Source organism: Pithys albifrons, chromosome 1 (genome assembly GCF_047495875.1).
Source record: "Pithys albifrons albifrons isolate INPA30051 chromosome 1, PitAlb_v1, whole genome shotgun sequence".
Taxonomy (NCBI): Eukaryota; Metazoa; Chordata; class Aves; order Passeriformes; family Thamnophilidae; genus Pithys; species Pithys albifrons.
Window position 1 is genome coordinate 41,768,635 of NC_092458.1, and position 72,089 is coordinate 41,840,723.

At 38.1% G+C, this 72,089-nt stretch overlaps 2 long non-coding RNA genes across 2 annotated transcripts; both read right to left on the bottom strand.

Moving 5' to 3' along the window:
• Positions 1 to 27,451: 27,451 nt before the first annotated feature.
• On the bottom strand, positions 27,452 to 33,388 carry LOC139679113 (uncharacterized). The gene is made up of 4 exons (XR_011699142.1): positions 33,280 to 33,388; positions 32,346 to 32,429; positions 30,110 to 30,168; positions 27,452 to 27,847 (listed from the first exon to the last, which is right to left on the bottom strand). It is a non-coding gene; the product is annotated as an uncharacterized lncRNA (long non-coding RNA).
• Positions 33,389 to 42,983: 9,595 nt separating this feature from the next.
• Positions 42,984 to 46,132, bottom strand: LOC139679110 (uncharacterized). The gene is made up of 3 exons (XR_011699141.1): positions 46,065 to 46,132; positions 44,720 to 44,791; positions 42,984 to 43,068 (listed from the first exon to the last, which is right to left on the bottom strand). It is a non-coding gene; the product is annotated as an uncharacterized lncRNA (long non-coding RNA).
• Positions 46,133 to 72,089: the final 25,957 nt, after the last annotated feature.

Sequence of the window (72,089 nt, forward strand, 5' to 3'; positions counted from 1 at the left end):
ATTTCTTTTTTAACCTGCCTTCTGTATGGAATGAACTTAAAACTGTTCTGATAGCAAATACAAAACCCCCACATTATAAACAGTCAGAACTACAAAGATACAGGAAAAATTGGCAAAAAATAGGGCTATTTACCCTACTGTACAAGTAAATCAGTATTATCTCATGGGCATGAACTTTGACTTGTCCTGAGAGAATAAAGATGACTTAAAGAGTGGGGTTACTCACAACTACTCATGGGTCCTTCTTCTTATAGATGTATTAATATGTTGGTTGTAGACTTAGCAATCTACTGTGTTAAATTGTATGTTGTATTGGTTTTGGCGTGGAGACAGTTAATTTTCTTCATAGCAGCTCATATGATTTTGGGGATTCGTGTACATAACAGTATTGATAACACAGGACTGTCTTACCCATTGCTGAGCAGTACTTACACAGAGCCAAGGACCTCTCCTCACTAGTGAGGATGCTGGAGGTACACAAAGAGTCCTGAGGAGACAGGGCTGGGACTCAACTGACCAAATGACATCATGCTCAGCATCTAAAGCTGGGGAAAGAGGGAAGTGGGGCCCTTTAGGAGACAGAGTGTGAGTCTTACCAGGTAATTGCTTTGTGTGATAAAGCCCTGCTTTCCTGGAGATGGCTAAACACCTGCCTACCCACAGGAAGTAATGAATGAATTCCTTGTTTTGCTTAACATGCAAGGCTTTTGTTTTAGCTTTTAAACTGTCCTCACCTGAACCCATGAGATTTCTCACTTTTACCTTTTCAGCTGTCTCCCCCATTCCATTGAAGAAAAGCAAGCAAAGCAGACCTGTGGATCTTAGCTGCCTACAAGGGCTAAAACACAGCAGTGGTTAAACCTACTAAAGTGTAAAAGACAGGCCTTATAACAGACATGCAAATATGCTTCTGGAACTGATATTGACAGTGATATGAATAGGTAAACTGCTATAGCTACTTGTGGAACTTCCCTCAGTGACTTCACAAACTAGCTAATGTGTATGTGTGTCTCGGTTTGAGGGGAAAAAACCAAAATGTTTTACCCACAAGCAGGGGAGGGGCCTCCTCCATGATAATCACACCACTCTTTATCAAATTTAAGAAAAGGAATTTTAATACAAGAAGGATAACTGATATATATATATATATATATATATACATGTAAACAGACTAGTGCAACCCACTTCCCCAACACCACAAGAGAAAGAAAAAAAAAACAAAACAACAACAAAACCCAGCAGGTTTTCCTCCAGGAGGAAAGGTTATAGTTAAGTGTCCATGTCACAGCCCGGCTGGCTGCAGAGTGATTTTCAGTCCCTCTCCAGCGAGACAGACGAGCAGTGAGCTTTCAGATGGACTCAGTCTCTTCCCCCTGTGTTCCCCGTCCAAGAAGCAGAAAGGTACGAGCAACCAGAAGCAAATCCAAGGCAGGCAGCAGCAGCAGCGCGGCATGAAAAAGTAGTCCGGGATAGGTAGCAGCGAGACAGCCAGGAAAAACCCAGCAGTAACCAGCAGGGCAGCCTGCCTCCTTCGAGCCCCCACTCCCGCGTTCCGCCGAGCCAAGACTGGCAAGAATATCCAAAAAAAACCCCAAAAGAGACAAACCTGCCCCCACCCCAGCGATCAACAGTTAACTGCTTCTTTTGTTAACCGCTGGCCTGGGCAGTTAAGTGGCAGGGGAGAGAATTTACATAATAATCCCAAACTACAACAATGTGTGAATAATCCTATTTTTACAGTCCTCAGAATTTATTCTAAAATTTTAAATTGCTCTATAAAAATAAATGCATGTGTCTAACAAAAAGACTATAATATGTAGTTTTCTTTTTAAAAAATTGTTTGAGAATGACCAACCCAATATTTGCCAAGTCATTTTTACTAAGGGTGTGACACATACTTTGGGAATATAATTGTTTCAATTTGAATTTAAAATGTATCATCTGTGTTAAGTGACTAGAGAAAACATCCACAACATTCACAAAGTGGCTCAGAAGAAAAATAAATCAGACTTTCCCTGAATTAACAGTCACCAGACCAGGCCACCTAGTCTACAGTCAGAAGCTGTTTTGACCCACTTCATTTAATGAAAATCACATCATCGTCAATCCATTTGATGATGGTTGTTCAGACTAAGAGAATCAGCAATGCGAAAAAGGAAGGGCTAAATTTGATGGGCAGTACAGACCAATCTTGGGAAATGCTGGTGCTTAATATCACCTGTTCTATGATACTGGCATTCAGTAATAGCCTAACATGATGTATCAAAGTCAAGTTAAGAAGTACAGATCTAATAACTCTACAGGCATTTGTTGTTTAATTTACGTAAGAGTTTAAATTATGTATCTCACATTTAGCTAACTGATTGTCAGGAAATATATACTGACTTGTATATAAAGTCGGGATTTTGATATCTTATGATACTTATGCTTTTGAGTGCAGCTTGGTTTAGTTTGGGCTTAGTATGTACCTTATGAATAATGAAATACTGCATATTGCATCTTTTGAAATTAATAGTCACAAGTTCCCTGAGGTTCTTCACTAAAGTGCAGATTTTTTTCTCCCTATTTTTACAAAGTTTTAATCAAAACAGAAAAAAGTTTTAAAGTTTGCCCTTTATTTTATCTTTCAACCCCACAAAAGTAAAAAATAGTCATAATGTCCCCAGTGATTGGAGCTGTACTATCCAGGGCTTTTAGAGGGAGACAGGAAAAGCTGAATAGATAAATTTAATAAGCAGGCTATTTATCCTAACTTTATTGGCTTCTCCCACCCACCCCTTATACTTCTGTGTATATCAATGCAGCACGACCTATTTTGTAAAAATAATTTTATATTATGACAAGTAAGGTAATAGTTCCAAGTTTCAATTACTAAATTTAATGTTAATGTATTCAAATCCTCCTGGACCTTTTAGTTTTACTAATGTTTCACCTGTCTTAGCATAATTGCCAAAAACATCACAGCAAGGTAGAATATATCCAATAAAATATTTTACAGTACAAACCACAACAAAACTAGTAAACCAAAAAAGAAAGTGGAAATCAATAAGGAAAAATACTAATATTAAAACCAGTGGATTCATGACAGATAAAAACCATCAGCCCAGTAAAGATATGTCAGTAAAATAATCTAGCTCTGAAAATACATTTTCACAATTTTTTTATTATTTTTTGAATACAGAACTTCTTTCTAATAAGACCAGCTTAGGGCGAGATTGCTTGACCATAATTTTCTTTCCATATCACCATTTTGTAAGTAATTTAAAAATAATTTTAAAAATATTTCTTACATAACTCAAATAACTTTGAAATTAACAAAATGAAGCCCTTCTAGGTGCTTTTGTAAAATTGTTGGGGTTTTTTGTTTTGGTTCGGTTTTTTTCCCCTTATTATAGACATACATCTACTGTGTGAGGTCATCTAAATCTGCAAATGTAAGTGCTTTTGGCTTCTGGTCTGCCAGTAAAAAATTCAACTTTCAAAATTGCAGGTTAAAGTAGATGTTCACTCTTGTGGTTTTGAGTTTTTGTTGTTTTTTTTTTTTTTTTTTTTACATAAAGAGCTCATTTTCTGTACTTCAATTACTTTGCTTTTAATGTAACATCTGTTGACATATTAAATATACCTTAACTGCTTTCCTGAACCCCCAGGGCAGCCATGGCAGAGCACAGGGAGCCGAGTGGCTGGGCTGTCAATCTAAGGCCCACCTGGGAGCCTGCCCAGATGCCTCCCTCTAGAGGTTGCTTAGAGAAATGGTGTGGAATCTCCATTACTGAGAGTGTTCAGGACTGGACTGGATATGGTTTTGAGCAACCTGACCTAACTTGCTCTGAGCAGGGATTTGAACTAAACTGTCAGTGGAGGACCTGCCAGCCTAAATTATTCTATAATTCAGCAATATAAACACAGCTAAACATAAATACATTTATATATATTTATGAAATATACATAAAATTTACCTGGACATGTGCATATAAATCTCTATGTGAATCATCTATCACATCCTTATTTCTGTATTTATCCATAAACAAAATTCCTCATATTGATGCCTGTTAGAAACAGTTACCTAAATAAAATCTGATTTTTGGTTTTTTTTGTGCTTGTTTGTTTGGTTTGTTTTGTTTTTTTTATTTGGCATGGGGATTGTGATACAGTATTTTCATTTTTATTCTTACTGTTTCTTTAGCATCAATACAAATCCAAAATACCCTTTTTCAATAATAATTAAGGGTGTGTGGTACTTCCTTGTTCACTTACTCCCCCTCTACATTACAATAGCTTGCCTGAAAAATTCAAGAGTATGGTCAAAATCTCCATCTGCTTCTGGTTCTGTAGTCTACTAGTGGTCTTTCAGTGATTAGTACAAATTTTTTTCTAGCTCTCCCTTCCTCCATGGTTTGGTCATGGGTGAAGACATAGAGTTAAAGAGAAATCATTCCTATAAAGGGCTGTGTCTGCTTTCTCAGCTTGGGACCACGCCAGTCTTTAATAGCATCCATCTGTCTGAGTTCTGATTTAATGTAGGTGCCTAACCATTTATTGCACAGATAAACTGTTTCCGCAGTCTTCACTTTACACTTCACCACCTTTACACACAGGGAGATTAAACTGAATAGCCACAGGCAGTATTCACTGTAGTATTCCTACTTCTGAGTATTTGAGATTGCAGCCTTGATAAGGTTTTAAAATTATTTGATTTTGGGATCAATTTGATATTCAAGGAGAGAAGTGTGCAAAATACAAATAATGCTTCATGTAGGGTCCTGCTGATTTCCAAATCAATCATGCACATTATAATCCTTTCCAATCACTGTAACTATCTGTGCTAATAGAATAAGGAAAAAAAAGCAATAATTAAAAGAAACAGAGTCCAATAAGTGATAATACATGTGGCAAATATATTTCCTAGGTTTGGCTACAATTTCCAGAGGTCATGTAGGAGTTAGTCAATAGGTCCCCACTGTGAAACTGCCCTCAGGAACAAGAGAGCACAACAGAGCTGCAGTTGTGTAAAGACATTTTTCATAGAGCACAAATCTCTCCATTCCCAGCTGGAAGAAACCAATAAAAGAAGACAACAGACCAGCGTGGATGACTAAAGACCTATGGGTCAAACTAAAGGGCAAAAAGGAAATGCAAGGGAATGAAAGATACAGGGACAAGGATTCCGGGAAGAGTACAAGAACATAGTCTGGTTGTGTGGGGATGAGGCAAGAAAGACCACGGCACGTCTGGAGCTGAGCTTGGCAAGGAATGCAAAGAATAACAAGAAGGGCTTCTACAGGTGTGTCAGCCAGAAAAGTAAGGTCAAAGAAAGTGTCCTCCCCTCATCAGCAAGACCAGCAAAAGTGGTGACAATAGATAAGAAGAAGGCTGTGGTACTCAACAACATTTTTTGCCTCAGTCTTTACTGACAATCTCCTTTCCCATACCTTTCAAGTGGGTGGACTACAAGGAAGGGGCTGAGCGAGCAGTCTGTCCCACTGTAAGTGAAGATCAGGTTTGTGACCACCTATGGGGCCTGATGAGATGCATTCCATAGTCCTAACGGAATTTACTGATGTAAATGCCAAGCCACTCTCCATCATATTTGAAAAGTCATGGCAGTTAGGTGAAATCCCTGATGACTGAAAAAAAGGAAAAGTATCCATTTTTTAAATGTTAGAAAGGAGTATCCCGGAACTATGGACCTGTCATCTTCACCTCTGTGCCTGGGAAGACCATGAAACAAATCCTCCTAGAAGCTCTGATAAGTCACATGGGGAACAGTGAGCAGCATGGTTTCATCAAGGGCAAGTCCTGCCTGACCAAACTAGTAGCCTTCTAAGATGGGCTGACTACAACAGTGGATAAGGGTTGACACAGTCCTCCACAACATCCTTCTCCATAAACGTATAGATTTGATGGGTGGACTATTCCCAGTCCCACAGTGGATGAGTGGATAAAATCCCAAGTTTTTTTGAGATACTCAACGCATTAGTAAAACTTGGGACACAAAATGCAGGCATTTGTGGTGGCTACAATACATAGAACTGTGAAATATTTCGGGCTGGAATGGTGCTTTAAAGATCATCTAGTTCAAACTCCCTGCAATCAACACTTTGAGTCTTCCAAGATGTATTCTTTTATTAGAATATTCTAATATGCCTGTCACCAAAATCACAGAAAGTACATGTCTCAGGCAAAAAAATTTTATTGATGATAACTTTCTAGCCATCCCACTTCCCCATCACCCTGTGCTGCTCAGAGTTCAGGAGACAGAAGAGTCAGGAGTGAAAGCGGTCCAGGGAAGAAGGGAGAGGTGGGGAAAAGGTGTCTATTTTTTTTTCTCACTCTACTACTCTGCTACAAGTAATTGGCAAGAAATTAAATTATTTTCCCAAAGTGGAGTTGGGTTTGTCAGTGATGGTAATCGGTGAGTGATCTTCCTGTTCTTATCTTGACCCAAAAGCCTTTCAATCATATTTTCTCCTCTTGTCCTGTTGATGAAGGTGAGTGAGAGATTAGCTTAGTGGGCAGCTGGTTGCCAGTCAAGGGCAAACATGATGAGATGAGAGTGACTGGGCAGAAAATCTCATGTTCGTATAGGAAAAGATGTGTTTACTGTGAAGGTGGACAAACTGTGGAGCAGGTTTCTCTGAAAGGTTACCATTTCTTCATCCTTAGAAATATTAAAAACTCAAATGAGCAATCTATTGTAGGTGACCCTGACACATGGACTAGACGGTCTCATGAATTCCTTTCTGACCTAAGCTATCCTAAGATTCCGTGAAAAGCTTTCAAGTTAGATTTTTTTTTTCTATTGCTGATTTGTAGCTATTAAATTTTTTGTAATATAAGCAAAAATACATTCTGTCACAGTAATATTTTTCCAGTGTGAAGTATAATTTTCTTGAAAAATATCTCTGCACAAATACTTTTCATGCTGATTCCCTAAATCAGAACAAAAATGAAGTCTACGGAATTTCTTTTCTTCTATTAAAAAACAAAACAAAACAAACATCCTGGTGGGAACATATGTCATGTTTAAGAAAACAAAGAAGCAAATGCATTTTCAGGACTGAAAACTGTAATTCTCTTTCTTAACCTATACTTCTGCTAAGGTGAAAATGCATTTCTTCAGAGAAATTGTATTTTTAACAGACAATTGAGAAACTGACAGAGAATTCAGAAAAATATTCAAGAAACACAACTGACAGTAATTTGCTTAAATATTTCACCATAGGAGAAATAAAACCAATAATAGACGCATAAGACTCTTTATAGTCTTACCTGGTGGATGAGGGTAAGGCTGTGGATGTGGTCTATCTAGACTTCAGCAAGGCCTTTGACACTGTCTCCCATAACATACTCCTGGAAAAGCTGGTAGCCCATGGTTTGGACAAGCGTACCCTCTCCTGGATTAGGAGCTGGCTGGAGGGCTGGGCCCAGAGAGTGCTGGTGAATGGAACTGCATCCAGCTGGCGGCCAGTCACTAGTGGTGTTCCCCAGGGATCAGTGTTGGGTCCAGTCCTGTTTAACATCTTTATTGATGATTTAGATGTGGGGATTGAGTCCATCATCAGCAAATTTGCCGATGACACCAAGCTGGGAGGGAGTGTCGACCTGCTGGAAGGCAGGAGGGCTCTGCAGAGGGATCTGGATAGACTTGAGAGATGGGCTGATTCCAATGGGATGAAGTTCAATAAGGCCAAGTACCGGGTCCTGCACTTTGGCCACAACAACCCCCTGCAGTGCTACAGGCTGGGCACAGAGTGGCTGGAGAGCAGCCAGGCAGAAAGGGACCTTGGAGTACTAATTGACAGGAAGTTCAACATGAGCCAACAGTGTGCCCAGGTGGCCAAGAAGGCCAATGGCATCCTGGCCTGTATCAAAAATAGCGTGGCCAGCAGGACCAGGGAAGTGATCCTTCCCCTGTACTCTGCGTTGGTGAGGCCACACTTTAGTATTGTGTTCAGTTCTGGGCCTCTCAGTTCAGGAAGGATATTGAGGTGCTGGAGCGGGTCCAGAGAAGCGCAACAAGGCTGGTGAAGGGACTGGAGTGTTAGTCCTATGGGGAGAGGCTGAGGGAGCTGAGGTTGTTTAGCCTGGACAAGAGGAGGCTTAGAGGTGACCTCATCACTGTCTATAACTACCTGAAGGGAAGTTCTAGCCAGATGGGGGTTGGTCTTTTCTCCCAGACACTCAGCAATAGGACAAGGGGCATGGGCTTAAGCTCTGCCAGGGGAAATTTAAGTTGGATATCAGAAAAAAATTCTTTCCAGAGAGAGTAATCAGGCATTGGAATAGTCTGCCCAGAGAGGTGGTGGATTCACCATCCCTGGAGGTTTTTAAACTGAGATTGGACGTGGCACTGAGTGCTGTGATATAGTAAACGGACTGGAATTTGACCAAGAGTTGGACTTGATGATCTCGGAGGTCTTTTCCAACCCAGTCGATTCTATGATTCTATGATTTAAGTGTAAATTATGACATGTATGATGTCCTGTTTAATTTAGCTCAGCATCTAGCTCTTATAAATTTTAAAAAGTTAACACAAACCTGTGTTCCGTTTGTTTTGTCAGTTGACATAATAATATAATTTTCCCCATCTATCCCCTGGTTGATTCCATTTCTCTAAATCAAAGTTTGGGTTTCCTTACTGGGTGTTTAACTACCTGCTGATTAAGGATCAGGACTGTTTTCCAGTAATTTGGATGTTTATCTGTGAAACAGAATTTATATTGTCAGGTCTTGCTCTTTTTTTATGAACCTGTTTAGGCAAAATCTGTAAGTGTGGGGGCAATTGACTGTTTTGTGTTTGTACACTAGCTAGCAGATAGAATTCTTAATTGGGGTCTTGTTCATCTAAAATCTCTCACAGCAAACTTAATAATTTAAATAAATCAAAATATAATGCTTATACCAATAATTATAATGAAAAGGGAGAAAACAAAAAGAGAGAGAAATTAAAGAATAGTGAAACTCACTAAAATTATTCACCTCCTGCTGATTGATGCCTAGCCTATTGCCAAGCTATCTGTCCATCATCGCCAACTCCTCCCTGTTTATATACTGCACTTGATGTTCTATGATATGGAATATCCCTTTGGTCAGTTCGAGTCAGCTGTCCTGGCTTCTTGTGCATCTGCTCACTGGCAGAGCATGGGAAACTGAAAAGTCCTTGATTTAGAATAAGCACTACCTTGCAACAACTGAAATATCAGTGTGTTATCAACATTATTCTCATCTTAAATCCACTATATCACTTAGTAAGGAGAAAATTAACTCTATTCCATATGAAACCAGGACAGAAGGATAGATCCAGGAAATTTAAACACATCAGGAGGTTCAAAATGATTTTGGAAGACTGAATTGAAGCAGCAGAAGGCAACAATTTTACCTGGTAACCACAGCAGAAAACAGTACAGAACAATGAAGCTTAAATTAAAACGTGTAAAAATTGTAATAAAACATCTTTAATCAGATGTTCAGAAAACCTATGTAGAATAAAATCAAAACAAAACAAAACCAAACTCTAAATCCACTGATCTTGTTCAATATATGTGTATTTAAAGTACAAATTAACAAAGTACTTTTATCCTTTTATTTGCTTCTGAGAAATATCAAGTCTAGAACTCAATAGTTAAGAATATCTTCATGGAAATGGTGTCAGGTACTGCCATGATAAAGGAAATTTGTCAGAAACTAATAATATAAAATAAATTATCATGATCATCTAAAGCATGGCCTCTGACCGCATGGAAGATGCCGGTTGGCCGCGGTTATCCAACCGGGTGTGGAGATGAGCTTTGTTTAGGCCACCTTTGCTAGGCCCCTCTCCGTGTGGAGGAAGCAGTGCTGTCCCTAGAAAAGACTGCTTGGTCATTCAGGATGCTGCCGCAAGAGACTGTCATCTCTGGGGTCAAGTCTCTAATGACCCATATCCTGAACCGCCTGCATGCAGGGTTGGGTCTGCGGTTTCCAGCTGCTTCCTATCACCTGCCGTTTTCGACCCTCACCTGTCGCTACAGGGCTTTGCAATGTGGGTGAACCCTTCAAGCCTGCACAATGGATTTTTTAGGTGAGGCACAGCGTGAGCAGAACTGGCCCCACCCTTTACTCCTAAGGTTCATCTGCCACGGCCTGGTGAGCTTGGACGGTGACAGCGAATACCTCAGGACGTAGGTTTGGTTAGAGTATCCTTCTCTTAGATGGATGGCCTTACAGGGCTAAACGAGCTCCATCTGCCCGAGTTTGGGGTTGAAGTTGTCCTTCTCCTAGGATGGTTGCCAGACGGCTAGCGAGCCCATCCTGCCCATGGACACACTTTGTCTGACCCTTCATCTGAGACCTGTCTGGCATGGGAGACCCTACCGGCGGCACAAACCACCTCCAGCATAGCTCTCAACCTCATGAGGGCACGCAAGCTTCTCCCCCGCGACAAGGGGGTGTCCCCGGAGAAGATGCAGATATACAGTTTCAATTAATGGAAGTATCTGTGCTGGTTTTGGCTGGGATAAATTTAGTTTTCTTCATAGTAACTAGTATGGGGCTGTGTTTTGAATCTAAGCTGGAAACACACGGATGGTTTTGTTATTGCTGAGCAGTGATTACACAGCATTAAGGCCTTTTCTGTCTCACTCCATCCCACCAGCGAGGAGGTGGTGTGCAAGAATTTGCAAGAGGACACAGTGTCATGGTCAGCATGGGAAGGAGGGGGAAGGATAGGGACCTTCAGAGTGATGGCATTTGTCTTTCTAAGTAATTATTACACATGATGGAGCTTTGATTTTCTGAAGGTGGTAGAACCACTTGCTGATGGGAAGTAGCGAATAAATTTCTTGTTTTGCATGGCTCGCATAAATGACGTTTGCTTTGTTTTTATCTCAACCCATGAGTTTTCCCACTGTCGTACTTCTGTTTCTTTCCCTCATCCTGCTGTGTGGCAAGCGAGGAAGAGCGCGAGAGTGCGTGCCTACTTGCCAGCTAGGCTTAAACTGCTACAGTATTATTTTTGGCAGTGCATCTGATAAGCTCAATGGACTTTGAAAGAGGTGAAAACAAAAACAAGGGGCTGAGTGAGAATTGTCAGTCTTCCAGATTTTACATTCAAATAAACCCAAATTTATGAGCACAGCTGAGTGAAATTTGACTTCAGGATTGGAAATAAATCAAGCATTCTGTTTACTAAAATGTCTCATCCAATATGCCTGAATACCAATACAGCAACCTATCATACTGCAATCTTTACAAGCAGTTTAATTCAAGGAACTGAAAAGCTCAAGTCCGTCAGCCTTTTTTTTTTTCAATATAAATATCTACTTTTATCTGGAAATTAGCATGATAGTTTAAACATTTTTAATATTTTCATTTTAATTTTTGTGTTAGGGACAAGAGTCGTGTTTAAAGCACTGTCATATTTAGCCCATGGTTGTGTTAGTCGATGTGATATGAGAAAATACTGCATAGTTTTTCACTATGGAAAACTCAGCCTTGGAGGAAAAAACATTAATGTAACATCAAACTGCTGAGAACTTAGCTTTCAACAGAAGAATAATGAGTAGTTGTTAGCCTGGAGTCAGTATCGTAAGCTGTTGCAGCCTCAGCTAGTGAGCTGACCACAAACAAGCTGTTGCTGCAGCTGGCAAAATTCCACTCCAGAGAGAGGAGATAAAAGGTGTGGACCTGGGCTGAGGAGGCGAGGAGGACCAGATATACATTATTTTGATCCAGGGGATGGCCTGAAGGTGCGCTGCCTACCTTTCCCTCCTGCCATGTACCATGCTTCATCTCCTTCTCCTGCTCGGTGGCTTGTTAACATTCTGAGGGTTGGTATGTATTGTTTTCTATCACAAGGAACAGGATACATTTGCTTTGCTTACTAATAAACTTGCTTTGCTACCTCAGTTGTGTTTTAGCGTCTTTTATTTTGTGCATGGGAATCCTCCTGAACCTGTAACGGTTTTGTATATTTTTCTTTCATTCTTCATATAATACAGCAATTTATCAAACTTTCTAAAAAGTTTAAGGTATTTAATCATGTTCTTCATAAATGTAAGTATTATATTTGAAGTAAAGCCCTACTAGACCTGGACTGTATTCATTCTAGTGAAGGCAAATCAAAGTAAAATCTATGAATAATTTCTGATTTGTTGGATGCAGTTGTTCATACTTAGTAACAAGGTTAATGAAGAAAAAAAAGGCAAAATTATTACCTCAAGTATTGTGCAGAATTGGAGGGAAGGGTCTCTGCTTTCCCCTAGTCTGATGAGGTGCAGAGAAGGGAGACAGCGACCAGGAGTCCAGGCAGTCCAGGCAAGAGAAAGAGTTTATTGGGACAATCCACCAGGTTTTCTAAGATCTCAGGGGGAAGGTACCAGATCGGGGGCTGGACTGGGTGAAAACTTAGGAAGGGGCAGCATCTAAGGTCCATTAACCAATGGAACTGGGACAAGGACAGGGCTGGCTGGAGCCCTGGCCCTGCCCCCCAAGCTACCAGTTATAGGGGTCTCACCCATGGGGCTTCCCACCTTGGAATAGCAGGGCAGAGAGGGGAGGGGATGCTGGGAGCCCTAGGAACCCCGGGGCTCCTGAGTGGGGGCGGGCACCACCTGGCCCAGAAGGAGGCAAACCAGCTTAATGAATGACTCATCAAGAGAACAAAGAAGCTCGAGGGATACAATAAACAGGGTATGGTGGTCATCAGAACAGCACAGATGAGGTAACAGAACCAGGCAGGGGTTTGCAACAACAACAACAACAACAACAACAACAACAACAAAAGACCCTATTACAAGTAAAACTACACTTTAAGTCTTTAACAGCAAGTCTCTTAGTCATTCAAGGTGTTTCTCCAGTGCTGTCCTCCTTGGGATTCATTTTAGCATTTTCCTACAAAGTATTAAAAATTTAAGGTAGTCATCTTAAAATTCTTTTATCTGAAAATTGACTTTTGTCTTAATTTTATAATTTTCTGATTAAAACTTCCACTTTTATATTAAAGAGGATATAAATTTATTATCTTTGCATTTAACAATAAAAGCAGGTTTATGACTATGTAGTAGTTTGACCCTGACCAACACACAGCTGCTCACTCACTTCCCTTTCCCATGGGATGGAGAAAGTAGAAGACAGGTGAGAAGCTTTGGGGATTTAGATGTTGACTAGATGGGAAAAAAGCTGTGCATTCAAGCAAAGCTAAATAAGGAATTCATTCACTACTTCCTATCAGCATGCAGATGTTCAGCCACTTCCAGGAAAGCACAAATAATGGTTACTTAGGAAGTCAAACATCAGAGTCACTAATGTTCCCCTTCCTCCTCCTTTCCTTGAGCTTTTATTGCTAAGTACATCATATGTTATGGAATAATCCTTAGGTCAATGTTGGTCAGCCATTTTAGCTGTGTCCATTCCCAGCTTCTTGTGTACTTTCAGCTAATCACTAAGAGGGAACAATGGGAGCAGAGTGAACAGAGAGCCTTGATGCTGTGTGACCACTGTTTAGTAACAGCCAAAACACTGAGTGTTATCAGTATTGGTTTAGTCATAAATCCATGGTGCTACAAAGAAAACTAACTCCATCCTAGTCAGACTCATCACAGAGTAAGCACAATTTCTGATTTCTTTCAAGCATGGTATACTTCAAAAGTGACTGATAGTTTATCATCCCTACTAGTATTATCACACAATGTTATTGGAGTTGAGATTCCTATTAAAGGAAATATTGTATAAATGTAAAATGAATAAGAGCACACAATATTATGTCTATAGAATAAGTGAGGATCCTGTCCAACAAGTTTGTGCTAAATGAGTGAATAACTCATATTTCTAGTGTCTTTTCATCATTTTATTGGCTGACACCACAATGATATAATAAAAAATATCAGGTCCAAGTTTTATGATGAATGAGCTTTTGTGTGCAGTTCATGATGGGATAATCTTTTTAAATACTGAAACCTACAGCAGGATCCTTGGGAAAAATAAACAAATAAAAAACCCAAAAGCACAACAGTGGCCTTGCTGAAGATTTATATTATCATTTCCATGATAAAATAAATACTAATTTCTTAATAACAGTTATAAAGCAAATCTCAGAGTAGCAAAGTCCAGGAACATTTCTGTGAGCCAGAGAGATATTTCATATAAACTAAAAGAACAGACAGTGAAAAAGAGTTTGGGAGAAGAGGAAGTAATGAACGAATATGTGTTATAGTCCATAAATAGAAGACTGTTGGACAAGTAGAAATAGTCCTTAATCATCAATAACTTTTAGGGATTTTTGCAAGTGACATTTATTGCTTTACATGAAAGTTCTTTAATTGTCCAATATTGCCAGAAGCCAAATAACCCAAGGGTATCTCAGTTAAAATCGAAGAACTGCAATACAAGCCACTAAGAAAATAGGAGTTTTACTCTAAGAAAGAAACATGTGAAAGAGCACTGAATGATATCATGCTTGTAGAGTTAGAGAAGGTCAGTATCGCAGTAAATGTAGAAACTAATATAATTTTGATTTACAGTTTTGAAAAAGAGAGGAGTTGCAGGGAGATGTTGACTTTTCAACCTCACTACAGCAAGTGTCAGAATAGCGATGAGGACATAGATTACCTAATTTACAGCATTCTACTCTAGCCATTAAGCTGTTAAATAGCATTATTTCAACTAATGGAAAACCATTAACTTTTTGGAGTGTCATTTAATGTTAGAAGAGCTGATTGCTAAAGAACAATTGAGTTTCTACAGCATATTTTTTATGGTCCTTAATTAGGGATATGCCCTCAAATAAACTCATAAAACCTATGTCCCTCATGCTTAAAGTTCCTTAGGTCATAAGCTTTTAAAGTGCTAATAAATCTCTGCTAGCTGACATCACCTCCTGACTCTTCAAGTGAATTTTTCTTCACAAGTTATTATATTACCTTCTTTGTTTGTGCAATAGGGGGCATCTTGTTAATTTATACATTATAATTGTAAATCCATTGACCTTCACAATGCCAAAGTTTATAGGGTTTCCAATGATCAACCATACTATAAAATTCACTTTCAAATTATCAACTGAATGTCAGGATGTAGGCTAATATAAATAATAATAATTTACAAATACTTTTGCTGATTAATTGAAAATAAATTACTGTGCATCTTTTCAATTTCAATAATTACACCTTAATTTAAGGGGAACCTTAGGAAGGATTTGCTGATTTTCCCCATTTGAAACCAGAAAAAGTATCTAAATTCAGAATTCTTTTGGAAGAATTGGCTAATGAATAGTGTAGCTGAATTGGAGACATAACACAAATTTGTAGTTATGATCTTTCAGAGGAAGAATTTCCTATCTCTGCTTCATTTGAGTTCATTTCTCTCAAGATACACGATTATAATATTAAGGTAGAACAGAATGAAGACCAACATTTTAGGAAACATAGAAAAGCATTGCAGAATAGATGCATCCAGTAGGTACTCTAAATAAATATACACGTTTAATACATAATAAATATTTGGGAAGATGAATTGTAGAGACAAAATAAATAAATTAAAAAAGCACAGTACTGGACAATAGATTATACCTACAGCATCTCTGACTGAAGTAACTTTCAGGCTATCATCAAATACATCAGTTTTATACTATTCAGGAGTCAACAATAGAGATTATGAATAGAATTGTTTTTCTTGTGAGAAAATCCTGTCAGAGCTCAGAGGAAAAAAATAGGGTTAACTAAATATCATCTTCCCTCTGCCCTTTATATCTAACATTATTTTGAATACCTTAAGTTAAACCCTCTTCTGGTTGGATTTAACTCACCTGCTGGCTTTAATGAGGTCAGACTTTCAGTTGTATAAGATTTCCTATTAGAAATTGTACAGGACACCCATATCTCTTCCCCATAACAGGTTTTTTTTCTGGTTGGGTGGGGTTTTTTCTGGTTTTGCTTTTCAGAGCATTTAAGGGTGCTATGCAGCTTCTAGGAATATAGAGTCTTATAAGAAATTATCACTTTCATATTTCAAGGGCAATGACAAGCTGTGTAGTCTCACAGCTGCAAATATTGGAGGCAACACTTTAATATTCAGAAGTGTGAAAATATTCTCTTTGCCTCACTTCATTTCCTTCTTTGCATCCTTTTATATTCAAAGGCTCTAAGCATGACATAGGAGAGGAAATTTAACAAGATTTGATTCTTCTAAAAAGAATTGGAAACAAAAAGACAAATATTTAAATATACACAACCTGAGAAGAAATAACCATAGTTATGCTCATTTTGACCCAATAAGATACAAATTGATCCTTTTACAGGAAATATGACAGCAATTTGGAAAAACAAAATAATTAAGTCTATATAGGTGAATGGAAGTGTATCTCTGATATTTGGCCTCTGTTAGCAAAATTGTCAACTTATTTCTATGAATTTACATAACTACTGGTCATCAAGGTGCAAAACAACATTACAGTTATTCTTGTACTCACAGTGGCAAAAGGTTCTCATGATTCCTTTTAAATGGAATCTGCTTTGACAGAGTGAGTCCAGCCAAGGGTTTGCTCACATGTGTAAAAACTTAATTGGTACAGGATCCAGATTAAAAAAAACTTCATTTGAAATTTGGACTCTTTTGACCAATGCAAATATACTGAAACTCTTTTAATATTTTTCTGAAAAATATACATGTAATGATATTTTACATGTGCCTGTTTTCACCTTGAGAAACTTTTTTTTCTTTTTTTCTTTCAACTATAAAAGCACTGGAATTACCCTCTTCCACTCTTTTTTCCCATTCCAAAATTTCTACCTCATCTGTAGTGCAAACAGATGGAGAGTAACAGACAGGTATTTCATACACTCAAAATCTTGTAATGAACAGTAAAATACATATTATCTGTAAACCTAAGAATTTATTTTTTAGTGTAATCTAAATTTAAACAGTTGAACCAAAGAATTAAAGTTATTGTAAATCTAATTGTTACAGGGAAATATAAAACATTACTGAAAAAATTATCATAGCTAAAATGGTTAGGCATAGACTGTCTGGTATGTACGAAGTTGGTGTTATGGTCTTCACTTCAATGTTTCTCTTTGTCCTAATTCTGAACTTTTGCTTTTCCTGATGAAGAAAAAGGGGCAGTTGCCACAATCCTTCAGTGTCCAGAGACTTCTTCAGGAGGATATAGAATGAGATTTTTTAAAAAGTAGATCTCCAAATATAATATTAATCCCCTTACATTAAGTAGAGAGATATTGGTGCTTTCAAAACATATTTCCTATGAAAAAAAAAAACATGCTTCTTCATCTTTCCATCAAGTAAGTGTCTGATATATTGCTGTCAGAAGTTGACAATTTCTCTCGAATAAATAGTGAACCTAAAGTGGTAATATCAGACATGAATGTCTAAGTTTAAAATCTATTTGCCTATGTTCTATTTTAGGCACATTCACATATTGGAAACTCCTGTATGGGTTCACAGTTGTGTTATGGGATACCTTGTGAAGTGTTCTTTTGGAGGAAAGATGAGATTCTTCCGTGCCACTCAAACACTCTTCCATTTGACAGCCTAAAGAAAGGGGCAACTGAATCTCACTGAGTATGACTGTATTGTAAAAGGCAGATATATCACAGAAATACTCAAGTTCCTTTAAGTAAGATCTTACCCTTGTAGGTTTTGCTGCAGTGCTTACTGATGCAGAAACTGATATCCACAAAATAGTTAAGATTGGAAAGGAACTCAGATGGTGTCAAAGCAAGTCAAGCTCTGAAGAGCTTGTGCAAGGCTTTGCCCAATCAGGTCTTCAAAAACTCCAGCATGAATTTCTATATATTTCTATTCTTCTTGCTTCAGTTAATTCAGTTGTGCATTTTTATTTGTCTTTAACTGCATTCAGGTACAAATTTCTTTATAGAACTGAAACAAGTTGACCATGCATAATTATAGAGATGTATAAGTCTTTGTGATCACTTTAGGATCAGATACAGTTCTCCAAGCTTTTTAAGACTGTGTTCCTTTCCTCTTCCTTATGTCCATTTTCTATTTCCAAAAGCTTTTGATTTTTTTGAGAGGCAAAGAGGTTGTTTTATTTGTTTCTCCTCCATTGATATCAAGCCTTTACAGGCTGAAATTAAGAAATAGAGGTGCTGGGAAGAAGAAACGGGCGGGGAGAAAGAAGAGGTGGAATTAGAACATATCTTTGCATGAGTTTGCTTTGCAAAGAGAACAAATTCCTCCTAGAGTCCCTTTACAAAGTAAAATTGCATTTTAAAACACATTTGAAGAAACTATACAGATGTAGACAGACGTGCAGCTTCAATGAAATTACATTTGCCCAGGACCATAAGATAGTGAAGTTGCTCAGCTAATGGTTAATCACAGGAATTCATAGTTGTCACCAGACATTTCCTCAAAATCTAAAGCTCTGATGTTTCAAATACAATGAAAATGTATCTATACAACTGTGAGATCCAGATGTTCATTATTTCCTGAGATGCATTCAACATCAGTTCTCACTAAAACAATAGTTCATAAGATATAATGTGACTGTTAGTACTGAGCTCAGAAACCTGAAATTGTAATTGCATTACTGAAGAAAAAACTACTTCAAAATAACCATGGATTCTCTTGACTTCTCTGTATTTTCATCCATATATATTATATGTTTAAAGTAATGGTCCCCACATTCTAGTAATTTCAGATTGTTAGTGCCAATAAATCATCTTAGACCAAGTGTAATTCTAATTTCCAAATTATGTTCCCATGCGCCAATTAATAATTAATGCATTATGCCAAGGAAACTTAGGAAACATCATCTCCTTTAAAAAAAGTTTTTATAAAAATGAAATTTTTTTTTACAGAACCAAGAAACCTGAGGTTGGAAGGGACTTACTGAAATCATATAGTCCAACCTCCCTGTTCGAGCAGGGTCAGTTACAATAGATTACACAGAAAAGTGTCCAGTCAGTTGTGAGTGTCTATCCACATGGAGACTACAATCTCTGGGCAGCCTCTTCCTATGTATGAGAACACTCATTGCAGGAGAGTTCTCTTTAAATCAGATGAAATATTACATTCTTTAATTTTTATTAATTTAATTCTGTTATCCCTTCAGCAGGCAGCAATGGGAAGACTCTGGCTCTGTTATTTTCATTGTCTCCCATTTCATCATATATATTTGTCTTGGTTTGAGGGGAAAAACCAAAATGTTTACCCACAAGTGGGGGAGAGGGGCCTCCTCCACAATAATCACGCCACTCTTTATCAAATTTAAGAAAAGGAACTTTAATACAAGAAGGATAACTGTTCTTAACTGATATATATATATGTAAACAGATCAGAGCAAACCACTTCCCCAACACCATAAGAGGAAAAAAACCAACAAAAACCCCAAAACCAACAGGTTTCCTCCTGGAGGAAAGTTATACTTATGGCAGTATCAGTATCACAGCCTGGCTGGCAGCAGGGTGAGTTCCCAGATGAACTCTGTCTCTCTCTCTGTGTCTCTTGTCCCAAATGAAGAAGGAAAACTGGAAGCAATGAACCGCTGCATGTCCTGGAAAAGCAGCTGCAAGTTCTCTCTCCCAGGTTGCTGCCCCAGCCGGGACGGGCAGGCCGTGATGCAAGAAAGCAACAGCAGGAGCAGTTGCAGGAGCAGCAGCCAGCAGCAGTGAGTAGCCAGGAGCAGTCCCGGGGCAGGCAGCAGCAGCAGCGAGACGCCTTCTCCTCTACCCAGCACACACACGGAACGCAGGGCCTTCTCCCCTACCCAGCACACACACACACCGCTCCTGCGTTCCGCCAAGCTAAGAATGGAAAAAATGTCCCCAAAAACAAAAGAGACAACCTGCCCCAACCCAAGTGATCAGCAGTTAACTACTTCTTTTTGTTAACTACTGGCATGGGCAGTTAGTGGCAGGGTAGAGAATTTACATAATAATTCCAAACTACAACAATATTGATAAAATCTGCCATGATCCATCTTCCCTCCAGCCCGCCCCTGCAAATCTTTCTCTGCTCCAGGCCGAACAGAACTAGATCCCTCAGTCTTTCCTCAAATGAAAGGTACTGCAATCCCTTCATCACCTTTGCTAGACTCACTCTCTTAAGTTCTTTGTTGTACTACAGAACACAGAACTCAATGGATGCAGATGCATCCAGATGTACCCTCACCAATGTCAAGTAAATGATCGCCTCCTTCAAGATGATGAAAACATTCTTCCCAATACAGACCAAATGGAAGAACAACAGGGAGTAACAGTGAAGAGGAATGCATAAGACTTAAAAACCTCTCCATTACATTCCAAATGCGAGTCCCTGGAAAGAAGTAAACCTCTGTCAGTGAGGAGATAGGTCAACAGATGGGGGGCTATTATTCCTCCCAGGCTATTCCTGCCATTGTCATTGTTTCCTTCTACTGATTCTGACTGGCTCAAGATCAGTGGCCAGAACCACTCAAATTTACAAATATTCCTGTTCCTCATCTGTTATGAGGACAGTGAAGTTACTCATTAACTGCAAGTTATTAGGCAGGGTAGGAGACTTACTTGTGGTGTGGAGTCACCAGCTTCATCATGATTGGAGTTTCAACTCTCAAACTTCATAAGCACGGGCTCTTCCTAACCTTCCACTACAGTTATATGTTTTGGCTCTTGAAGCCTCAGAGACAATCTGGACAGTCTCTGATCTCTCTGATGCTGCAGTCTACAGACTTCCTTCAAGAGTTCTTTTTTCTTGGCAGCACAAGTCCATAAGAATCATACACCTTTGCAGACTAGGATAGGATATGCCCCAGCCTCAGCAAAGCACCTGCACCTTGAGCCTTGCAGAGGTGCACCTTTCTTCTAAGACTCCATTCAGGTTAAAGAATCCAATCACAAAGGGTCAGTTTCTCCATCTGTGGACTATGCCTTTTAACAGATGAATACTACACCTAAAGACAAGTATGCTGGAAACAGAAAGTTTATATACCCTTCCTTCACATCCTGCTGCTCAAACTGCAAGCTTAGGGAGTGGTGAAAGGGAAAGGATGCTATCCCTATCCTTACCTCACAATGGCAGAAACATTCAATAGCTAAGTTTTAATATTTAAATCACATAAAAATTTAGAAATAAAAACCTAGAGAGACAGCAGGTAATTTGACAGCTAATTAGCTACCAATTTGTTGAACAACATATGTGTTCAGTTTGGTTTTAGATAACAAAGATAAGAAATTATAACTAAGGAAAAGAAATTATTTCCCTCTGTATCTTAGGGCTTTTTATTAGATGGTAGCCTAATCCTGACATTAATTAATTAATTAATTAATTAATGAGTAGATAGATAGATAGATAGATAGATAGATAGATAGATAGATAGCAAATGACCACTGTAGTAAGTAAATGACCACTGTAGTAAGTAAAACACTGTACTCAGCCAGATGCTTATTTCAGTTACTTCTGTGACTTTTCAAATACACAACTTACAGTACAGCTTCTGCAGTTGATGAGCTTCAGCAGTTTTGCAACTGTACAAACAGAATGTGGGGACCACTTTATGTTAGTTTTCATTTATTTATGTGTGATAAAGTCAGATATGGTACACAAGTCTAACACCACTTCTCCATTCATTTGATTCCAGTGAAGGAACTACTAACCTCATGAGGAATTTTTGCATTGACTACAATTGGCCAAAATATAAACCAAGCTTAAATTTAGGAATTATTTCAATTAGTTATTGTTGCTAAGTTTAAAGTTTGATCATCAGAAACTTTATTTCATTCTAATTTTTTTAAACATATATTTTATTTCTCCACTGTCTGCATAGATACTTTCAGGTCATGGTTCATTTAATGTAGATAGACATGAGATGAGTCACTGAGGGAGCCTGAGCCATCCCAAATTTATGCATTTCCATGTAAACAGCTATATTTGGTTACATAAATCTCATCCATATGGCATGCTTAGTTGTATTTCATTTTCCATTGGGATCATTTGAGATTACAATAGCTGTTTAAACAGTTGAAATGTATTGGCTTAATGGGCACTTTGGGGAAAATACTGGAAGTAGATAAATGTGTCAGACAGCAGGAGTTTAAGCATAGAAGAGGAAAGGCCTAAGCTAGAGAGCAGAGATGGTTAGCAAATGGAGAGAGGGAGAGAGTATTAAGAATGCAAAACATTGTTGTATTGAACAGCATGCTGAGTTTTCAGATTTCTTAGACTGAATAATAAGGCCAGGCCTGCAAAATGATATCTTGTATTTTAAAGCAGACCTCATCTGGGACTGGAAAACCCTGGAATGTGCATGTTATAGATGTCCTCATTTGTAGTCATTCAGTTATGTGGTCAGCCCATGTCTATGTTATTGTCTTCCCTCAAGAAACAGATTCTTAAAGGCTTTTAAACTAATTGATAGAGCTCTGGATTAAAATGTAGATTTACAGAGATAAGGTGGTGACAAACTAGTAACTTCACCACGCACATATATTTTAAGAGTGAATCATGTCAGTATTCTGCAGAACTCTGTTCTTATGGTGCTGAGACAAATTTTGGGGAATAGCAAACTTTAAGCAATCCTCAATAATACCAACTAAGTGAATTATGTATACTACCTCAGAATGTGCACTGTGAGCATGCTGGTAGTCTCCAGTTCTATTTTAGATTTATTGACATTCCCTAGACCCTGAAGTTGCTTCACTATTTTGCCCAGTTTGCTGTTTGCTTTCAATTCCATCTACTCCTACCTTCTCAAGAAGTGTGTCTAATCTATCTTACTGCCTTTATAAATTGTCTTTTCCATAAGACTTCAGGAAAAAAAAAAGGAAAAAGTTTTATATCTGTAGCCATAGACAAATAAAATCATAATAGGTGGCAGCATCTTTACCTATGCAGATGAGACAGAGTTACATAACTAGAGTTAGATTCAAGAAAATGAGTGAATGGTCTATTGAGAATAACTCTGGTTTCAATATATGTTTCTATTTTACCTCATAGTCTTACCACACATTTCCACCAATTTCTTGTGTCACCTGATAGATACCCCTGAGAAACATACTGATATTGGGAAAAATAATGACCTTTCCACAGTACCATCTATGGGAAATTAATTATTTTGACTATTAGGCATGCAAGAGTTAATAATCCAAAACTAACTGAATCTTCCTAGGTTTTTTCATCCTTTGTGTTGGGAAAGAAGCAGTTTTGGAAGCTGATTCTGATAACAAATGTTAAGAGCAGGGCCATCTTCTACAGCCATGCTGGCCCAACACCTGCCCTGGGTGGCCACTGGACCCAGCTCACTCACTGAGCACCTGGGTCCATGCCCAGGCTGAGGAGCTGGCTGCTGCTTTCCTGTTTGCATATTCAACCAGCAGCACTGGTAAGCACATATCTCAGAGAGACACACAAAGATTCTAACACACAGAGGATACAGATATAGCCTGTCACACAGAGACAGACAAAGGGTTGCCTTCAATAGCACCACATTTTCATGACTCACACCAGGCACAAGCCCAGACAGCCACATCCCTTCCTCTTGGGGTGTCAGAGATAGATGCTCAAGGCTCACCAGTGTAGCACACACGTAATTCCAGGTTCATGTTCACATGCACATTCATGGATCCCCTGAGCACCATGATGGCCACTCTTCCTGCCTGGCACTCCTGCCTGGATGCCATCCCCCCTTCCTGTCCCATGCATTCCTGACTCATCAGCTGGTCCAGCTGGGTGCTCTCTGCAAATGCACAGCACTTACACACTCATTACATGGACATCCCACATTCTCAGGTCCCCACTGAAAACCAGCACAGGTCCTGCCAGCCTGCTTATCCCATCTGAAATCTGCCCCCCCCCACTTGCTGACTGATCCAGCTTGGAGTTTGTCAGTGAATACACACACACACCCCACATACACCTGGCTTGAGGAAGGCACATCAGGCACATGGGCTATGATCTTCAGTCCTACTGCAGCCAGTATTGCTAAGCTCATCAACTGCCTCACTCACCCTGTCCCCTTCCTGTAGCTGGTTGTCCTGGTTTCTACTGGGATAGAGTTAATTTTCTCTTTAACAGCATTGTACCAGCTACTAAGAAGAAAATTAACTCTATCCAAGCCAAAACCAGAACATTGGTTTTGGGAACAAACACTTTTCCTATGCCAGTGATTGAATTCCAAGAATCCCTCTGGGTCCAGTAGGTGACATCACAGGCCAGGAGCCCAGACTGACTCCAGGAGCTGGCACCCACTCCATTCATGCCAGTTCCCCCAGTATCTGGCGCTGTTTCCCTGTAGCACTCACAAATGGCATAAAATAGTGAGATTATGCAGGCACAGACTTAGGAAAAGGTTTAATAAGAAAATATGAGAAGACAAGACAAACTGTGGTGATCAGGTGCAGGGTCAGATAAGTGCACTGGCTATCTGATATACATACCATCAGCCCTGGCTTACATTCTTCATTTATTTCTCCCTCCTCCCTCTTCCTCTGTACATTGCACATTCATACCAATGTCCTTCAACATCCTCAGCCCTCAGGTCTGCATCCTTATGAGTTGCAGAGTGTCAGTTTGCCTGCAGTTTTTTGATAATTCATCAACTAGTGTGACCGACTCATTGTTTCTGTTTACTGTCTTTATAAATGTTAGCTGGACAGGTTTTATGACCATCTAGTTTCTTTCTCCTTTCCTCTATCCCCTCAACTGAAAAAATTAAACATTTTCACACCCCACATACTCTTCAGGCCAGTGACAAGGTTTGTTCTTATTATGATCTTTCTTGTAATTTCTTTTTCAGGTCTGTCTTTGCGTGTTCTGATTTATGACTCCTTTGACAGGTACCCTTAGAGGAGGAGATACTCTCCTTCTATGCACCCTTACAGGTTGATTTGATTTAAGATATTTTGCACAGCATGTAATAAATTACTCTTTAATCACATCTATTTTCTGAGAGGGCTATATGAAGTAATAGTTGAGTGCTCTGAAGACAGTAATGGATGTGGAGAGTGCTGTAGAACTTCCTCCAGTTGGTAGGAACAGTTATATTAGGAGTGCCTATGCCCTGTTACAGAGCAGTCTTGGTCCTAAGTACATTAATAAAAGAGAGTGAAAAGCCACTTCAAGCACTGGATCTCTATGCTATTAGCTCACATTTGGCCTCTGTTCTACACTGCTCCAGATATCTCTTTCTTGAACAAATTTATTACAAAAGGGGGTAGCTGTAAATAGTGTGATTATCAGCCAGTCTGTTTTACTTCATCTTGGAGACAGCCATCAGTCTTCGTCTTTCTTTCACTTAGTGAAAGAACTGTTAAATATGATGTCCAGGTAAATAATGCTTTTTGCTGAGCTAAAACTGTTTGTGGGAGGTGAAATGTTGGGTGTAGAGAAGGTCAGTGCAGTTGCCTCCAGAACATGGTTCTAAAGAAGACAGTGGAGAACTAAAAAAGTAGAGAGACTTTGACTTTCTATGTGGCAAGGGCAGGATGACAGGAATCCAGATTCAGGAATATTGCAGGACGTCAAAATAGCTCTTGAAATAGTTCTATTAAGACTCAGAGATCTGTAACAGAGGCTTTTTGTACAGAAACAAATAAGCAATAAGACTGTAAATTGTGTACTTTTCAAGAAAATCTGAGCATGGTCTTACAGACAGAAGAGGTATCAGATATCTTCCTCCAATTTCCATGCCTCATTCTCGCAATGACAATACTTAATTAATCTGAATTTAATTAATTTAATCCACATAGCATTCCCAGTACCTGGTATTTATGATGTGAAATATTGAGCTAGCTGTCTGTTGGAACACTGACCGTGGGAAAAATTATTATGGGATGTTGACTGAAATACAGATTATCTACTAGGCACCACAATCTTACAAAGCCTTCCTAGAGTTACTAAACTTTGCCAGGTTTTTAGTTCTACATTATCCAAGGTACTCCTTTTTATCCATATCGTGATCCATTATTTCATAAGCTTTGTATTATTTCTGAGTGATGAGATGCAGGGAGCAAATAAATGTTGTGAGGGACTGGATATGTATCTCACTGGATTATTTATTGTGTCAGAACAAACTTTGTGTGGTGGGGAGAGGATACCAGGCCGCCGGGAGACACAAAGGAGACAGGCAGGGTGTGGTGTAACAGAACCAGGCAGGGAATTGCTACAAAAAAACCTATTACAAGTAAAACTGCACTTTAAAACTGCATTTTAAAACTATTAGTCTCTAAGATGTTCAAGGTGCCTGTCCAGCGCTCTCTCTCTCTCTCTCTCTCTCTCTCTCTCTCTATCTCTCTCTCTCTCTCTCTGTGAAGCTCAAGTTGCCCAGACATGGAGGGGGAAAAGCAAAGAGCAGAGCCATTAAAAAAAAAAAAAAAGAGCTCTCACCAGCAACTTTTCTGCTGCTGCCCCCCAAAAAGCCCAAAAGTCAAGCCAGCACACAGGGAAAAAACCTCTCCCCACCTCCAGGTGCTGGGGTTCTGTTTTCTCACCTCCCTCCCACCATTCAGCTGGATTGTGAAAGTCATCAGCCATCTTTTGTCCTCAGTCCTGGCACTCCAAGCCCAAACCTTTGTGTTGGTATGGTGCGAAAGATTCTCTGAGGGACTCCTCCCAACACCACCTTCCTGTGTTTGAACCTTTAACAATATGGGAGTGCAGAGGCTCCCTCTTGGCCTTCCTTCTCCACACCAGGTATTGTCCTGTGGTTCTGATGGTAACTACTTTTCTCTCTTCACTCCTTCCTTCTTTCCTTAATCTCTTTCCTTTCTTTAATCTTTCTTTAATCTCTTGTGGTTACTTAAAGCTGATGGCTTGCATTTTACTTAGCTGGTGTAGATTAGTGTGTGTTGGGTGCTCTGTAAAACGTTTCTTCTCTATAGTTGTATGTTGCTCCTGTAAAACCTTTTGCCAAAATGCCTACTTTCTTATTAAAGTAGGAGAAGTCTCTTGGGAGACATATGTAACGTGTATTAAAGAACAAAAGGCTTTACAAAATTTCGGGTGGGTGACCTCTTAAATATAAGTATAAATATATTGCCTGGGCAGCTTGTGGCTTGAACCTGGGGTTTTACAAATGTCTTAGTACTTTAACTCAAATGAAGGTACAACAGGTAGGATTGCTGAGTCATTTGTGGACTATTGAGTGTAAATTCTGTGTTTGAGAAAAAAACACATATCATTTTATGTCAGTTACAATCTTTAGGTCATAAATGTTTCTATCTGTTTACATCTACAATTATAATAAGTTGCATTCATGAACAAATATGCACCCTTTGGATACGATTAATTTGAGATTATATTTTTTTAGAAAATTATAAGTTTTTACCCAGAATTAAAGTCCATTTATATATTTTCCTTGAATAAAAGGAGACACTATGTTGCCTGGTTTAGGTGTAAAGAAGTGAATTTCCTGTGTGGATATAAAGGTGCGGAAAGCAATACAAAGAGCATGGAGGGAAAGACCAAAACCACAAAACCCACAAACAAATCCAAAAGCTAACACATAAGAAGATGGTTCTTGATAATTTATATCTGTATAAAAAATTGGTCTTTGTTCAGCCTGTCAATCACCTCTATGATATCATAAGCCGTTATTGTATTTCTAGAAGTTACAGTGGGTTTGGTATGTTCATATAAAACAGCTGTTTCATCTTCACGATTATTTTAATTTCCTTTGCATTTTTATAAACTTGCTTGTTTTCTTCTTGAAATGTGAAGAACAGAAGGTGTGGGCACAACAAAGCCAAGGCAAAAGTATTCTCTTTTTTGTTGTTAATATATTATATAAATCCATACAGAAGAATGTTCTTAATTTTATTCATGATCCTAATAAGTTATTGGAGAGTAATAGGTTTGTCTGAGTGGCTGTTGAGGATACACTGAAAATAACAGCTGAAGTATCCATATTCCTCTATTCCTGTAATGAAAAATGTCAGTGTGTTATTAGAATGTTATACAATATACATTGCAGTGATTATACAAGATAAAAAATTAGGTGCTCAATCTAGCTATTTAAGACATCAGCAAAACAATGTTGCATTAATAATTCACAAGAAGTAGTGGCTCAGATTGCCTGACTGAAAACAATTACACTTATGGAAACATCTGATTATTTGTAGTTTATAACATATTCCTTCATGATGATAAATGGTACCTTTTCACAATATTTTACAAATGGTTTCTGTATTCATCATATCCAAGTTTTAAATGAAACAAGTTCTCGTTACACTTGATCTCTCATTAAAACACTGAAACATGTTGATTTTCTAGCCACAAATTTAAAACAGTGTTCACAGAAGTACAGAGACAGTAAAGCAATGTATTCTTTAAGACTTCCATTTAATACAATAATTAAAAAGATAAAGATTGCATGAATAATGTAAACTTTTTTAAAGAAATTGATAGCTTCTCAGTGAAAGAACTGTGCTCCATATTTAGTCCATTGCATTTTTAACATTCAACTAGAATGCGTCAGTTGCATAGGAATTTACCCTGAATTCCTCCTTTTTTGCTGATGCTAGTGAGAGCCTTTCCAAAAGGTAAATAAACTAGCTGAATATTCCAGTAGTCCACGCAAATGTCCGTCTTCTTCTAGTAAATATACAAAAAAGGACCAAGAACCAGCAACCTGAGGCCAAATATTTATTAGATTTAGAGAATACATAATTTAAGGCTATTAACAGATTTGTTTTATGAAGTGTTTAGCCCAAAATATGTGTAAGCTCACATCTGAATTGCATGAATTGTGTGAAATTCAAGGTGGTAAAGATGTACCCAGTAACTGATCTACATTAATAAATTAGAATGGCTCATAACCTGTTTTTCATTGTTGCTGACAAATAATCATAGACTTATAGAATGGTGTGCGTTGGAAGGACCTTAAAAGTCACCTAAACCAACCATCCTGCCATGGGCAGGGACAACCTCCATTAGGCCAGTTTGCTCAAAGAACCATCAAGCCTGACCTTGAACACTTCCAGGGATGAGGCATTCAATGGTTGTCTGGTCAACTTGTTCCGGTGCCTCACTACCCACACAGCACACAATTTCTTCCTAGTGTCTAATATAAATCTACCCTCTGAAACTGAAGACATTCCTCCTTGTCCCGTTGCTGTTAAAAAGTCCTTCTATAGCTTTTCTCTAGGCACCATTCATATACTGAAAGATGCTACAAGTTCTCCCTAAGGCCTTCTCTTCTGCAGGCTGAACAACCCCAGTTCTCAACCTGTGTTCACAGAAGATGGCTTTCAGGCCCCTGATCATTTGACCTGGCTTGTGGTCATACCTCTGAATTTTCTTCTCCTCCAAAACTGTTTTTTGTACACTTGGTATTGTGATCTGCCCTTTGTCTGTGCTTTTTTGTGAGTAGTGCTTATGCCTTGCACAGGGGAAAGTCTCTCTGTCACATAAGGGAAAAAGCTTGCAACCATGTAGACAGTGAAACTGCACAGATGAGTGCAGAAAAGTGCCTTAGTTCACCTCCTCATCCTGTTATATTTGCTAGTACAGAATAGTTGAAGATGAAAGCTTTAGTCCAAAACTCCATACTGTATGTATTTGAATTCAGAGGATCACACACAAGTTAGGCATCTAAGCTCACATCAGTGGTCTCAGTGGAGTCTGGGGAGTTGATCAGAACTCTGTATGTTAGGTCTAGCTGAATAGCTCCTTATGCTACAGTGGTAATACTTATTTGGTCTCCATTGACTCCATCTGGAACTTAGATGCTTCTCTAATATGTTGACATGCCCAGTTCTGTGTCTCAAAAAATGATTAATCTGCTTTAGGAACCAAGCAAGGGGCCAGAGCCAGGCCAGTTAGAATGGACTAGCTTATGTCTTTTCCACCTGGATAAAGTCACTTGGGACAGTGCTTGATGCATCTATTTTTACATACTGTTCAATTCAAGTATTATTTTTCTGTGTAATGATACAGAGTCATTATTACTATTATTGTTCACAGTAAGTTAAAGGAGTCTAAAAGAGAACAATGTTGTAAAATTCCAAGAAGTTGTTTTCAGAACAACACCGCCAGTCTCCACAATAAGAAATAGCACATAGTGTTTGAGAGCCTTTCTGGGATAATTTCAGGATATACCCTAGATAATGAGAGTAAAACTTGTTCCAGTGCATTTAAATACAGAAAAGGACCCTGAAAAAATAATCTTTCCAATTCTGACCTCAGTCTCAGTGGCAGGAGGCAGATGGCAAATCTCCAAACAGAAGTTAACTGGCATTCCTGTAGTGAAGATAATCAGATGTATCAAACAAAACAGGGAGTGAGATTAATGGATAGTGTAAACACACACTGATCTTCATATATAATAGGCCCAAAGTTACTTACATTTAATGTAACTGGAAAAAAATGTCTAAGCATTATACATATATATTATGAACAAAATATATATACATATAAATATTTTCAATTTATATATATATATAAATGAAAATATTTGATTGACAAATAAGAAATGTCACATAGATATCTTTCTGTTCATTTTTGTGAACAGGCAAAAACTAAGGCAAGGGATATACAAATTAAAAATCCTAAGTTACTTCTTTCTCCCTGCAAATGGAGTCTTTCAATATTTTACCAGTAGAGATATGTAAGACATAAGTTATGCTTTAGATTTCTCTATATATGAGCAGAAAGAATACATAATGAGTGACCATGAAACTCTTTACAATGGTACCTTTAGACTCTTTTATTTAGGTTCTCTGTAGATTCTTTTCTGTCACAATTTATTACAGCTTATGATATTATTTATTTAATATAACCTGAAGATGAAAAGAAGCTCTTAATCATCTGTTCTGTAATTTGATTTTTTTTATTTTTTTATATGTCTCAAGGTGAAAAATTTGTCCTTTAGTTATGTCTTCAAAAAGTCTAAAGAACCACTGCACTCCAGTGTCAGTAAATTATAATTTCAATAATTCAAAAGTAGATATGTGCATACTCATACTACCACTTCCTAAACTCTGTAATGTTACCAGAAAGGACCTCACACAACTTTTTTTTTTTTTCAAGAATTACGGAAGTATGTTTTCTTATCATTAGCTATTGAGGTCTACAGGGTGGATTTAGACTAGGTATAAAGGAGAAATCCTTTACTGGCAGCTTAGTGAGACACGGGAACAGGTTGCCCAGAAAAGTTTTGGGTGCCCAGTCCCTCAAAGTGGCCAAGGCCAGGCTGAAGAGGATTCTGAGCAACTTGAAAGGTGTCCCTGCCCATGGCACCATGGTTGGAACTACATGCTCTTTAAGTTCCTTTCCAACCATTCTATGATTCTAAGATCCTTATGGACTTCAAATATTTTTCATAAAGTATGAATTTTCCATAGATAACGTTTCAAACCTGCAGTTCCTACATTTGCATCCATTTTAACATTCTAGCTAAAAACATGCTGCCACTCGCTACTTCCTCGCCATCCAACTGGAGATACAAAATGCAGAGATTACAGGTTGAAATAAGAACAATTTACTGAGAACAGCAATGACATAACAAAACAAACAGCAAAAATATTAGTAACAAAAGGTGTCAGACAAAGAAAATATTTACACGGAAAGCCCATGACAATAAACAAATACCAGATGCCTTCCCCCACTACATATTCTCCTTGGAAGAGAGAAATGACTTGAAGTGGTGGTGAGTAGCATCAGGGTCCTGGACAGGCCTCGTCCCAGCTATTGCAAAAATTTAATCCTGTCCTGGCCAAACCCAGGACAATAGGTATCTCAAAAAAATAAATTAAAAAAAAGTTCCTAGAGCAGGTTGCACAGCATTGCGTTGAGGTGGATTTTGAATATCTCTAAAGATGGAAGATCTCACAGCTTTTCTGGACAGTCTTGTCCTTTCACGGGGCACCACTGAAAATAGTTGGGCCCAGTCCTCTTGACCAACACCCTCAATGTATTTGATAAAATTCCTCTCTGTCTCTCTTCTCCAGTCTATGCAGGCCCAGCTCCTTCAGCCTTTCTTTGTAAAGAGAGATTCTTCAGTCCCTTGATTATCTTCCTAGCCCTCCACTGGGCTCTCTCCAGTAATTCTTTATCTTTCTTGAACTGGGGAGCCCAGAATTGGACACAGTATTCCAGATGTGGTCTCACCAGGCTGAGTAGAAGCTCAGAATCACCTCCTCCAACCTGTCACACTCTTTAATGGTGTGCCATTAGACTTAGTCACAGGGGCCAACTGCTGGCTTGTGGTTAACTACTTGTTCACTAGGACTGCCAGATCCTTCTCTGCAGAGTTGCTTTCCAGCATGTTGGCCCCTAACCTCTACTGTTACATGTGTTTGTTCCTCCCCAGAGGCAGGACCATATACTTGCCTTTTTTGAACTTCAGATGCCTATTTTAGAAAGTAGAGTATCCCTCAAAGACTCTTCCAGAAAGTATTTGATATGAATCCTGTTACCTCTTGAATATGAACAGCTATTTCCTCTGAAGCTTCCAGTTGCATAGAAAACCTTCCTTGGTTGATTAGCTCAAATTTAGACATCTATAAAATAACAAAAGTTTTACTATGTCAAAACAATGCCTAGAATTGAGAATGCTGATTATTGATATTCAAAAAAAATATTTCACTAATGTTAAAATATTTTTATACTTGTAAAGTAGCTTAATAGCCACACATATATCAAGACAGGAGGTCTTATGAAAGGTATTAATGATCACTAATTCAATTTTCAGGAAATTCTCTGTCCCCATTTACCCAGTTTACAGAGTAAGTAATTATTCTAGTGTGCCTAGATTCTAATACAGTGACATCATATCTTATTTTCTTATGAGCACTGAGCATCTTTCAATCTCTAGCACTTCAGTTCCATGCCTGGCTAAAGCAGGAACTTATGACACCTATAAATCATAAAAGCATTAACCAAGAACGAGTTAATTTTTGTCTACCTCTATCTCAAATATAAACATATAAAAATAGTTTAAGTAATAACATGTTGTCATGGTTTAAGCCCAGTAGGTAAATAAGCCCCATGTAACCGCTTGCTCACTCCCCTACCAGCAGGACCAGGGAGAGAATCAAAAGGCTAAAAGATAGAAAAGTTATGGGTTGAGATAAAACCCATTTAATGATGAAAGCAAAAGCTGTGTGCACAAGTAAAGCAAAACCAGGAGTTAATTCCCTGCCTCCAATGAGCAGGCAAGTGTTATGATCAGGTTCTTCAAAATTATTAGAGGTGTCTCTGCCCAAATTAATGTGTAAATGAAACCATTTGTCAAAGTCAATAGTACAGATTTTTATTTAACAGTAGATGTGAGATAGAGAAAGATAGAAATAGGGAAAAGACACAAAGAGGGAGAGAGAGTGACAGATTAAGTAGAAAAAATATCACCACTCTCTGGATTCCAGAGGTGTCGCATTAATCCTTTTCTTGTGTCTTCTTGGTGATGAGAGTCTTCGTCTTGTTGAAGTGATGGTTGTAGTCTGCATCTGTGAAGGAAGGCTAAGGAGGGGTGAGGGAAAAAGCGTGTGGTGAGGAGGGAAGTCACATGTGGTGAATGAAGAAGTCTGTGGTGGTGAGTGAAGTCCAGGGTGGTGAGGGAAGACTAAGTGATGAATGAAGTCTGTGTTGTCTTTTATTGGGCTTAGGCTCAGTGGAAATGTCCCCAGTATTACCACTCCCTGTGGTGGGGAGTTTTACAGTGGATGATGTCATACTGCATCACAGGACATTTCATTAATCTTTGACGCTGTCTAAGACATTACAGCTGCATACAGTGTCAATAATGACCCACCAGTGGAGATGAATATCATCAGGCTATATGTGAATTGTTTTGGTGCTTCCCCTGAGGGGACACTTATCACAGCTGATTCATTTACGTCAGACAAAGAAACACAATCCCATCTCACAGGATTTGCCTCTCTCCTTATCTTGTTCAACACCCAGTTTGTAGCCTGATGTGTGCATGCCCTCAGCAACTGGATGGTAACTTTACACATCGTCAACTTGCACCTTGGTTGTCTGAGCCATTAGTGTTCCAGTTTCTCACTTCTGTGGATATATTCTTCTTCTGTGATAACTAGACAATAGTACCACCTTTATCTTTTCTCAAGTTCCCATCACAGTTCAAATTAGTTGGCATATTCTGGGAGGGGTGGGCTTCAGTGAGCAGTATCTACTTCACACATTTTGCTACAGTGCACAAAAGTATTTCAGTGATTTTAACAATGTTTAAGCTGTAAAATATGTCAGTGTCTCACAGCAGATGTTCTGCCATCTACAGGACAGCAGGGCCTCATCATGTGTAATGGTTATTTGGGAAGGTAAAAACCATCATTCCAAATGTGCCCCCCCCCCCCCTTCCTCCTCCTTCTTCCTTCCAGTTTATATACTGAGCAAGATGTTATGTGGTATGGAATATCCCCTTGGTCAGTTTGCACCACCTGTACTGGCTGTGCCTCCTCCAAACCTCCTGTGTGGCCTCAACTTCCTTGCTAGTGTGGCAGTATGAAAAGCAGAAAAGGCCTTGGCTCTGTGTAAGCACTGCTCAGCAATAACGAAAGCATCTCTGTATTATCAACTCTGTGTTCAACACAAATCCAAAACACAATCCCATACTAGCCACTGTTAAGAAAGTTAACCACCCCAGCTAAAATCAGCACATGTGTAATTGTTTTGTAATTCTGAGATGTTGCAAACACAATATACAGGCAGTTTACATACATGTGTAAGCACAACAATGACCAAAGTGGCAAACAAAAACACATGAGCTACTCTTTAGAGGCATGTGAAACATTTCAACAATAACAAGTAGAATTTGCAAGTTGAACAAAGATAAGGCATTGCAAACAAACAGAACATCCTTGAACACACAAGATGGAAAATAATAGACACAGATCAGGAGCTTAGGAGATCTCTGTTTTTTAGCAGGTAGGGTGGAAGCATAGAGCACAAAAAGCTGTGGATGCAAGTGGAAGGAAGGCAGACCCATCACTTCAGTGCTGAATTCTGTTATGGAACAGCTCTCAAGCCTGGTCACCTCCCTCAAGAACTAAAGACTGCCAAGGGCCATTGGTGCTACTTCCATTGTACCAGAAAGAATGTATTGCAACCTCACAGCTAATGTATATGAGCATTAAAAATACAAAAGTTCTACATGTAGCAGTGTAAAGCAGTGATAATGGCAAAAAATTCCTTGAAGCTTTGTTTTTAAAATTGGAACTGTTCTGGTTGAAAAGTATTCTGATCACCCCCCTGCAGATAAAGACACACAGAGACTGTAATACCTGATGTGTGTAGGTCTGTCTAGATACATAAGACTTCACATATACATATGCATATTTGCACTGCATGTGATTCTACTAATTTTATGAGATTACACTCATCTCTTTCCAAACCACTAATGAAGTACTATCACAACATATCAGTTAATATGACACTTAGTTTCTATTTTTATAATACTTACATAAACATATTAGAATGGAGTTATATTACTTCCATAGCTTATTTTTATAAAATTTATAATGCAGTGCATCTAGCAAAGTTGGAAAACAAAAGTGTATTACTTGTATTCAGACAGAGGATCAATTCCTTTAAAGTTTTAAAAATATCTTTTGTTATTCAGTCTACTCTGAGTTCTGGTTGCCTTACAGGAATTCATCTCATGATCAAAACAAAAACCTTAAACGCCTCTGATCATAATCAGGCTTCAGTTTTTGTCATTCGTAAACACAGCAAGTAGATAAAAACCTCAACCAAACACAACCAAAACCGTGTGAGCAAAATATAAAATAAAATAAAAAATAAGCAAGCCAGATAATGTTTCATATTGTTCGTATTTGATTTGTTATGGTTTTGTGCATCCAAGTAAAAACATTCCATCTAAATGGGGGCTGTTTAACTTGGAAAACATATATATTGCTTAACATTCAGCTGGAATCAAAGTAAACCTTGCAATTCAATAAAAGAATCACTTTGAATTTCAGCTAAAAAAAATCTTTAATTAAATGGAGAGAAATTTTTTTTTAAAATAAGAACTGTTAAGGATTACTGGGTTTTTACATTATTATAGAATTATGGAACTGCAGTTAAAGAATTACCCTTTTTTGAGTAAAAATATGTAGTTCTAGAGAAATACTTTCATTTCAAATATAGACTTAGCTTCAGGAAAATATTAGAATGCTCTTTAAAGGTAAAGATTTTAATAGTAAAGGGTGTTTATTTGGACTTCTGCTTTGAGTATTTCATGTCATTATATATTGGTGCATAATATTGCTCTTCATGTAAGCCTACTGGAAAACCAATTCATATGTAATATGTACAATATGTATTCAATTATAAGAACTGTCTAAAGAAAAATGATTTTTCTTTTATGAGTAATGATGTTGTGTTGTAAATTATGTTCATTGTGTGGTCTGGTCTAGAGATGAGAAAAAACTTAGCAGGGAGTTCAGACAGGCTGAAAATTAAAACTTGGCCTTGAAATTCTTTGCAAGTATTTTGCACAGAATAAACATTTCCAATCAGTAAAATATACACCTGAGAAATTTTCAATCTTGAGTACACCTATTCAATTTCTTTTACTTTTTTAAATTTTATTTTAAGCTGGAATTAATTGTTCATAAAAAGAGATGGACTGACTACCCCAGAAAACGAATACTTAAACCTAGTACAAGCAACAGACAAATTGCTTTTCAGTCTCCTGTAAGAAATAAAGCAGTCCTCTAGAGACAGAAGACAGGACTTAATGCTTTTTAATGTTGCTTAAAAAATATATTCCCAAAATTTGATTCAATCTCACAAAATAAAACTATTAACTCACAAGAACTCTTCCAAGATGTTAAGCAAATCAGCAGTCTTGCTTTATTTAAGAATGAACCACAACTTCTTTCACAACAGTGCTGAAAAAATATTTGTTTTTGCTTATCTTCAAGAGTCAACTTTACCTTAAACAATATATGTATGACATTGATTCACAAAATGTCAAGACAAAAATACCTTGAAATATGATTGATCAAACAAGTTTATTCTTTAAGTCATAAGAATTCACATGAATTGTAACTCAGTGTGAACTTTTTCCCCCAAGATTAATTGTTAATAAAATAAAAATAAACAAAAAAAATGCATTTTTAACATCTGTGTTCATACATCCATGCTTAAACGTGCATATTATGTATGAATATAGATAAATAAATGGAAATTTCTCAGTCTGTACAAAATCTGGTTTACCTATATTCTGTGCTATGTCCTGATATGGTAAAGTAACCTTATCTAAAAATGCTAAGCTGGCACTGTTGACCTGGAGACATATGACTGACAGCCAATCTCTTTATACTATAAAAGTCCAGTCCCACTTTCAAACGTCAGGTTCTTCTAACATACCCCTTCTTGGAGTGTGCATGGAGATTTCTCCCTTGAGTGGGGACACCCCTCAAAGTTACTATTCCAGTCTGAGCAAAACAGATTTGCCCACAGTCCTGGGCATGGGTAAGTAGCTTCAATCTTTACTTAATAATTGTTTCTTTTTTTCCCAGCTTTAATATCATTATGGCTAGGCTTCACGAACGAAGATTTGAGAAGGGCACTACCCACGCTTGCTGCAAGCGTGCTGGTGGCTAAAAAGGCCGATACGGGATAGGCAGGTCCGGTCAAAAAAGGCACAGCAGAACGTTTCCCTTTGTGCCATTGGCAAGGAACGGTTCTTTCTGCGTTGTATTTTCTCCTCAAGACTGACTCTCCGTGCATTCTCAAAGGATGCAGCAGCATCGTGAATGGTGTGTCTCCATGAATCCCAATTGCAGGCCAGAGTGGACCACTGGTGGCAGTCAATATGGCCAAGGCTGAGGTGTTGTTTCAGGGAGTCCTCGTATCTCTTCTTCGGGGCTCCTCTCTTGCAGCAGCCGGTGGCGAGTTCACCATAGAGCACAATCTTCGGAAGGTGGTGATCCTCCATCCTGGAGACATGCCCTGCCCAGCGCAGCTGTGTTCTCATCAGCATGGCCTCGATACTGCTGACCCCTGCCTGTTCAAGAACAGACACATTGGTCATGTAATCAGACCAGTGGATGTTTAGGATTGAATGGAGGCAGCGCTGATAGAAGCGTTCCAAATGCCACAGGTGGTGGCGGTAGATGACCCAGGTTTCAGACCCATATAAAGAGTAGACAGTACAATGCCTCTGTAGACACTAATCTTTGTACTTTTCTTCAGGTGTTTATTGGACCAGACTCTTTTATGGAGTTTTCCAAAGGCTCTGTATGCCTTTGCTAGCCTGTTGTTTATCTCTTTGTCGATCTGACCATCTGAGGAAATGATACTTCCCAGATAGGTGAACTGCTGGACTGACTTAAGCTCTGAATTGCCTATGGTGATGTGAGGATGATGGAAGACTTTTTGAGGTGCAGGTTGGTAGAGAACTTCCGTCTTCTTCAGGCTGACTTCCAGCCCAAAAAGCTCAGCAGCCTCTGCAAAGCAGGATGTTAAGCGCTGCAGAGCTGCTTCTGTGTGAGCAACGAGGGCGGCATCATCAGCAAAAGCAGCTCACGGACAAGGTGATTCAGGGTCTTGGTGTGGGCCTTCAGTCGCCTTAGGTTGAACAGGCTTCCATTGGTACGATATCAGATGTAGATGCCGTTTCTTCATCGAGGTCTGCTGTGGCTCTTTGGAGCATCATGCTGAAGAAGATGGTGAATACAGTTGGTGCAGAAACGCAACCTTTTTTCACACCATTAGTTATTAGAAAGGGCTCAGAGAGTGCATGGCCATATCTGACTTGTCCACGCTGATCCTCATGTAGCAGGATGATCATTTTGAGGAACTTGGGGGGACATCCTAAATGTTCCAAGATCTGCCACAGGCCTTTTCTGATCACAGTGTCGAAAGCTTTGGTGAGGTCAATGAAGGTTACATAGAGACCTTTGTTCTGTTCCCTACACTTCTCTTGTAGTTGTCTGAGAACAAACACCATGTCTGTGGTGCTCCTATTGGCTCTGAAACCACACTGGCTTTCAGGTAGAAGATCTTCTGCAATAGTGGGTACTAATCTGTTCAGAAGTATTCTTGCAAGGATTTTACCAGCAATGGAGAGCAAAGTAATACCTCGGTAATTTGAGCAGTCTGATTTTTCTCCTTTCTTCTTGTACAGGATGATAATAACTGCATCACGGAGATCTGGTGGTAGTTCCCCTTTTTCCCAGCAACGCACAACAAGCTCGTGGAATTTGGCATGGAGTGCTTGACCTCCATGCTTCCAGATTTCAGATGGAATTCCATCAACCCCAGCTGCCTTGCCAGTTTTCACCTGTTGTATGGCCTTGAGTATCTCTCCCATAGTAGGGGCTGCATCCAATTCATGTTTCACCGGTTGTTGTGTAATGTGCTGAATTGCTGAGCCTTGGACTACACGGCTGGCACTGAAGAGAGTCTGAAAGTGCTCAGACCATCGGTTCAGGATGAAGGTTTTATCTGTTAGAAGCAGTTGACCATCTGCACTGAGTAGGGGGCTTTGAACCTGGTGTGTGGGTCCCTACACTGCTTTCAGGGCCTCATAGAATCCTCTTTGGTCACCCAAATCTGCACATAGTTGTGTCTTTTCTGCTAGGTCGAGCCACCATTTGTTCTGGATGTCTCGAAGTGTCTGTTGGAGCTCGCTGCATGCAAGACAAAAGGCAGCTTTTTTTATATGGCAAGATGGCTGAGCAAGGTGTGCTTGGTGAGCAGTTCTCTTCTTCTTCAGCAATTCCTGGATCTCTTGATTTTTCAAACCAGTCTTTGTTTTTCTTGGAGGAGAACCCTAGGGACTCTTCAGAGGACTGCAGGATGCAACTTTTAATATGTTGCCAAAGCGCTTCAGGAGAGGGATCTATGGGATTATCTTTAAGTCTAGTTTGAAGGTTGCCCTGGAAGCTGTCTCTCACTGTGGCTGTTTGAAGATTGCTGACTTGGAGCCTCCTCCTTGGAATGCCGCCTCTCTTAGGTTTGGGCTTGAATTGGAGGTTAAGTTTGCAGCGCACAAGGTGGTGGTCGGTTTGACATTCTGCACTCAGCATCACTCGAGTATGACGGACATCACTGACATTTCTCTGTTGTACTAAGATATAGTCAATGAGGTGCCAGTGCTTGGATCGAGGATGCATCCAGGTTGTCTTCAGGCTGTCTTTCTGTTGAAAGACAGTGTTGGTGATGGTGAGCTGCCGTTCTGCGCAAAACTCTAGCAGGAGGCATCCGTTGTCATTGCAGTTTCCAATGCCATGCTTGCCCAGGACTCCTTTCCAGGCTTCAGAATTCTTACCTACTCTGGCGTTGAAGTCACCAAGGATTAGATCTTATCATCTGCAGGAACATTTTGGGTGAGGCAGCGCAGGTCTGTGTAGAATTTGTCTTTTTCTGCTGGGTCAGCTTGGAGAGTTGGGGCAGATACGCTAAAAAGAACAACATGTTGCTTGTTGTGTAGAGGGAGGCATAAGGACATAATGCGATCGGAATGACCTGTCGGCAGATTTTCAAGTTTGGAGTCAATGGAGTTTTTAATCATGAAGCCAACTCCTGAAAGGTGTCTTTCGGTTTTGGGTTTGCCTGAGCAGTAGACTGTGTAGCCAGCACCATGTTCTTTAAGGCTGCCTTCCTCATGAAGATGAACTTCATTGAGAGCAGCAATGTCACTGTTGAGCCGTGACAGTTCATGGGCAATTAGAGCAGAACGACGCTCAGGACGTCCACTATCCCCAGTATCAAGCATGGTTCTGATGTTCGAACATGCGAGTGTTAGTTTGAGCACACATTTGAAGGCAGGTGTATGCCTTTGAAATCTCTTTGTTTTTGTTTGACCACATGGAAGATGCCGGTTGGCCGCGGTTATCCAACCGGGTGTGGAGATGAGCTTTATTTAGGCCACCTTTGCTAGGCCCCTCTCCGTGTGGAGGAAGCAGTGCTGTCCCTAGAAAAGGCTGCTTGATCATTCAGGATGCTGCCGCAACAGACTGTCATCTCCAGGGTCAAGTCTCTAATGACCCATATCCTGAACCGCCTGCATGCGGGGTTGGGTCTGTGGCTTCCAGCTGCTTCCTATCACCTGCCGTTTTCAACCCTCACCTGTCGCTACAGGGCTTTGCAATGTGGGTGAATCCTTCAAGCCTGCGCAATGGATTATTTAGGTGAGGCACAGCGTGCGCAGAACTGGCCCCACCCTTTACTCCTACAGTTCATCTGCAACGGCCTAGCGAGCTTGGATGGTGACAGCGAATACCTGAGGACGTAGGTTTGGTTAGAGTATCCTTCTCTTAGATGGATGGCCTTACAGGGCTAAACGAGCTCCATCTGCCCGAGTTTGGGGTTGGAGTTGTCCTTCTCCTAGGATGGTTGCCAGACGGCTAGCGAGCCCATCCTGCCTGTGGACACACTTTGTCTGACCCTTCAGCTGAGACCTGTCTGGCATGGGAGACCCTACCGGCGGCACAAACCACCTCCAGCATAGCTCTCAACCTCATGAGGGCACACAAGCTCCTCCCCCGCGACAAGGGGGTGTCCCCGGAGAAGCCAGCTTTAATGTAATTGCTTTGATATAGTACACTATACTAGTAGTTTTAGTTTCTGTACTGTGTGGTGAATAAGTCTGAGTAAGGTCTTTTTGTCTAATCATTTATCATAATAAATCATTAATATATGTATTTTATATATATACATGTACATATTTATATATGTATATAATTTTTCATCCTTAATCCTACAGAACATAGTTGTACAAAGGTTCAGTCATACCTCTAATGGCTTAGACTTAAAGTGTTGACAAAGCCTGGGGCTAGGATTGGATCCAAGATTGGATCCAGCTGTACCTTGGCTTCTCTCTGAGACGGAGTTTAGAAAGCAAGGGATTCCTTTCTGCCCCGCATGACTCAGCTGGAGGGCTTCTCTAATGAACTTTCTCTGAAGCTTCCACTCCACGGGCAGCGTCCATTTAGCAGAACTCACCCTGCCTCTGTCCCCCCTTCACTTCCCATCTGGTTCTTTTAAGCCAGTCAATCAAGACAACAGCACAGAAGACAGTAACTACACACACAAATCTTAATTTTAGGCTTTATCCAGTGGGGTATTTTTATAGGCAATCCATCAGAGATACCACTCATCTACAACACAATAGCTTACATTGTCAGAGGGGTTATAAATAAAAACTTATTTCAAACATATAGTAATTTCTTTAATACCAGATACACACACACACAACTTTTAAAACGCACATCAGTGCTTAATTCTAAAACAAACATAAAGTACATACACAGACTTCACACTTGTCTCATGGCTAACCATGTCCTATTCATTTACTAATCACATGTAACTCCAAATTACTTTAACACCTCAACATACTTTTTCACAGTGTACAAGACAGCTCAGACACACAATAACTTTTACCTGTGTTTCATTCACTGATCACACATAAATTATTAGAACATAAATGCACATGAGAACTGGTACACACAAAGGCTTGGCTCAGACACACTTAAACCTGGGCAAACAGCTCAGACACAGAGAAGAATTTAGACAATAGCAGACAGGGCAGGGCCACAATTTGCACAGAAAAGAAAAGCAATGCTGTAAGAGCACACAGAACTGCCAGCTGCGTCTGTAGGATTTTAACACTTAAAGCACAGAGTACATTTTCTAATACAGAAAACACAGAGAAACACAGGATTCCGGAATTACAGGTACAGATGCAGGTACAGAAAGCTCTGTACGAGGAATAATTCCCTTTTTAAAGGGGACATTTCCTACTGCTTCTGGAGGAATATAACACCAGGGACACAGCCTGTTTCCTCTGGCAACACAGCCCCTTCTCCTCCAGAGGATTAAAAGGATCCTATACAGGTTCAGATACAGGTACAGGTACAGGTACAGGTACAGGCAGGAAGATGAACTCTGGGGAGGATGTCTCCAGAACCCCCATTCACTTCTGCACAAGACGTCTCTTGCTTACAGGTTAAAAATGGGACAGGAAAACATAAATACCTTTTGTCAAAATGCAGCAAGTTCTTTTCCACCCCTGTAAAAGCCACCGAAGAAGGGGGAGCCTCTCTAGGTAAAACTCACCTCGGGGTGCCCCAGGGGTCCCCAATCTCCAACAGATTGTGCAGCCAGGTGGAAACATCTCACTGAGGTGCCAAATCTGATAAGTGAAAATGCCGCAAAAAATAACTAAGTGAAAAATTTGTATCTATTAACAGCAAGGTATTTATTAACATTGAAGGCAAGCCAGTTCATACTGGGCAAAAACTTGCCTAACTTGTTTGTGTAAAGTACGCCATTTATAGCCTTAAGTTCACAGTTAACACCCTGAAATCTTGGGCGGAGCTTTTCTTTTGGCTTCAAATTGGGTAGTGGTCTCCTGACTTCATCCCTTGGGGTGGTCTTGAAGAGTCTTCATCACTGTTGGACTTTTGCCTTTTCTTTGTTCAGTGACGTGACCTGTCAAACTTGCAAAACCTTGGTTGTAACTCCCCAGAATCTGGGATCTTTACCATTTCATCCTATTGAAATATCTAGCTTAGTTTAATGTATGACTTCTCACTCATGGTACACTAGTTTCTATAATTACTAGACGGTATGTACTAGAACAAAATGATTCAGGACTCCACGCTGTACAGTGGCTGTGCTGTGCAAACAACATTTTGCAGAGCAGAATTAGAAAGTTTCACAAAACTAGAGTTTTTTGGTCTCTTTTATCTTTCACTTTGGTTTCTTACATTCTGTGACTAGCTCCTCGTAAAAAAATGGTATCTCATATAATTAAAGGTAAAATAATATATTTATATATATATGATAATATTATCTAATTGTCCTGATAGAAGATATTAAATAATTGCAAAATTGTTATGTAATGATAATGATAACGATGTCTTTTTTTTTCCTCCTGTAAATATTATGCCAGTCAAAGTCAGTGAAAGCTATGGATAAACAAATTTTATGCCTCAGTTGAGGAAAGCAATCAGGTATGCTGAAGCTACAGTAGCCTGTGGAACACTTTGTAGAAATGTATTAGGCTATGAATATATGAAGAAGGGGAATGCTCAAATGTTGAAGATAATTTTATGTGAGCTTTCTCCTTTTTGCACATTATTAGAAAGACCCAAACTCAGTAAAAACATATACCATTTTCTCATATTTTAAAAATATATATTTTCCTTGTGTTCTACAGTATATTACCCTGAACAGAAACTAAACTAGAAATTCCTGCCTATGTAGTGTACAGGATTTAAAAATTAATATCACTCTATGTTGAGTTGATAAACTGAAATTACATCTTCAGCTATGATATACATTTGAAAACATATTTTGAAAGCAGACAGGTTTATTGGGTTTTGAAAACATGAACTGGAGAGATTTGTTTGACTCCTGACCTATTCCTAAGGGTTTTCTTTAAAACAGCATTAACATGAGATTGACAACAGCTTTAAAACCTCCACAATGCTATTTCTATAATATGCCATTTTTGCAGAGCTTCTTTTTTACTTTCAAAAAAGAAACAGTAAAGAAAATAAAACCATTCATTGTTTTTGTCTCTCACAAAGTATCATTTTCTGAATGTATCGTTGCATAAAATTTTTTGTTGAGAATGGAATTTAAATTGAACTGGTCTGTCAAATAGCTGGAAATAATTGGCAGGCATGGTTTAACTCAGAATTGAATTCGGTCTTGGATAGCACTGCAAATTTATTTATCTGAAGAGTTACTTGTGCAGTATATTGCCTTTTTTTATGGAAAGTGTGTGAAAGCAAGAAGAAAGAAAATGAAACAACAAAAATCCCTGTAATAACTTTCAACTTCTTAAAGTTATAAAAATATTTACCTTTGGGATTCTGTTTGATAGTAAACATTTAATGGAATCCATTCAAAACAAGCTTTCTTTTCTGAAAAAACCCTAGAAATAAAATGTAATCATTTAGTAACAATTCATGTTTAATTATTTTCCTTGTATCTGACAATTATTACATTTCTTTTCTCTCTTTATAATAAATATGGAAAAAATGTGTGTTTTTTTGATTTAATTAAGTTTGTATTACAAAAATACTTTGTTTTAGTTTGCATTCTCACTGTTCTGACCAAACCCCAACTAAACAAGCAACCAACCAAACCAAAAAACAGAAACAAAATCCCCCCAGAAATATGACCAAGAATGGAAAACTACAGTACAGAAAGTTATTAACTTTGAAGTATGGTGCTATAGCACTAAAGCCACAAAACATTTAGATTGTGAGTTAATATAAAGTTTGCCATACTGCTTTACATGTGTTAGATCTGTATACAATATACATATGTGAATTATATTACCAAAAATTAGTACTGCAAGTGAAAAAAATAGGAATTTTTTTCAACCATTTCCTCAGAAATAGAATAGTAAAAATATTCCAGTTAGTTCCTGACTTCTTTAAATTCTCTTGCCTATCATCTCTTGCCTACATAGTCTTCATTTGCGCAATTAAAATATGCAATTATAACATAATCACTAATTTCCTTGAGATTTTAGTTATGTCTGTAAATATGTTTCCATTGGATTTTAATTATTGTGGCATAAGCTCCAAAGTTTCAATAATTTTTCAATTATTTACCATGTAATAAGACTTTGTGAAAATTACTTAGACTGTCTAAATATTTCTCTTTACTATTTTTGCAAAAATTGCACATCAGAAATTTAAAATATTGCAGTTGCTTTTAATAACTAATCATTACACATATTTCTCCCACAGTCCATCTCAGCCAGCTGTAACACTGATGTAAGCATCCCACCATGAGCCAAATCTTAAAGGAAGCTCCTGGCATGCTGGCTCAGACATGTTTAAGGGAAAACGGAAGTCATGATAGACGGGAAACATATAAAGGACACACAGGAGAAATGGAAGTAGCAGAGGAAAACATGGGAAAGGTAATTTTTGTGGACAGAGCTAGAGAGGCTATTTTGGAAGAAGGCACAATATTCAAGAGGATATAATTCTGCAGGTCTGAAAGAAGCCCATGCTGGAGCAGGGACACATCCAAGCAACTACAGTCAGTGAGCAATCCATGGCAGGACAGGAACATTGCTGAGGGACTGCAGCCCATAAGTGCCCCATACTGTAGCAGAGGAAAATGAGTAAATAACCTTTAGTGCAGGAAAACAAACAAAGAAAAGGAGAAAGAAAATCTTTTCCACTGACCTCACAGTTCTGCACTGCCTGTAACCTTGCTGAGGCAATTGTGAGACTGTGTGCATTACACAGTGAACTGTCAACTGTCAACTAGGAATGGGTAGGTAAGGTCTTTAGTAGCTTAATTGTCCCACCCCTCCTCCCCCCAGTACTCCAAGGTTTGCATGAATTGGCAACAAACTTAATTCAGTAAAATACTCCAAGACTATTCTGCCTGTGACAGATAAAACTGAAACTGTGACAAGTCAAGCAATAGTTATTTGACCACCAGAAATGCTATCACATTTAAAACATGCTTAAAACCACCTCAGGACTTGGCAAATGTCTTAAAATACTCCACTGCCAAGTGAGTACAAAGCTCACAGTACAAGTAAATACTTGAGGGGGAAAATGAAGATAAAGCACAGATTAAGCACCTTGTGAGCTGACCCATACCTAGATCATAGACACTGTTTTAAAAGTTAGTACAACACAGTGAACATTTTACAGAGAATTTATTAGTGCAGAGGACAAAATTGTATTTATTTTGGATTAGTGAGGGAGAATGTTTCCTCTGGCCTTACTCTAACTTGCTCCTGTGTATTGAATAAGTATTAACCCTTAGACCACATTAGATGTGCTCCTACACTGTGTCTTGCAATGTGGTTTCATGAATAAGCAATCCATATCACAAGCTTCAATGCTGCTTTAATATGGAAAAATGCATTAAACATAAATAACTGTGAGTTTTCTGTCTTTCTAAAGTAAACTTCTGATTGAAATAAAACTCACATATAGATGAACTGTTTAATAGACACTGGTGGGACTACTGCCTTAGTATGTCTTTGAATCCTTTCATTAACCTCTACAACTAAAAGCATTTGTTTACTGCTGTGCCAAGAGATTTCATAGTTTAATTATTTCTTGTTAAATCATTTTCATTTTGTTATTTTATAAGTCTGATGTGTCTGAAAACTTTCTGTTCTGGTGATAGAAGTGTTGAATAATATTACTTCATTTTCCTTTTTTGAGTCTTACATGTTTATACAGATCATTGGTGTTCTTTCTCTGTGCCATCATTTTGCTGCAATGTCCCTTTTACAACTGAAAGATTTCTCATCTATTTCCAATCTATCATTTAAAGCTGTTATATATTTACCTGATCACTACCTTATCTAATTAACAATGGGCATTTGGGAATTATCCAAAAAAGAGTCCTGGCAGGCTTGGAACTGCAGATTCTCCACTACCATTAGTAGTCACAAAGTGGTAGTTTTCAAAGGTTTTTAGACTCTTCGCAAACTTGCTTCCCTTCTGTCATTTATCCAGCTCACAACTTTTTTTTTTTTTACATTTTCTAATATATAATCTTCCTTTAATTTTGAGTTATCTACGAGTATTAGTCAAGTATTTTTGGTTTGTTTGGTTTTTGGGTTTTTTTAATGTTTTACTGAGTACTTTCTTATGCAGGCTCACAGAATGTTTGAGGTTAGAAGGCACCTCTGGAAGTCATCTGGTCCAAATACCCCTATTCATGCAGGATGTCCTGGTTCAGCAGGAGGGACCAGCTAACCCTGTGTGGGGGTGATCAAAGCTGTGTATTCTACCCCCTCTATTCATTCCCCAAGGTCAATGGGCCATTAGCAGCAGCTGCCCAGGGAGCCCCAGCCTGAGGGGGGTGGAGCTGCTAATGGGCCATCAACAGTTCAACACCCCCTGGCTCCCAGAGTTAATCACCCATTGTGTGAGTCCCCGCCCAGGGGGAGGGACTGGGTGCTCCCTGAGGGTACATAAGTGGTGGGTAAGAAGACCTTGTGAACTTCTTGTCGGATCCAGAGCAGCAGCAGAACCTTGACAGGAGGAGATCCCCGCTCTCGCCCAGACCACAGCCCTCGGCTGCACCAACAGGTTTTTCTTTTCATTTTGCTCTGGACTTGGGGGAACCACAGGGGTCTCAGCACAAGGGCAAACAAACCCCCTTGGGTTTGTGCCCCAGGACACTGGGTTATACTGCTGGGGTTTTGTGAGTTGAAAGCAATTTCCCTTGTGTGTCAGTGTTGTTATTGTAATATTATTATTAAATTTTAGCTCTGACTTATAATCTCTCTCGTGGTGAGTTCATATCCCCTGCTGGTTCACCTTTAAACCAGCACACAGGGCTACCTACAGTAAATAGGTTGGGGACAAATCCAGACTGATTTTTATCATCTCCAAGGAGGGAGGAAGACTGCATAACCTGCCTGGAAAACCTGTGCCAATGCTCAGTCAGCCTCACAGTAAAAGGAAATGCTTCCTGATGTTCAAAGGGAATCTCCTGTGTTTAAGATTGTGCCCATTGCTTCTGATCTTGTTACTGGGTCCCAATGAAGGGAGCCCTTTGCACTCCCTTCCCAACTGGGGGTAAAAACATTTATTGCCAATGTATACCAGAGTGGGATAACAAGAAATGAAAGCAAGACCAAAACCACATGAAATTTGCTCTGTCTCACATAAGGGCAAAAATTTCTCTCTTCTCTAAGAAGGCAGCACTCCACTACTAAAACCTTGCCACATAATATCAGTATGTCTACATGTGAAATCACATTGTCCCCGTGGGAGTGCAAGGGTCTGTGTGTCCCACACTGGTTTTGTCTTTTTTATGCTGACATTGATAGGAAACTGGGGAGTTCCTTTTCTCCAACTGCTTAGTTCACCGATTTACATAAGAATTATGCACAATTAAAAGTCATCATCAAATCTATTTCACAATACTTTATAAATATTCATTTTGAAAATTCCATTTAACATTTCTGGAATGAAACAACATTTCTTTGCCTTATGGAAATTTGAATACTAATACTAATGTTGTAATTTAATTATACAGCGAGTATAATGAAAATACTTGGGTTAAAGGAACATAATTTATGGCAAACACTGTAAAGAACTAGTGTTATCTGTGTGAACCACACAGCTCAGAAATTTCTGCTCAACAATTTAAATTGCCAGTATTATCCTTCAATACAATTCCTCCACAATTAAAACCTTCCTGGCTTATTAAAAGGTTCCAAACTGCTATGGTTACTTCATTTGTTACAACATTTTAATGTTGGTCATACAAGGTGGATACTCTTGTTTTCTTGTTATGCTGTTATTCCCTGTGATGGACCAATGAAAAGAGCCAAATCCAAATGAAAACCTGAATATTTAATTAGGAATTTTTCATTTTACTCACTGGCAATCTCTCCATATATAGATATATCTATATCACCTATGTTTATATCTATGTCTGCATCTACATATTAATTCAGGTCCACTTGTACAACATGATTTAATGCAATTAAGAGTTTACTTTTTGCTGTTATATTAATAGTTTACACCATGGGAGTCGTTAAGTCAAGAATATCCCAAATTTAGGAATTAAACTACAATCCTGAAGACCTGGAGTCTTTTAACTCTCCTTTTGTGGAAATCATCATTGTGTATTTGAATCATATTTTTATATAAACATTAGATTTTTAATTATGTAGTTTGATATAATCTGATGACTTTTGAAACTGAGTTTTGAATAAAACATTTTGTATGGTAGGATTCAGAATAATTCCAGTAATCTAATTTATGTCAGAGGAAATTTTTTGTGGATATGGCTCAGGCATGATTAAGGTAGTGCTACATTGATGGTTGGACTAGATGATCTTAAAGGTATTGATGATTCAGTGATTCTGTGATTTCTGGAGTGAAACATGTTCATTAGGAAACCTGTTTATTTTTTTATCCTTAAAAATCCCCATGTCTATCTTGCATTTACAAATTTTATTTTGTGAGATAATGAATGCCTCAGAGATTCCAGGCACAGAGTAATTTGAATAATTATGTGCTATGCTAAGTGACCAATTCCTTAAAAAAAATTGTTTTGTAGCTGTTTCCATTCAGAGGAACCTGAACCCATAGAGTGTAGCTCCATGTTTAAAACTGGAAATAGTTTGCTTTGAAGATATCTGGTGATAAATGCTGACTTTTCATGTCAATGAATGCTGTTTCGTCAGATGGAGAGCACAGACTCTAGTCTAAAAGATTTAGAAAAAGGCTTTGGAAACATCAGGAAAAACAGCAGGAAACTGTTTTGCTGGCAAATGGAAGTCTGTTGAGGAAGAAGAGACAGCTGCAGGTGTGCTGACATTCAGCAGTAGTCTTGCTTATAAAGCAAAATTTTCCAGTGTGGTCAAAGAATCAGAAGCTACACTCAGATGCTGTAATAACATAAGTGATATCTTTGGGAAAACATGAAGCGTCTGTACATCAACTACAGATTCCAACTGCAGGAAATTGAGCAAGCATATGTATGTTTAGAAGATTTGTAGGAGAGGAACAAAAATTGAAAACATCTGAGAAATTATCATTGCTGAACATTTCCACATGTAAAGTTTATGTGTCAATTTCATGTATTTTAGTTAGCAATAATAATTGTTAATGTTAGTTATTTTTAAGTCTCCTTTCTTGTGCTGTTGTTCAGTGTAGGTTTTGTTTAGTTGTTTGGGTTTTTTTCAGTAGCAACAGTGTCAAAAATTGTTAGCCATTTAGGAAAATGAAATCTGGGACATTTTCTATAAATCTGGATAATTTTTAGCAAACCTTTATTGGAGACAAAGTTCATTTATCATCATGAAATATCTTGAATAGAGTTTCAAAGCGTATCTTGAAATTCCTGAGAGATCTCTATAACAGACAAGATGGAGATTCCATCCTCAGATCATAACTGAGCTTGTTGTAGCAGTTGTGTTAGTCATGCTGGGGTATTTAAAGAAAAATATTTATAGAAGAGTATACTCATATATATAGCATCTTTCTGTTGCTCAGAGTCAATCTTTCAATGACAGAAATGAAGCACAAGGAGGTAACACACATGATAGTTGATAGATAAAAATGTCCCAAATTTAAGTACAGAACAATAACTTGGGAAGTGAAAGTTTTATGATTAATAAGGATCCATTGAGGCTGAATTTTACCTCAGTGAATCTTTTTCATCTCTCCCTCAACCACCTTATTGTCCTCATGTGTCTGGAAATATTGGAAATATTTTCAGGAAGATTTGCTCCATAAACTTTCCAAAGTGAGGTGAAGATGATGGACTTGTAGATTCTCCCTCTTGTCCTATTTTGAAGATGGGCATTACACTGTTTTTTTTCTCCAGTCAAGACCTTCCTGTCCCTCCAAATTAATAAATGATAGTCTCTCAATTGAATGAATTCACTCTCTTAGCATAATTAGATATATCCCATCCAGTCCTATAGATTTCTATGTATCTTACTTGTCTGTGTAGTCCCCAAGTCTATGAATCTCATGAAGTTCAAGAAGATCAAATGCAAGTTCTTGTACAACAACTGAGGGTAATCCCCAATAACACTACAGACGGGGTGGTGAATTGAGAGAGACAAGACCTACAGAAAAGGACTTGGGGATACCAATGTAAAAAAACAAAAACAGAAGGGAAAAAAAAAGGTTAGAGTTAGCAATAAGCAGCCCAGAAAACCAGTCTGGATCTAACTTTATAGTTCAGCCAGGTTTTACAACCCAGAACTCATATTTCAGACAGACAATCCTATCCTGGCCAGCACATCAAGGGAGATGTTTCTTTCTCTCTACTCCACTCTTGTGGGACACTACCTGAAATATGAAGCCAGTTCTGGGGGCTCCAGTACAAGAAAGACATGGCCCTGTCAAAACTAGGTTCAAAGGAGAGCCAATGAAGTGATCAGAGGGCTGGAACATCTCTTCTGTGAAAAAGGCTGAGACACTGTTATGGGTTCACCTAGGTGGGCCTAGATTTGGGCTCTGAAGTTTGGACTAGGCCGAAGCTGTCAGCTGACTTGAGCTGGGCTGAGCCAACAGCTGACCTCTTCTAGCCAGTAACTTTGTATTCCATACCACATTATGACATCATCTCCAGGGAAGTAGGAACCAGTGTGGGAGTGGTTAGGCAGTCGCTTCTCAGCCCTCCTCTTGGGAGGATGCACGATGCTGTCCCAGGGGGGATGGAGAGGACCAGGCCCACCACTGGCTCACAGGGTACCTCAGGAAAGTAAAATGTGTTGTTCTGGGTCTCTCCTTTCTGCTTGAGTTTGTCTCCCTGGGGAATAAGCTTCTTCTTAAGTAATGTGTAGTTAGGACAGTAGAATTTGTGTGTTCGTTAAGAAGTTGAGGTGGGGAACTTGTTGCAGACTTGTGTGAGTGTATATTTGTACTCTCTTCTAATTGTCTCTTTCTTTCTGTGAAAAATATATGTAGTTTTAGTATAAACGCGGTTTGAAGTGTTTTTTTCTTTCCCCTCTTTTCCTCCCTTTCCCTGGTGTTAGGAGGGAGGCTTTTCTCTCTGTGCCTGGGGGGGTTGGCAGTTGCTTATCTCAAACCAAGACAGACACTTGAGGTTGTTTTGTCTTGAGAAGGAAAAAACCTTGGGAAATGTTATAGCAACCGTCCAGCACCTAGAGGATACCTAAGGGAAAGCTGGAGAGGACTTTTCACAAGAGCATGAAGGGATAGAACATGGGTTAAGAGCTTTAAACTGAAAGGGAGTAGGTTTAGAATGGATATAAGGAAGAATTATTTATTTGGTTTTTACCTTGAGGGTAGTGAGAGAGTGAAACAGGTTGCCAAGACAGGTAGTAGATGCCCCATCATTGAGATTGTTCAAGGCCGGATTGGATGGGGAAATGAGAAACTTGATCTCATGGAAAATGTCCCTGCCCATGACAGCTGGACTTGTCCAAAAAGGGAGAAATTTTTACTTGCACCCTCTGTGCTTAACCGTGAAGTAAATTATTTTTTATTCTCCATGGCAGTAAATGTCCACAAGAGAGGTAAGTGATAAGGGAGAACAGTTTTGAATTAAAAGAGGAGAGATTTAGGTTAGGATGTTAGGAAGTCAGAGGGTGATGAGACACAGGACAAATTTTTCTGGAGATGTTGTTCAAGACCAGGCTGAATGGGACCTTGAACAACCTGATCTAATGGGTGACATCTCTGCCCATGCTGCGTGTGTCGGAACTAAGTGATCTTTAGGGTCCCTTCCAACCCAAGTCTTTCTATATACAGGAATTTATCCAATTATCTGAAATACTTGAATACTCACAAGACTCCTACAAATCACCATATTTTGTTTTTCAAATTAATTTGATAACAAAGTACAAGAAGTGACAACCACGAAAATAGCGGCAGTAAACAAACAAAAGCCCCTTACCCATCAAAACCAATCCAACACCACCAAAAATTTTTTACTCTCATTGGTATAGATTGCCATGATAGAATGTGGAGGCACCATCCTTAGGGAAATGCCAGACTTGATACAAAACAGGCCTGTAGAACCTGCTCTGTTTTAACCTGCTTTGAAAAGTCAGGGTTTGGACCTGATGATCTCCAGAGGTTGCTTCTGACTTCAATTATTTAATGTTTCTCAGAATTTCACTACTTTGCTTCTCTGAAGCTAATTGTCTTTGCAGCATGATGAGACATGAACATTTAAAAAATATAGTATGTTTCTCATATTTGTATCTCTTCAGTCACCTCAAGAGTGGGCAGGAAGCCTGCTCTGTTGACTATGACCTTAGGCATCACAACACTAAAAGATGTGAAATTTTCTAGAAAAATGTAAACATTAAATTATCACATTTGGGGCTTTGTTTTTCATTTTTTTTTCTCCTTAAGCTTGAAGTAAGTTTGCAAATCTTCCTTCCTTTTGTTTATGATTTCCATGTATGGCCTAATGAAGCAAGGATAGAGTGTATTACTATTCAGAAACCGTAACTTTAACTATTTGTCATGCAATGCCCTTTATTAATTTTAAAAACCAATCATAAAAATATTGCCATGCTTGTGATTAAAATTTCCTACTAGGAATAAATGGAGATATTCCTAGCAGAAGCAATTCAAATTTTACAGAACAGATTGCTCCAAAGTCTTACTCAGTTTAAAATGCAAAGGATCATGGGAGCATCCCTGTGTATCTTCTAAGCTGGGGCTTTCATTTGAAAGTGTTTACAGTGGTATGATAAGCCCAGACCTATAGTATTAAATTTCTGACATATAATTAAAATTACTTTGAGCAGTATCAAAAGTTATGTTAAAATACAGGTTGAAATATGCAGTGGATTAACCTTGACCAGCTGCCAGACTCCCACCCAGCCTCTCTCGCATTCCCCCTGCTTGGCAGGATGGGGAAAGAAAGTAAGATTAAAAAGCTTATGGATTATGATGCCCAAAAAACAGAATAAAACTGTTTAGAGACATAATTTTGGTCAGTAAACAGTTAAGGTATTTATTGGTGCAACGTTGGGGAACTCCCGACTAATGTCAGACAATAGAGTTCCAAAATCATCAGTGCAAAGCTACAATATTTATACATTGTCTGCAAGTGATTACAACATCCATGCATAAATATTCATATGATTGCAACACTTGATTATAATATTCATAGCAGGCGGAATCTGGGCGTAGTCATGGGTGGAGTTTTCTGTTTGAGGAATATTATGGTGGGAGATCCTGTTACTTCATCTGGTGGTGGTCGTACCTAACTCTTCTTCCTCAGTGAACTTTTCAACTCCTGCTGGTTTTGGCTGGCTTTTAGTGTTGATCTTGCCAAGAGTTGGACTTGTCTCCCCCCTCCGGGTCAGTCTGTTTTGCTAAGTGTCCAGGTTGCCTAGGTGGGCACATTTTACTTTGTTCTTGAGCAAGCCTCCCTATCTCTTTGAGCAATTCCTCCTGCCTCTGGTCTGTCTAAATGTTAAATGTCCCTTTAACTTAATTATACTAGCTATACATTCCTTGTGCTCCTGGCCTGTCTAAATGTTAAATATGCCTGTCTAAATATTAAATGCTTCTTTAACTTGATTATGCTAGCCATATTTCTTTGTGGGGCTAACTCTTAAGGTTTTTGGGTCTTGCTCTGTTTCAGTCAAAATAAAGACAGGGAGATCACTTAGCAGTTGCTATCATAGGCAAAAGAGAGTCAGTTTAGTGCAAAGTAATTTAATTTGTTACTAAGCAAACTAGATCTGGATGACTGGAAACAAAAGCAAAAGTAAAACATTTCCCCCCACACACACACCCCTCTCTTTCAATAAATCCTTCTTTTCCAACTCTTCTACCTCCTCCCTGCCCAGAGTGGCAGGGATTACGGGAGGCAGGAGGTTGTGGTCAGTCCATAACAGTTAGCCTCTGTTGCTCTTCCTTCTTACGTTTGCCCATCTCCTTTGTGGGTCTTCTCTATGGACTCAAATCCTTCAGAGTAAACCTGCTCCAGAGTAAGTCCTCCATGGGCTACTTTCCTGTCAGAAAAATCTGCCCCAGTGTGGGCTTTCCACAGATCACAGTTCTTTCAGGAAATATCCATTTGGTCTGGTACGGGGAAACATTTTGGAATAAAGGACCATTTTTGAATTGTATATATTTATGCAATATTACTGACTTTCTTGGAAAGAAGATACTTTAAATCAGCCATGCCAGCAAGGTTATGTAATTACTAGCAAGGTAATAATAAAAAGCAAAAGAGCCTTGAAAAGTTGTTAATTTAGAATGTCCAAAAATAACCTTTTATATACATATGTAGATATATGGGCACTTGCAAACGCATATGAGCAAAAACACCTCATGCAGATGAAGTACAAGTGTGCTTCATTTAGGAAACTAACTTTTTTCCCTTGTCTGAATAAATTGTCTATTTCTTCTAGGATTTTAGTGAAGGTCTGAATATATAACTTCCTAAACCATCAGGGCAAGATCTTGTTTGTCTAAAGACTGGGCACTTAAAAAAAAAAGTCTATAATTTACCCTGGTTTCTTCAAGCACAATATTGAGAAATAAATCTCAAAAACAAATTAAACAATTGTTTATCTATCTGATTAAAAAAGACATCTCATCTAGATCCTAAGTGGTCCAAATGCGGTGCAAAACAACAAGTATTAAGCAAAGTGCAAGAAGAATTGCTTTACAATTCATTAACTTTCAAAAGTTTCTTTATGCCCCTGTGGGTACTCTGTGGACAGTGGACTAACTTCAACAGCTGGTTCTGAACAAGGAGCAGGCTTATCTGAGTATTTATCAGCTGGTGAGAGGCATATGTGGAAGCTCTCAATTTAGTTGTCAAAAGTAAATAAAGCTTGTTGTATTCACTTTTGAGGTAAGTTCTGCAACCCACAAGAAAAGGTAGCATCATATCTTCCTCATGTTATGTTCTATGAATTGAAGTAGTCATGCCTACTAAGAACTCTCTTCAGTTTATTAAACATATCTTTAAAACTACATACTATGCTGTCTTTAACACAAATGGTCTTAGGCAGAATACAGCTGCCTAGATGGCTTGTTCAGTCAAAGCAGCGAATGCCAAAGGAAACAATGTTTTAATTCTTTTTCAATTATTCACTACCGTGACAGAGAAGGTAAAAAGGAAGAAAATTTTTTTGAGGGGAAGAAATCGTTGTAGGCCAAAATGTGATAGTGCCACTCACAGCTAGAATCAAGTATGTAGCTCCTGATGTGATTGTGATCAGATCATTTAAATTTAAATTGCATACAGCCTACAAATCTTATATTAGTTTAATTTTTGTGAAGAAGAGGGCCCCACAAAGCTCTTAATAGTTTAAAAACTATTGACGCCCTTGTTTTTCGGCTACTTCCCCTTGTATTACTATTTCTTCTGTAAAAGTGCAAAGGTGCTTGGTACAAAGTGGATCATGTAGATCAAAATCCTTTCCTTATTTAAGCATTTGGAGTTAAGCAGTAGAGCACTATTTTCCAGTATATATACTGAACAGTCACATATAATGTTTCTATCAATTCGTGGACTCAATTTAAGTAGCTGGAACACTTGAGAATAAAAAGATCTGCTTATGGACATGGACAAATAAGAAAATTACTGTAATTTACAGAGAAATCATCAATCAATAAGTATTAATTGTTTATTGGAACAAAAACTTCATTTGCACAATAGAACTAAGGTACCAGTTCCTAAAGGCAGTATTTCTAAGCAAAATATTGCTAGATAAGTCAGTGTAAATGCCTTTTCCCAGGAGAAATAAACTGTAGGAAAGCATGTTGTGAAATATTACATCAGGAATTGTCATTAAAAATGAAAACTAAAACTATTATTTTGGTTTGCATCTTATATTATATAATTTCCCTGTCATTCCAATCAGAAACTATTACTTTTTATATGCCTGTGGAATTTACAAATAAAATAGTCAATGATTAAATTAGCTGTTTTTTAAAATGACCAGAGATAAAAATAAGTTAAAGATTATTCTACACTTTTGATATTGTTCTTACTGTTGTCTGGTCATTTAATACTCTTCTAGCTATATTTTCCATCTTTTCCTTCCCCAGCTCAAATATAAAAGATTAAATACATTTGCCCATTTGTTTTTCAATAGATATGTGGAAAAAGTGTAACATCTAAACTATTAAAACAGCTATCTAAACAAAGACCTCAAACCAAATAATTAATGAATACTGTCTGCCCATGCCCTTTAAGAAGCAGGGGCTTCCTAATACGTGTATATACATGTCCATTACACATAATTAACTTTAAAATTAATTGCATTCAACAGTGTGGAAGATTCTTGATAGTTCCTGTCTGTACAGAATACAACTCAGTAATGAAAAGGAAATAGTGTCTACCTTGGTCCATTTGGTTTTAAATAGGAAAGCAAAAAGGAATGCAAATATCCTAAAAATGTCATTGAAATCTGTACATTTGTCCACTTGCAATCCTTTCCTTCTTCTTGCCTTCCCATCAGAATTCCAGACTACTGATTCACAATTAATGGTCTATTGCCTCTTTTCATTTTAATTCACAGTTGTCTGTCTGGTAACTGTCAACTCTTAAAACCCCAAACCTCCAGGACTCATAGATCTTAATGTTCCCATCCACAAACAGTTTGTTATTTCTAACAGCTTGCTTTTGTCAGAATTTTTCAGTCTCTGATGGTAATCGCCCAGGATGCAATGTGTGCTATTACTCTAGTTAAATTTGCTTCTCTTGTTTTCTAAGGTGTTGTGTTTACATTTGGTTTCAGACCAAAAGGGAAAGATTAAACAAAAAAAAAAAACCAAGGAAAGAAATAAAATAGCCATATATACCTCCAGCTGGACTTCAAGCTCTATTTCTGAGTTTTATTTCTAAAGCCCCCAAGTCATTACGAACCTACCATGAACAAACACGTACACATTACCCTCAGGCTAGCCATGACTAGCTGAATAATGTTGTGTTACCCGCGGAATGCCAAAGTTGCCTTTCTGTGTTTATCTGGGAACACAGGAGGCTTAACAGAACTATGTCAATAACTATTTTAAGAATCACAAATGAGAAACTTTCATACTTATTTTTCCTTTGCAAAGGAATTGTTTACATTCAGTAAAATCTCTCAAGTTTTATTATTGAAAATAGGTAAGTATCCCACAAGTATTCTGCAATATCACTTGTATTACAGACATCTCACCCAGCTTGATGGTGATAATGCTTATTTTTTTGCTTTATATTGTATCTTCTTCAATTATATGGACTAGGTATAGGAAACATGTCACTGGAAACAGGATAGAAATAAGACACTAGCAACTAAAGACGTACAGATATATTCAGAACATAAGGAACTACTATTTGGATTTATATGAAGAATAAATTATGCAAGATCTATGTCATGTAACATTTTTTCTAAGTTATAAATTCCATACACTTTATATACTTGTGATTTAAACCTAGTAGCAAGTCCACTCAACCATAAAGTCATCCGCTTTTGGGTCTTGCTAATTTTATTTTATTTTTCTATATTTTTCTTTTTTACATCTGTACTGATGGATTGAAGAGCCTGACTTGAAGAATTTTTCGGAGTATCCCATCCTGAAGTAAATCAGAATTGTACAATCATGATTTTAGAGAGTAAGAAGTTATTGTTCTCATAAATTTATAGGATTGCATGCGCATTGGAAGTGACCTCAGGAAGTACCTGTTCCAATCTCCATGTCAAAATTGGGGCAGGTCTGACCCTTGCTCTGGGCTTTGTGTCAGCAGGTGTTGAGAAGCTCCAGTGGCAGAGAACACTCTATAATGCCAATGCCATGGGAACATTTCTTGGTATGGTTTGTATGAAAATGTTTTTGTTTCCTGCTACATGTATAGTCACAACAATGTATGGTCATGCTAAACAGAAACAAAAACCAATTCAAAAACCAAAACCAAAGTAAGCATCCTCACCTATGTCCTTACACATAAACCCCCATAATATTCACAAATATAAATCCCTGTGTAACTCTTAGCTTCAGAATCCAGGAGGATGTTCAAGAAACAAAAAATTATACTTTAATGCTGCTAAGAAAACTCTTGGTTACCAATTATATCCTGATTTCCCTTGTTAAGAATGAAGTACAAGACCCTGAGACTCATTAATAGAGACTTGAATAAAGTCACCTAATAAATTCATAAGTGGAAAAAGTGAAACAATTTTGTGGGGACTCTTTAAAAAATGCTTATGGTTACCTTCTTAACAATTTCCAATGCCAGCAACTGAGGAACACTCATATATTTCCCCAGATATATAATCAGTTAAATGAGAGGAAGCACAGATTGTTTGAATTTTTTTTATCTATATAGACATGCAAATGACTTTCTAAGTGCCTCACTCTATTTTTTTCTTGTCTATTGCTTTTTCCTGTGTATATGGAATGTTGTAGTTTTACAGATTTAGAAACAATAGTTCTGGCAAAGTCCACTTTTATTGCATTTGCAGGACTTACTGAAGTGCAAAAAATACACCCAGGTGTCATCATTTAACCCCATCTGGCAACTGAGTATCATCCACCCATTCGCTCACTGCCCACCCTCACCCCATCTACCCCTCAACCCCATCCCTGAGATGGGGAGGTGAATCAGAAAGTAAAACTGCTGGATTCGTAGAAACAAGTTTAAAAATATAAATAAAAGATAATTAAAATTATAATAGCAACGATAATAATAATAATAATAATAATAATAATAATAATAATAATAATAATAATAATAATAATAATAACAACAATAAAATTGCAATGAAACAGGAGTCAACAAAAAAGAGATAAACAAGACATCCCAAAAGGACAAGTGATAACACAATACAATTGCTCACCACCCGCTGACTGATTTCCAGCCCAACCCTGAGCAAACCCTCTCCTGATCAGCTCCTTTCAGTTTATATACTGAACATGATGTTCAATGGTGTGGAATATTCCTTTGGCCAGTTTGGGTTAGCTGCCCTGGTTGTGCTCCTTCTCAGCTCCTTGTGCACCTCCCCACTGGCAGAGCATGAGAACTGGAAAAGACCCTGACTTACCATAAACACTACTCAGCAACAGCTAAAACATTATTGTGTTATCAACATTATTCTCATACTAAATCTAAACCCACACCACTGTACCAGTATTAAGAAGAAAATTATCTCACCTGAAACCAAGACACCAAGTCTGTATAAAATTTGGGGGTTGGAGGTGGGGGAATTTCACAATGAAATGTTTAACTAGAACACCTTTGGTTGGTTCGTTGATTTCATTTGATTTGGTATTTGGTTTTTTTTTTGTTTGTTTGTGTTTTTGTTTGTTTGTTTGGTAGTGTTTTTTTTTTTTTTACCAACCTGTATGAATAATTTTCATTGCAGGAAAATTTGTCCTCTGAATTATATGTAAAAAAAATAAATCTAATAATTAGTGTAAATTAAAGTCTAATCAGGACATCATATCATTAGATTATATATATATATATATATTTGGATTGTGAAGTGCTGAAAACGAGTAGTGGTTTTGAGGTTATTTACTGAGAAATCACTAAGAAAAATGAAGACTAATACTCCATAAATACTAACTCCAAAAAAGGAGACAAATTGTAATGCAATTTACAGAACTGCAGTGAGGGTCAGGAGTGATATTAGAACATGTGGCAACCTATGAACCAGCAGAGCCCAACCAAGAAGCTCTACTTGCTCAATAGACAGCCATGCAAGTATGTTTGCTTTATGTAATAATTCCTTTTTATTCTACTAATATTTTACTTTTTACTCCTTTAAAATGCAGATAACTTGTCTAGGCCTAAAAATATTGATTCTGAACTTGATATTTTTCTTTCTTGTAGCTGTAGAATTCGAAATAGATCTTTTCCTTGAAATTCAGTAACAATATGTGTCCTTTTAAATATTCATACAATTTCAGATCTCACTTCACTGAAAGACAAAAGCCTAGTAGAGAGTAACTCTGCTATTAGAAACAATTAACTATTCTTAATGGAAGATAGGATGATAACCACAAAGCTACAGACACTTCCAGTGAGCCTTCAGCTTCATCTGTCTTAATTGTCACTTCTAATGAATATAATTGTTCATTTTTCAAATAGTACAAAGAAAATTTTAAGGGAAAAATCATTACAACATTTTCCATACTGTTTGAGGTCTTTGAAAATTGAAAAAAACTAAAATGATCTGTTTGTTGCACATAGACATAACAAAATGAGGCCAAAATATCTGATAGAACATAAAATCTTTGAAGGCATTGGGAACAGTTACTGTTGGCTTTTTCTATGTTTAGACTTTCAACTCATCAGAGAATGTCAGCTATTGCACTATAGCACTAGACATCTGATATTTCTCCTTCTATTAAATGCTGTAGGTAAATCAATATAACGTAGCTACATATGACATTAAAATTTAGTTGTCTTTATGATTTATTAATAAGTATTTCTATTTTCCTATCAAATAAATTAGATCTTTCCAAATTTGTTAAAAAAACAATAAGAATATGAGGTTGTTTGGGTTTATAGATTGAAAAGTAATTTTCATTTCTAATCGAGCTAATGGATTTTTAAGCAGTCAATTTTTAAATTGCTTTTGGTGACTTTTACCAAAATTTCCTTCAGGCAAACATGTCTCGGTACTTGAAGGATACATGCATGTATACAAATACATGAACTAAATATATTTTGGTACATTCTTAATATGCAAATTATAGTTGATGCTTTTTGTTTCAAAGAAATATGTCTTTCATCATATAGCACAAAATATGTTTAAAAAACCTTTAAAATAATATATGTCAATTGTGTCTGCCACCCTTGTTTATGCGAATTAGTAGCTCTAGAAGTAGTTGCCATTAAAAAGAAATAACAAAATAACAAAGCTATGTGTGAATTAAATAGGTACTTATTTTAAAGAAAACTTTCATAATATGCCTCTAAATAGATCTATGCTTTTTGAGTTTTGACACTGTATTGCTATGAAAAACGGTGGTTTAAAACACTAAAAATATGAATAGAGACATGCTTGATGGGATGGACATGCTTTAAGAAGGAAATTTTGAGTGCACAGCAACAGGCTATACCAGTGTGCTGAAAGCCCAGCCGGAGGGGAAGACGGCCAGCTTGGTTAAATAGGGAGATTCTGCAAGAAATAAGGGATAAAAAGAAAGTTTACAGACTATGGAAAAAAGGGCTGGCTACTTACGAAGAATTTACAGATAAAGCTAGGTCATGCAGGAAAAAAATTAGGGAAAGAAAAGTGGAATTTGAAGTAAATTTGGCTATTTCAGTTAGGGATAACAAAAAGTCCTTTTATAAATACTTTAATAACAAAAGGAGGAGCAAGGAAAACCTCCATTCTCTGTTGGACTTGGAGGGAAATATAGTTAAGGAAGATGAGGAGAAGGCTGAGGTACTTAACACCTACTTTGCCTCAGTTTTCACCAGTAAGACAGGTGGCCCTCAAGACAACTGGCCTCTGGAGCTGGTGGACAGGGAGAGGGAGCTGAATACCCCTCCTGTATTCCAGAAGGATATAGTTACTGACTTCCTCAGCCAGCTGGATCCTAACAAGTCTATGGGACCAGATGGGATGCATCCCAGGGTGATGAAGGAGCTGGCAGAAGAGCTTGCCAAACCGCTCTCCATCATCTTCCAACAGTCCTGGCTCTCTGGGGAGGTCCCAGATGATTGGAGGTTGGCCAATGTCACCCCAATCCACAAAAAGGGCTGCAAGCAGGACCCTGGCAACTACAGGCCTGTCAGCCTGACCTCCGTGCCTGGCAGGGTTATGGAGCAGTTCATCCTGAGTGCAATCACACAGCACCTTCAGGGTGGACAAGGGATAGACCCAGCCAGCATGGGTTTAGGAGGGGCAGGTCCTGTCTGACCAACCTGATCTCTTTTTATGATCAGGTGACCCACCTGGTGGATGAGGGGAAGGCTGTGGATGTGGTCTATCTGGACTTCAGCAAGGCCTTTGACATTGTCTCCCATAATATACTCCTGGAAAAGCTGGTAGCCCATCGCCTGGACAAGTGTACCCTCTCCTGGATTAAGAGCTGGCTGGAGGGTCGGGCCCAGAGAGTGCTGGTGAATGGAGCTGCATCCAGCTGTCGGCCAGTCACCAGTGGTGTTCCCCAGTGGTCTGTATTGGGTCCAGTCCTGTTTAACATCTTTATTGATGATTTAGATGAGGGGATTGAGTCCATCATCAGCAAATTTGCTGACACCAAGCTGGGAGGGAGTGTCGACCTGCTGGAAGGCAGGAGGGCTCTGCAGAGGGATCCGGATAGACTTGAGAGATGGGCTGATTCCAATGGGATGAAGTTCAATAAGGCCAAGTGCCGGGTCCTGCACTTTGGCCACAACAACCCCCTGCAGCGCTACAGGCTGGGCACAGAGTGGCTGGAGAGCAGCCAGGCAGAAAGGGACCTTGGAGTACTAATTGACAGGAAGCTCAACATGAGCCAGCAGTGTGCCCAGGTGGCCAAGAAGGCCAATGGGATCCTGTCCTGTATCAAAAATAGTGTGGCCAGCAGGACCAGGGAAGTGACCCTGTACTCTGTGTTGGTGAGGCCACAACTTGAGTACTGTGTTCAGTTCTGGGCCCCTCAGTTCAGAAAGGATATTGAAGTGCTGGAGCGAGTCCAGAGAAGAGCAACAAGGCTGGTGAAGGGACTGGAGCACAAGCCCTGTGGGGAGACGCTGAAGGAGCTGGGGTTGTTTAGCCTGGAGAAGAGGAGGCTCAGAGGTGACCTCATCACTGTCCATAACTACCTGAAGGAAAGTTCTAGCCAGGTGGGGCTGGTCTCTTCTCCCAGACACTCAGCAGTAGGACAAGGGGGCACGAACTTAAGCTCTGCCAGGGGAAATTTAAGTTGGATATCAGAAAAAAATTCTTTCCAGAGAGAGTAATCAGGCATTGGAATGGGCTGCCCAGAGAGGTGGTGGATTCACCATCCCTAGAGATTTTTAAACGCAGATGGGACGTGGCACTGAGTGCCACGATCTAGTAAATGGACTAGAGTTGGACCAAGGGTTGGACTTGATGATCTTGGAGGTCTTTTCCAACCCAGTCGACTCTATGATTCTATGATTCTATGGTAGGAACAGCTCCTCTCATTTTGCAGCAAAGATAAAGACAAATATCTGCAACTCTTGATTTATTTTACAATCACTGCAGTTGAAGGGACAGGTTTAATAAGTTTTTCATGTGGTCTGCTTAAGACAGTGCCTTTAGGATTTGCTAATCCTGCTATGAAAGCAGTGTAGACAGCTAGCTCAGATATAGATATCTACAGTATAAAACAGGTGAATTTTAATGTTTTGGGTTAGAGCTGCATTTGCAGGTCAGATTCTGTATTTAAATTGGGAAAAATTGTAGATACAGAGTGAAAAAAGTCCTATGCATGTTGCTAATGATTTGAAATTTCTTGCAAAACCCCATTAGGGATTCTGAAGAAGCTGGAACTGTCCACTATCTCCTAATGTCCTCACTTCATCATAGCTTCATCTGTATTGGAAACTTCAATGATTAGTCTTTGAACAGTCAGTTCTGTGATTAAGGGTGTTGTAAAGGAGATGAAGCTATTGAAAAATTTTTCAGTATGACTTCACTAATAGGGAAGTTATGAAGTTTATGTCTGTTAATTTTGTATAGCCATGGGCTAATGCTGAGTTCAGTTCCCTGTTAGAACTTAATTTTAAATATTTTAAAATTACGTATTTTAGAGTTTCAATAAACATTTGACAATTTGGGAGGTGGCTGATGAATACAAATGAAATGAGAAATGTCAATTGTCCAATGAAAAACTAGCTCAGTAACATCTGTGAACACAGTACTAGTAGTTTGTGATGATCTGGGAAGAAAAAAAGATACTCAAAATATATTATTCTTGGAGCAGATCATTATAACCATCTGAAAAGTGAAACAAAAGATCATCACAGATGCTGACACAATATGATGTGGCAGATCTTTAATGCAAGGTCAGTAGATCTGGAACCGAAATATCTCATTATTTTAGGTTGCTTTCATATTTAAATGTTAGATTGTGACCCCATACTATACATAATAACAAAAATATAATGAGTAATGACTGTAGGAAAAACTTTGAGTTCTACATGATCAAGAGAGTCAATGGACTTCTTTCAAGTTCCCTGCCAGAAATACATGTATTTCTCTGTGATGGATTGCTCTGGTTCTGGCTGGAATGCAGTTGTAGCATCCAGTATCAGTTTTGTGCTTTTCATTCCTGGCTAAATCAGTGCTGGCAATATACCAATATTTTGTCTGTTGCTGAGCAGTGGTTGCACAGCATAAAGACTTTTTCTCCAAACTGCTGTCTTCCTCAAAAACCCTTAGGCTGGGTGTGGGCAAGAGATTTGGAGGGAATATCCCTGTGACAACTGATCTAAACTGACAAAAGGGATATTCAATACCATATGCTATTCACAGAATCATAGAATGGTTTCAATTCAAAGGGACCATAAAAATCACATAGTTCCAACCCTCCCTGCTGTAGGCAGGGACACCTTAAACTAGACCAGGTTGTCCACAATCAGCAGCTCAGGGAAAGGAAGTGGAGGGAGGATGTAAACTGATCTGGACAATTAGTTTCATGGTGCATTTTTTTAAAGTTTGGTGGCTTTGATTTTTCTTTTCTTTTATTTTGTTTTGTTTTGGTTTTTTGTTGTTGTTTGTTTTTAATTAATTTTACTGGGGTTTGGAGTTTTTTTCATAATCATAGAATCATAGAGTGGTTTGTGTTGGAAGAGGCTTTAAAGACAAAATACATAGGCAGAATTTAATCTCATAAGAAAATTTGCCTACTATTAAATACTGTTTCAGGTGTTTTTCCCTAGTATCACCCTGACATCCGATCCCGTCAGATCTCGGAAGCTAAGCAGGGTCAGCCCCGGATTAGTACTTGGATGGGAGACCTCCTGGGAAATGCCGGGTGCTGTAGGTTCTAGTCCTGAGGACTTCACTGGCACTGTCCAAGCTCGCTCGGCCGTGGCAGATGAACCTCAGGACTGAAACGGTGGGGCCAGTTCTGTGCACGCTGAGCCTCACCTAAAATCCACTGCGCAGGCTGGAAGGGCACACCCACGTGGGGAGAGCCCTGCCCAAATCTTTGTTCGCGAAGCTGAGCCACACACACACACACCAGTTTTGAAGTTAAAGCAATAGAAGACATACATTAAATTCTTAAGCTCCAGGGATGGAAGAAAGTGTTGATATTAATTACAAGTCATTTCAGCCTTCATTCAAAACTCTGGCACACCTCCCCTACCATATGATGATGATAAAGGCAAAGGAGAAATATTTGTTAGGAAGAGGAAAAAAAACCACAAGAAAAAAGCAGGCAAGCACTTTTAAGGGTGACATATATGTTTTCTCCTAGGATAGATGCGGGTAACAGGAAAAGCAGTTGGAGCAGAAGGAAAATAAGTGGAATACTGATACATCTATCTATTTTATGAATATGAAAATGAGGAAATACTCACTAGCCTATAACTCCATCTCAAGGTTTCCATGGATTTAAAGGGTCATAATTCACAAAGCCTGATATTTGTTTCTGTTATAATGGTTATTCATTTTAGTCATCACTTTCTAGTAGCAATGAAACAGCTTCTTAAATACTTTTCTTTCAATAAAACATAAAGCCTGTATTATTCATGCTTATTCATGTGCATAATGAAATTTCTGATTTCCAGGACCTATGTTGCTGAATCTATCAATTAATTAGTCAATTCATCATTAAAAGGGAAGGTCTGGCTGAGGTTTGTTGTTATTGACATGTATGACAGTGAAAGCTGTATGTATTCTGTTGGAGTGCCTGGTATGTTGTTCATCATGCACCAGAACTGTAAGAGAAACTGGAAACAACTGCATTAGGAAATCTACTTTTTTGACTTCCAAGTGTTGAAATAAGGTAATGTTCGTAAACAGAATTAATCTAGTTTAAAGCATAAATTGTGTAAAATTTCTGGCAGTCAATTATATAAATCAGAAAAAAAACACAGTATTTAAAATTGTGTTAACATAATTATATGCCTGAGAATTATATTTCTTCTGTAACATTCACAGTATCTCAAGGATGAGAAGTAAAAGTTATTCCTTAAAGGCATGTTTGAAAAATGTGCACGGCAGTAAAAAAAAGAAATTATATGTAATAAAATATTCTTTAAAAATACAAATTATTAAATTGGCAAGAAATGTACACCTGTATCCTGCATAATAGTTACATTCCTTTTACTTTATTGTATATATTAATCTTATTGCTGTGGGAGAGGGGAATATTCTTCAGGAAAAAGCCAGCATTCAGTTAAATACACAATCTTTCCATCACCTATTGCAGAGAGTATGTGTTAACTTCATTTAATCTATTAATGCACCCATGAAGGACAAGTCAAAGTATCCTGCAGTTATTTTAAAACTTGATGTTTAGTTGGCTTTAGTGGCATGACTTCATAAAAAACCAAAGCTAACTGGAGATTCTTCTGTTTGGACTACTTATGCTTACAAGATCAAAGATAAAAAATAAAATCAAATCATAGGAAATATTTAGTCTAATATTTATTCACATTGTATCTAGTGAGGATTAAAGGACTAACAAAATAGAATAGCTATCATTATGCTTTCTGACGCATCCCAGGGGAAACTACTTTTCAGTTGGCTATGCTGAATGAAAAACCTTTTAGCTGCCTTCTTAATCTGTCATTATGCAATTTTCTCATAAGGGAGCTAAGGAACTACTTCCATAAAGGAAAAATTTATGTTTGTGTTCTTAATCTGATGAGGTTTTTATGCATTTTCTTTCAAACACCACTATATCCTTCTGAGGAGGCCCTCTGTCTCCATTATTACAAGTTAATGTCATAATAATATTTTTTTTCCATTCTTTCTTTCTTCTTAAACTAGTGAGTGTTTGATTCTTCATCTAAAGGGAGACAGTTTCTACAGTTCTACTCATGTAAAAAAAAACTTGCTAGTAATATTTTCTCAAGTCCTTTCTTGAAGAAAATTAAAATTTTCTGTCCATTCAGCAAAGAATTCCCAGCTCTATCACTGTTATCATACAGACAGTTCTTGACATGTCTACTAGCACTAGGTGTTTATAGAGATTGAATTTTGTCAAAGGTTAAGCTGCACTTTAATCACAGTAGCCATGTTTTAAAATTTTCATATTATCTTCAAAATAAGAAGAATGGTTTATTTTTATTACTTCAGGACAAAGGTCAACTGAGTCAAGACTTCTTTTATCTAAAAATTGCTTTCAGAGTAAGAAAACACATTACTCTTAAGTACTTCCTGGGACTTTTCTTCTGTCTTTAGCTCTGGAATTTTCTGATTGAAGGTCTGATGAGGTCTATTCAATTGTTCTTAACTGATCTTTCTTATAAATACTTTTATATTTTCCCCTCTTGACCTTGTGCAAAATTCGGCATCCAGTTCTGCAACTGGGATGACAGCAAAGACCTGTTTCTGAGGAGGTATATCCTTTTGTTTATTCTGATTTTTTTCTCCTTCTCTTTAAATTCGTGGTCCTTATTTCGGTTATCTAACAGTGAAGAGTTTATCAATGTCCATTCTGTTCATGTAACTCACTACTTGAAAGGCATCTACAATATCTATTTCAAGCCATCTCTTTTTCAAACTGAAGACCTTCAGCCTGCACAGTCATTCACCTTATGGAATCTACCTTGTAACTTTGAGACAGGGCAACTTACCAAAAAAACCCACACCAAAACCAAACTCGAAGCCCCAGAAAACAAGCCAGCACATGATATAATGTGGACAAAGCATGGATTTGTCAGGAGCACAGAGGTTTTATTTCCATTTTTTAGTATTTTGGTTATATTCCTTTCATTGTTGTTTTTTGTTTGTTTGTTTGTTTGTTTGGGGGGGTTTTGGTTTTGTTTTTTTTTGTTTTTATAATTTTTTTTTCAACTTTTTCCAGACAGAAACATTTTCATACTTTAGTTATCATAATCCAGTTTTGCTGTTCCTGTGTGGCAGCCATGAGGGTAGAGTTCATCCTTTTATGTGTGACATTGGAACTGTTTTTCCAAAGGCATATAATTTTTTATTTATACTGAATTTCTTTGGCAATTTTTCTTCCTTATCAGTCATAATGTTCTACAGTTCTTCCACAAGTGTGCCTTTAATTTATTTTTCCACATCACTTGTCAATATCTTAAACAGCACAAGTCCTCCCACAGACCCCACAGAATTTTGTCAGTGATAATTCTTCCTAGCAAAAGCTAATAATTTACTCCTGTCATGTTACCTGTCATTACTAATTATTTATCCATGCAAGTACCTGTCCTTTTATCCCATGCTGTCTTAACTTCTGTAAAAGCTCTATGTGATAAGTTTGTTAAGAATCTTTGTAAACACAAGCACACCTTCTCCACATATTATCTTTTGTTTCCCTTTCAGACTAATGCCATTGTAAGTCTGGACCCAGAAATTTTTCCATTGTTTTAAGGATCACTGGTATTTTAGAATACACTCTATTACATAGAAACCTGGTGCACTGAAGATATGTATACTGTCAAAAGTTTTGCAAATTTTGAATTAGAGGACAGAATTAAACATGATTTTTCACAACAGAATCTCATCTTTGTGACAGTTAAAACAGATAACCTGTTCATCATAAATGCCTCCCTTAAAAAGGCCTGAAAAAAGTCAGACTAGTAAGTTAGGGAATTCAAACAGAAGGTTTTTGAGTGGGAGTTAGTGAAGTATTTTTACTTTTATGTCAAATTAGATGTCAGTTAAACTTTAGTTTTATAAGACATAGAAAGATAGTTTAGACCCATTTGAAAGATGCAGCACCATTTTTGAAAGGAGTTCAAGCAACACTCAAATCTTTGATTGACACCAAATGAAAGTACATGCCAATCATAAAACAGCAGGAATACTCATCTAGGCTGTCAGGTTTCCAAGACTAACAGGGCTCCCATGCTGGTTGATGAGACTGAGGAAGTTAAGTTAAATAGATTTGTGATCTTCTGTACAAGAAGAGCAACAAAGAATTGCTACTACCCTTTGAAATGACAATATATAAAGTTTTGGTACAACTGCAGAGCAGAGCAACTCTCCATATTAAATAGTGCACTTGTGAGTTGCTCAAGTCTAGACAGTGACTCTTTCTATATGTCTGTGAGAAGATATGATTTTCCAAAAGAATATAAAAATTATTGTTAGATATTATCTTTTTTTAACCTGAGATTTGTTAGAAAATGTTTTTCATCTCATATAAAATCAGATAACTGATCTCAACTATAGCAAAAAGAGAAAAAGAAAAAAAAAGCATAATAAAGGCTGCAATGCCAGGAATATAGTCAGCAAATTGACTTACCACACAGATATGATGAAAGTGCATTATGATTTCCACTATGAGCAATTCTATGAATCTTTAATTTCCTATACTATCTCAAGGTCAATTCTGTAAATGCTTTATCATGAGAAAAGTCCTGGAGTTCAATGAGATTACTCACAAGGGTAAGGCAAAAGACAAATCTGATACAACTTATAAGATCAAACCACAAACGCTAAAAAGATTCAGCTTTCAAGTTCTTTTGATCATGTACATAATTTTTCTCCTTCCTTTTCTTTTTGAAAAAGTTACAACTGGAAAAAAATGTAATGAAGTAATTCCATTAATTCAAATACTTTAATATAAAGAAAAAAAAAGAGAAAAGAAAAAGCTATTCAGAAAGGAACATAGGGAAAAAATTATTGATTTCTCCAGAAGGTGTAGTGATGATTAATACACTGTTTAGTTTCAATCAAGAAATGTTAAGAAGGAAAATAAGCAAAATATTATACCTTTAGACATTTAAAGGGGTCACTGAGGAAAACAATACTGTTGTTAAATCAATTAACTAATCAAAATAATTGCTAAAAAACTGCTAGTATGAACTTATTTTTTATAAGCTTTAAAAAAGACTGTATCATGTCTAATATTTTTCAGTAACTGAGGAACCTTAATTCAGATTTCTACCTTTTATGATGCCTCAAACACATGAAAATTGCATTATTACTCAAAGAACTTAATTTTCCAAATATGATTAAATGCTATTTGTAATTTTGATTGGATCATAAAATATTTATCAAATTTAATGTGGTGTTTCCAGAAAACTTAAAACTTAATGAAATAATTTTCCTGTTATAAAAAGGCAGCAATCTAATAACAAGAAGTAATGAACATGTATTATTTTATTAATATGGCTGTATATATAACATTCCTTAAGTCATTAATGACACTGCAGAACACAGTTGTTTAAAATGTGATAAAGAAAAAGTCATAACTGAAATGTTAATCTAAGCAATTATAGTGCCATATAGTAGAAATTTTTGTTTGTTTCTGTTAGTAACTAAGTTTATTAGCCCATTATGAAAACACACTCACCACTTGCCTTGTCAGTTCTATACAAAAAAGTGCATTTTATTATCCCACAAAATATTTTCTGGGAGACTCTAATTTATTTCAATTTATAATAAATTTCATTGTAGAGTAGGGAGAAGGAGTATTGGTGTCTGTTACAGTGAAGTTGGAAAAAAAATCAGTGATTCAGAATTGATTAGGTGGACTTGTATAAATAGCAAATGAACCAGGATTATTTGTTAGTTTGAACTTTTCTGACAGATATGTAAGAAAATTTAACAGGAAACATATGACAATGTAACACTACATTTATTTACTGATTTATTTTTTATCTCAGGAAAAGAAACTTTCATGTTATGAAGAACTTTATTTGCTATCATGAAC